Below are 72,089 nucleotides of genomic sequence, written 5' to 3' on the forward strand. Positions count from 1 at the left end.
TCCCTGGATCGTTCAGTTTGACCCTGCAAAAAACATTGTGCACAATTAAGAATTTCACACATTGCACTGCCTGTCATGTATGAGAGAGAGTCTTTTAATTGTGCACAGTGTTTTTGCAGGGTCAAACTGAACATTCCAGAGATGGAGGTGGGAGATGTGGAGGTTTGTAAAATCATGATTTGCAGGGACAGACTTAAAAGAAAACACACCTAGACTTAAGATTTATTCATTTATTTATTTATTTATTTATTTATTTACTTACTTACTTACTTACTTATTTATTTATTTATTTATTTACTTACTTACTTATTTATTTATTTATTTATTTATTTATTTATTTATTTAAATCCCATTTATATCCCGCCCTTCTCCGAAGACTCAGGGCGGCTTACAATTTAAGCACAAACCAATGTGCTTAGCAATAATAAGATGACTCAATTCTTAGATATTTTAAGTCTGGTTATATATATACTGTACGTCAGTCCAAGTAACCTCCAAAAGTAGAGTTTAAAACCATAAAATGTAAGTCTAAAAATGTTCCTAGCGGAGCTAGTTCCTTTAATTCCTACTCCATGGAAGGAGGTGGGTGGGAGGAGGAAGGAGGAAAAGGGAGAAAAGCTGGTCAAAGTCCTACAAGGGAGCAGAGTTGATCAAGCAACTATTTCCAGAAGCAGAAGGGAAAGTCCCAGGACGAGCAAGATGTCAGGGGGAAAAGAAGTTAAGCTCTCGTGGGAATTTAGCACAAGGAGAGAATGCCAAGACAATTAATCCGCTCCACATACATTCAACTATTTTGTTAGCAGAGTTTTAAAAAGATACAGTAATCCAAGAATAGAAATGGATGAAAGCTAGTGGAAGGAAAGGTTTTCTCAGATATATTATCTGCTCCTGGATAAGTTCTGCCTGTGTGCATTCAGAACAATGAGTTCTTCACCCTCTGATATGTCTTCTATTTTGAAGCCATGCAAGGTTGACTCAGCCTTCCATCCTTTCAAGGTCTGTAAAATGAGGACCCAGATTGTTGGGGGCAATATGCTGACTGTGTAAACCTCTTTGAGAGGGCTGTTAAAGCACTGTGACAGTATATAAGTGTTATTGCTAAGTGCTATTGCTATATACAACAAAAGTCAAGAACACGGTTTTTCAGGTAGATTGCTTGTTACAGACCATGGAATAGAGCTGGTGAATGATGCACATCAACAGATAGGAAGCTGGAAGCCTAGACATCACAGTTTATTGTAAGGCCACCAACATTCCACGCATTCTTAATTTCATCAGTAACCATCCATTGTCACACAAAAAGAGCTGCATCAGAACACTATATGACAGAGTGAGAACCCACTATAGTATCCAGCAAGCTAAACAAGAGAAAGTATCTATATTAACAATTCAAGCATAATGGGTACCCAGAAGCATTTATTACAAGATGCCTGTGCAAAAATCAAAGGAGAGAAAAGAAAAAAGGTAAAAGACCAACTATATGGCCTACCCTGCCATACATAAAAAAACAATTCGGAAGCAGTAGAAAGCAGCTTCCGAGATCTGTAAGTGGCCATTGCACACTGTCCAGAGGCTACCATACAAGGACAAATTATGCATTGTAAACATTGTTTGGAGGTGAGAGAAACTTCTAATGTAATCTACTGGATCCTCTGCATGGATTGTCCCTGGGACTATGTAGGACAAATAGGGATGAAGCTAACCCACCAAAGTGCAAGAACACAAGTGAGCAATTAGACAAGGAGACCCAAGCTCATTGGTAGCCTCACATTGCAATGAACAAGGATGCTCATTTAATTTTGCAGCTACTAAGATTGTTGGCCATGAAGATACAAAAACAGCCAGGGTAATGATTGAAGCCTGGGAAATGGGTCCCTTGTCAGTTAACAGGAGTGCTGATTTACCACCAGCTTATCAAATACTTAAGAGCCAAGGGCTTGGCAGCACAAGGAAATGACAGTCAATCGCCAGCCATCAACACACCAATCAGCCAATGAGAAGCATCACAGAACAACCCAAAGCACGTATTCCAGTAGAGAGAAGTTCTCTGAAGATGGGCTCCAGAATGAGTCTGAAAGCTTGGAAGAGAAAATTTCTGGTCCCGGTGACCGACCCAAATACAATCTTGCATCATTATCCTGGGACATGTGTATTTGCCTTCATTCATGATAGTTCATACAGTTCAACATGACAATTGAGCGATCTTGGTCCAGTCACTTTCTCTCAGCCCTAGGAAGGAGGCAATGGCATAGCATTATAGCATCCGGTCCATTATAGCATCCTGTCCATCATCTCTAAGCATCTTCCAGAAATTCTCAGTTACGCCAGTTTGTAGGAATGGATTCAGGAGCACTTCTATTTAAGATTTCTTTTTTCCTTTCTTTAAATAGGCAAGAATTCTGACTACCTTTCTGCTTTGTTGGGGAGCCAATCTGTTTGTGTGTGGGGGGATGTTCCTTTATTCTGCTGTTTTGGCCTTTCAGTCTTGGGCTAAACAATCAGGGCCATACAGTTAAAGCACTTACAGTGCAAATGGCTGAGCATTATTAGGCAATAGAGCACCAGAACAGCACAGCTCTTTAGGGACATCATAGCATAAAGACAAAGGATGAGACTGACTGAAGAAGGGAGGAACGGAGGGCCAAGGCAAAACACAGCTGTGAAAGAAACTGCCATTTGCAATATTTCCTTTTAGTCCAGGGAATTATACAGATTTTTCTTAATATAATAAAATAAGCAAATGTGTACTTGGGAGTGAGATATTTTGGAAAGGTTTAAGAGCCCAGATACAATTGCATTCAGTTGCAATGAACGGAACATTTTATCCTTGTCCTTAACCAAAAGATCATGGAAAATTGTAAACCTTTCCAAAAGAACTTCACTAGAACTGAAAGAGAAATATCTCCTGTATGATTATGAAATAACATCTGAATGCCATATGACAATTTAAATATGAAGATGAAAGATTAAAAGTTCTTCTCTCAACAAATACCTTTCTCTATGCTCACTCTGTTGAACTTCCTTTGTGCAAAGCTGGGAAAATTATAATAAGAGATTCTTCTTCTTCCAATTCGATTAACCGAAGAAATGAAGCCTCCTACAAATTTCTGTTTTTTTCATCATCAGTTTAAAGAACTTTACAGTGAATGACTGAGACTCATAAGCTACTGTATATGAAAAGAAGAACCTAGAATATCACAAATGCTCTCAAAATCTTCCAGAAAAGTTGGCTAGGTTAGCAGCAATCTTCCAGTCCTCCTCTACTACTTTTATAATTCCAGTCTTAAATAAACTGGCCCATTGAGAGAGAGAGATTCAAAGGATATTTTTTTTTAATTCTGAAATATTTTATTGGCCTTTAGTAACTCAGTTAGGGATGTATCTACAGATTTTCTATGAATTTCCTAATACAATATTCTAATCTCAGTTGCATTTAATCTGGTACTTATACCTGTAATAGTAATACTGTTTTTAATAATTTTTAAATCCTCCTTTGTTCCAAAAGAATGATCATTATAAAAAGAATGATTTTTTCTGCAGCTTTTGTGATTGTTCTTTAAAATATGAATTGATGGTTATAAAACGTTTTTTTAGAAGTCTCCAGATCAGAATCAAAAACTCCATTTCGAACATTTCAGCCACAACAAAAACATACAATTTTGGTTCCAAAAATATATTTAAGTAGGAATTAAATAAAAGGATACATTTTCAATGGATGCCAAGGAATGTCAATATGTTGATCAGTGTTTATCTCAGCTTAGCATCGTCTTGATAGAACAACTCAAAGAAGTAGTGCAAGATCGGAAAATGTGGACAGAGCTGGCCCATAGAATTGCCAAGAGTTGGACACATCTGAATAGATAACATCAACCTCATCACCATCACCACCAACCTCATCACCTTCATCATCATCCTCATCCTCATCAGAAGCTCAGTGCTTTCTAATAAGAAAAACATGTTTGCTTTATGCCAAATTATTTACAATAAAAATAAATTCATTGTTCTAACTGGAAAAAATGGATCTCAGTATAGTAAGCAGGGCTATTTTCCTCATAGAATGCTCAGAACGGCGTTCCGGCACCTTTTTTTTTGCAAAAAAAAAGAAAAGAAAAGCTCCCTCTGAAAGCCTGTTAGAGGGCTAGGCAATCTTGGCCCCTTTTTTATGACTTGTGTATTTCAACTCCCAGAAATCCTGAGCCAGCCATGCTGAGGGGAAAGGGAGAGGTTTCCAAGCTGAGCCATGCTGGCTCAGGAATTCTGGGAGTTGAAGTCCTTGAGTCATAAAAAAGCCTGCACTAGAAGAGGACATTAAAATTATTTACAGGGTTACTTCTTGAGGAACTAAACTTTTAGAATCTAAAACAGCTAATTCAAAAAAGCCAACAGGAAAGAACCTCACGTTTTTCATCTGCTTCTGTCTTTTGGAAGGTAAAATTAGATAACAAAATAATCTATTTCCTATGTTAACATCTCTGCAATGAAATCAATAAAGGTAACAGGAAAGAAATGAGAAACATTTTTCTCAATGTAATCTGTCTAATTTAGCTGATGCTAGAAAAAATAGTATCTTTTGTACATACTCTTGAAAACTATTTTGAATCTAACCATCTATTACAACTAAACCACTTTAAATTAAACAATTCTTAAGAATGAAATATTCTTAATTTGGACTTTACTTTTAGTGTTTGGACTGTTGTGTGTTTTGAAAAATAGTTTATTTAGAATCTAGTTATGTTGTACTTCAGTCTTTAAATAATTAACCTAGTATATACATAACAATATATGATGTTTTTCATGGTGAGCTTAACATCAATAACAACATTTATTAAAAAGGCTAAAATAATTTCTGGTGGTATTATCTGTACATTAAAATTTTGTTTAGCCACATTCTTTCACTTTTCACATTCTGGAAAAGCAGTGGTCATGTATCCTAGCAAAAGATGTTACATATGTGCATAAGCGTAGTCAGTAACATATGCCTTTTTAAAAATATCAAACATGCAAAGAAACAAAAATAAGTCCAAAATATCTGTATTACAACCAGAGATGCCAACTTTGCAACCAATATTTCTCATCCATAACTATGGCATCCTAAGGATACCTAAAAAGGTAAAGGTAAAGGTTTCCCTGCACATGTGTGCTACTCGTTTCCAACTCTAGGGGCTGGTGCTTATCTCCCTTTCAAAGCTGAAGAGCCAGCGCTTGTCCGAGGACGTCTCCGTGGTCATGTGGCCGGCATGACTAGATGCCAAAGGCGCACAGAACGCTGTTACCTTCCCACCGTAGTGGTCCCTATTTTTCTACTTGCATTTTTACGTGCTTTCAAACTGCTAGGTTGGCAAAAGCTGGGAAGAATAACAGGCGCTCACTCTGTTATGTGGCACTCGGGATTCGACCCGCCAAACTGCCGACCTTCTGAATGCTTCTCTGGGATCAGTAACGCAGCAGGGATTGCTTTTTCCTTCCAGTAACAGATTGCTGGGAAATACCAAACATGGCCTTAAGAATTCCAATGTTTGTTACAAATTTTTCTGGATGTGGTTGGAAAGAGGCCTAGAAATGCCAGCACAAATACATCACACTTGCTGAACGTGCACACGCAACTAATTACAATCTTCAATTATATGTGATATATCCAGGGCTTTTTTTCCCATAGAACGCTCAGAATGGCATTCCGGCACCTTTTTTTGCACACACACATACACACACACAAAAGCTGAAGGAAACTGTTACGGAGAGGCAAATTCTCCTCAGGCAGCCAGGTTTCAGAGCAGCAGAATTCATCGCAGCAACAGGCCTTCAGATGGCTCAAATCAAAGAAAATGCAATCCGTACAGGCTAATTTAAAAGTGGGAGGGTAAGAAGGGCTGAGTGTGAACAGGTTGCTTAGCTTAAACAGTCACTGTAACTTTCAGCTCCCGGTGCCTTGCCTTTTTTAAGCTGGGAAGTTGAAAAAAAGGCTAAAAAGAAGGTAATAGAGTGCTATCAAGGAAAATGTATAGATATAGCCAGCAGATGTTTAGGCAACCTTTATTTTTCATACACTATTCGAATTTTGTTTTAATGCCATGGTGATACACAATCAAATGTAGTCAGTCTTTTTTTTTTAAGCATCTGTTCGTTAAATACAGTATAACAAAGTTTTGGATGATGGAATTATTTTTTATCTAAGGATAACTAATGATAACAGCTCTTAAATCTGTTATTTTGTTTTATTTTTGCACAAAAAATTGTATAATTTGCATTTGCATTCATTTACAAATAGAATATGTTGTTAAAATGTATTGGTGTTGAAATAATTAGTGCACACATATACCTAAAACTAGTTTATTGCATTTGGCAATTGTACTAAAAAAAATCTCATTGTCAACCAATATAATTCATTTAATTTGAAATCAAGTGAAAAATTGATTTAAATTATTTTATTAAAACAAATTAATGGCAATTCTTTTATAAGAAGTTGCCTCAAACAAAATGAGTTTAACATGCCTGCTCTAGATAGTTGAATGCTCCAAAATAAATTCTAGACCAGGCCTGTACATGCAGCCTACCAAGCACCCTTGGACAGAGCACAGACTTTCAAAAAAATAATAATAAAATCACCACTGCCCTGAAAATAATGTTGACTAGTGCCTCCATGGCTTACCATGACCACGAACTCCAACACTGTAGATGCTCCTCTAGTCACCAAATCATTGATTAGCCCACTAGCATTCCTTTGCAGACCACAAAGATTTTTAATTTATCAGTGTGGGCCTTTCCCTTCTACAAGTTGCACAGATCTCTTCTAGATTTTCCTCTTGCCTTTCCGAGTTAAGTCCTTGGTCTGCCATTGAGCAAGAATTGACTTTGTAGGGAAGCATATTATCATTTGATGTATATTTAACATATGTTCTACCTTTATTTACCGATTATATAATATTTGTATGCAATCCACATGACGAGGTTTGGGGCAACTTACAATAGAAAAAATACATTTTTTAAAATCATAAGATTAAAACATAAAAGCAGGGCTTTTTTTCTCATAGAACGCTTAGAATGGCGTTCCGGCACCCTTTTTTGCACACACACACAAAAAGCTTTTACACAAGCTATGCTACTCCCTGTATTGGCTTTCAAAAACCTATTGGCTTTCGAAAGCCAATAGGAATTGCTGCTGAGTGTGCCAAAAGACCTGGCCGGCAAACATTGCACCAGCAAGTTGTCTGCAGCGAAGGCGAGTTGGCAGGAACTTTGCACCCCTCCCTGCTGCCCAACTACACCATCTCAACTAGGTAAGTAAGAGAGGACAAGGAGTGGGAAGTGGGTTCTGCAGAGTCCATGTGTACTCCTTTCTTGTGCTCACCCGTGTCAGCCAGGCTGGTGGCCTACCTGGTGCTGGACCTGTGCCATTGTCGCCTCGCCCCACATGCCTAAGTGGCCGCCCTGCATCGCCTGGCCCGCACCGCCTCCGCTGCCCGCCCTGCGCAGCCCCGCCATATAGAGCGGGCCCCGCTGCTCCCACAGCACCAGCCGCACCAGCTCCGGCCTCAGGGGGCAGCCCGCCACCAACACCCCTCGCAGCCATGACCGCAGCAGCACCGCCGCCCCTCCCGCCCCCTGCACCCGCCAAGATGACAGTTCCGGCACCTTTTTTTTTTTTTTAGAAAAAAAGCACTGATAGTAAGTGTAGTTCAGGCTAGATTGTTTTAAGTTTTAATGTCATGAGCATTCAGTATCTCTATAGATGCATTATTTCTATAAAATGAGGAATGTTTGCCTGAGCCTAAAACAGGGGGTGGGGAAGCAAAAATGCATATACCGAGTGGAGAATTTACTTGTGTATAATGGACCAACCAATTTTAAATGACTCTAGGTGAGCTCACAACTAAAGGTGGTGCAAAAGGTCCTAAAACTGGATAAAGAGAACCCAATTAAACGAACGAGTCACAAACATTATATTTGTTTCATTTATTCACCGAAGAAAATATTTCAAAGCTACTTGCTGGGCCTGTAAGATGTCATTCATTAATTGGAGTGATCTGAACTCTCTGTGCATTTAGTTTCTTATTCATCAAATATTTTCCCATATTTACTGTCAGTTGCATGAATACAGTCAAGGCAAGGATGGTATCTGCCTTGAGACCTGGAGGTTGCCAGTTGGTTGGGGGCAAATTAGTGCATATCCAAAAAGGAACCTAGGTATTTGCTTGGAGCTGCATGATGGGTAAAGGAGGAGAATCAGGTGGGATCTGGCTGCTAGGCAGCACAGCAGAAAACCTCAGTGTGGCCTGACTTAGGTATTAACTACTACAGGGGTCCTCAACCTTGGCAACTTTAAGACCTGTGGACTTCAACTGCCAGAATTCCTCAGTCAGCTTTGCTTTGCTGGCTGAGGAATTTGGGGAGTTGAAGTCCACAGGTCATAAAGTTGCCAAAGTTGGGGATCCCTGAACTAGTAGATAGCAATAATGGAATATGCTGCCATCTAGTGGTTATCTGCATTTTGCAGGCCTGGTGCTAATGTTACCTGCCAAAGCAAATCCGCCCTGCCAAAGAGTGCCTAGAGATTTGCCCAATCTGAGCACTAAAAACAGATCTTGGAAATAGTTACTAACTCTTTAGTTTAACAGCTCGTGTCCACTTTTGGCCAGAGCTCTACTTTTCTGTGACTTTATGCTCGGTATGTTGACCTTTCTCATCATGTAAACTTTAAAGAAAAAGAGTTATGAGATTCGTAAAATGTAATTTTTAAATCAAAGGCAACATGAGCAAGAAAAGAATGTTCTGTAAGAGTAGCTGCATGCATTAAATATTTGACGAGATCAGAGCTTGAGATATTGGTACAGGTGGCCTGTTCATAAAGGAGCACGAACCATGTCTATATGCCAGACATAAGAGCACTGTGGGATTGATAATCAGTCTTTTGACCACTCACAATCCACACCTATAATTCTGGCTTGAAAATTCAAAGTAGAATCCTAAAATGAAAAAACAAAAAAACAAAACCCAGATTACTGCAGGAATGCATATTTTCCAATTCCTGCTTACTAGCTTATGCCAATACAGAAATAGAGAGGATTTGCGGGAAAGAATTGGCAGCCTTAACCTATTCCTACTCTAAACAATTGGGTACTTCTCTAGATGTAGAGATAGGGCAGGCTAGCTGGCCATTTGGGAATCCGCAGGAATGAGAAAATGCTAGTGTGGCTATTTGAATGGCAAAGGTTAGCCAAAAGCCACAACCTTTCTTCTCCCATATCGAAAGGGTTAGGAAGCCTTTATGACTTCTCCCTGTAACTTTCACACATATGGGTTCAGGAACCGAGTTTTTTCATTTTTCTCTTTTTGGTTGAGAAATATTGCTCCAAACAATAATGTCCCGCTTTCTATCAATGCCAAGGAAGAAACTGCCTTGGTGGTTCAGAATAAAGCAGATTGATAGTAGGGTTTAGGAGAAAACTAGGATACAGGCATCAAAAGAGCAGCACGCCAACAATGGGAGAGGACTTGACGCTTGTGGATAGGCTTATAAAGATGGGATTGCATCAGAGCATGACTGATTCACACTGGTTATACATAATTATGCTGTCGGGCAGGATTTGGGAGAGGTCGGTTCCCATCCAGAAAGAAGCCTGTAAGTATTACAAATAAAACATAAATGTGCACAAATTAAGCCAGCAGCTCCAGATTATAAAATTTATAAAATTATAAAAATCTGTTACGAGTGCCGCGTAACAGAGTGAGCGCCTATTACTCATCCCAGCTTCTGCCAACCTAGCAGTTCGAAAGCACGTAAAAATGCAAGTAGAAAAATAGGGACCACTACAGTGGGAAGGTAACAGCGTTCCGTGCGCCTTTGGCGTCTAGTCATGCCGGCCACATGACCACGGAGACGTCCTCGGACAAGCGCTGGCTCTTCGGCTTTGAAACGGAGATGAGCACCGGCCCCTAGAGTCGGAAACGACTAGCACGCATGTGCGGGGGAACCTTTACCTTTACCTATGACTGATTCACACTGGTTATACATAATTATGCTGTCGGGCAGGATTTGGGAGAGGTCGGTTCCCATCCAGAAAGAAGCCTGTAAGTATTACAAATAAAACATAAATGTGCACAAATTAAGCCAGCAACTCCAGATTATAAAATTCCACTATTTGCTACTAGCTGAACCCTCCAGGCCCATTTAAAAGCTTGTTGCTTTACTTAAAATAGCTTAGTGCCTGTTGGTAACTGCAAACCCTTTATGGACTTTTTGCTGAAAGTGGGGGGGGGGGAACTGAACTTTTGATTTATGGGTTTGGTGATTAGAAAGGGTAGAATATAGGGGGGGGAGGAGCCATGATGACTATAAATACATTTACAACTGTGGTAAAGAAAATCGGAAGCCATTCTTTTTGTCTTTTTTTCTCCTCCCCTTTTCAATCAATTTTCTTTTATTTCTTTCTCATTTTCTTATCACTTTTATTTTTCTTTACTTTCTTAAAACTTTTGTATTGTTTTTATCATGTAAAAAACATCTTTAGTAAAAATTAATTATAAAGAAATAACCCCCCCCTTCCTCTCCCTGTATTATTACAAATGTTTCATTCTTGGACTCTCAGAATTTCCAGCATGGAGAGCCAGATGGATAGTAATGCCAGTTCCTGCAGCTGGGGAACATCTGGAAGGCAGCAGGTTGGGGCAGGCTGTGTAAAGTCATGGCAGCTGCACTTTTAAAGGTAAACAATATCATAACACAATTTGATTATTTTACCTTAGCATCCCAGATAAATCTTATTGGGGTTTATAATTATGGTCTATGCCTGAGGGTGTTGTGAGAAGCAAATGACTGTAACTTATTATAACAAACCATGGGGAAAACAGCCATGGCTGAACTAAAGGTGAGTTTAGCCCTCCCTCGTCCACTCCTTCCAAACAGACAGACATCCTGTATTATTAATATTTCAACCATAGAAACAAAAAGAAATTACAAGAACTAAGTAGAAGAAAATACCTACTAACATTGGATGCTCTCTTCATGGTGGTCTGGATCATTGGTCCATTTTGCCCAAACTTACTTTATTCTGATGGATGGCATCATGGCAAAAACCTCAGACAAGAAACTTCTGGATATGCCACCAGCAGTTAGTGAGCTGCAGCAAGAGTTGTGGCTTCTATGTTAGATATTTTATTTGCTTTGAAGGGACTCAAGCCTTTCTCAGACTAGGTGATATTGGTTGCCCATCAGCTCTTCACATTTCGAAGCCTGCTATTTCAACCCTAGCTCCATTCCTTATTACACAGGATCCTCTTTTCCTTGAAGACAGCCCACAGCACGCTATAGCTATTACATATGGCCTTCTAAGGAAAATAAGCTTTCTTTAAATAATATTCAAATATGTAGACGTGGTGGCTCAGTGGGTTAGGACGCTGAGCTTGTTGATCAGAAGGTCGGCAGTTTGGCGGGTCGAATCCCGAGTGCCGTGTAACAGAGTGAGCGCCTGTTACTCGTCCCAGCTTCTGCCAACCTAGCAGTTCGAAAGCACGTAAAAATGCAAGTAGAAAAATAGGGACCACTATGGTGGGAAGGTAACAGCGTTCCATGCGCCTTTGGCGTCTAGTCATGCCGGCCACATGACCACGGAGACGTCCTCGGACAAGCGCTGGCTCTTCAGCTTTGAAACAGAGATGAGCACCAGCCCCTAGAGTTGGAAACGACTAGCACGCATGTGCAGGGGAACCTTTACCTTTACCTATGTAGTGCTGCTGTTCTCTCTCGTTCTCTCTCTCGTTTTCTCTCATTTTCTCTCCCTCTCCTTCTCTCTCTCTCTCTCTCTCTCTCTCTCTCTCTCTCTCTCTCTCCCCTCTCTCTCTCCATACAAGTTCACACACACAAAGAATAACATACTCATAATGAAAAGAAAATATTCATCAGTATTTAAACAGTGAGTTGGTTATTTCATTTGTGAAAGATGGAGGAAGTTAAAGGTAGTTGCCACTTCTACATGTTTGGAAAGATTTCAGTGAAAATGTAAAAGAATGTTGTCAAAATTTTTCTATGATAGCTGGTGTTTTCCAGATGTTCTGGACTTATTGTAATCCTTACATGGAATGGGCCAAAGGCTAAGAGTTATGAGAGTTGAAGTTCAAAACGTGTGGGAAGTCTTGCTGGGGGAAGTCTGCAGTATTTGGAGATCAAGGTTTGATCCTGTAACCTCAGCTATTTGATCTATGCTTTCTTAAGCTAAGTAACAAAAGGAAAATGCTCCCAAATATCCAATTTACCAGAGTGCCAAAGGATGAAATCAGCTGTTTTATTTCCTCCCATAATTCCTTGAAAGCTCCCATAGCAATTAAACATTATCTTGGCAAGAGAAGTATATTTGAAATATAATCCCGTTGATACTTTTACAACAATACTAGTAGATGTTTATTTATTTACAGTATTTATTTGCCAGCTGATTCAGACACATCCCTATTCCCACTCTATATAATGTTGTATTGCTGTGTATTACTGCAACCCAAAAAGATTTAAAACATCTAGAAATCATTTATGTCTTGCTCCTTGCAGACATATTATTAGACTACTTTGTTGCTTCTTTTCTCCAATTGCCATCTGAATTCAGAGGCCAACAGAAATAATCAAACTTCAGTTTATTCAGTAATCATCTGATTCCCCACAACATTGTTACTGAATAAAATCTTGTCAGGGTTATCACATAAGGCTATTAAGTATGAGCTGCAAAAATCCACAACTAACTGAATGGTAGTAAAACAATATACAAAACTTTAACTTTTTGCTGCCATCTAATAATTATATGGATTTTTTTTATAGCTCAGATCTGGTAGCCCTTTATAGATCGAATACAGCAGGTGTACTTCTGGATGTTTTTTTTTGTTTGTATCCCAATCAGAATATTTGATATATTAGTGAGGAGCAAAAAAATTATTCAAGATTATTAAAGTTTCAGAGGCTTTTGCATCAATATCAGACAAATCCTGTACTTGCTGTTCAGATAAGTATTTTCAGCGTTTCAGTCTGCAAATCGTGTTCTCTTCCCCTATAAAGCAGCACAAATAATGGTTTAGTTCAAAATTATAAAGCAAGGATGAAAAGAAAATATATTGAAACTATTCTGCACCTGAGTGAAGTGGTATGCATGACTACAGGTGGTCCTTGATTTACAACAGTTCATTTACTGCCTGTTTGAAATTACAATGTCACTGAAAAAAATGACTTATGATCGTTTTTCACACTTATGACTGTTGCAGGATCCCCACGGTCACTTGATCAAAATTCGAAGGCTTTGCAACTGACTCATATTTATGATGCAGTGATCCCCTTTTGCGACCTTCTGACAAGCAAAGTCATTGGGGAAGCCAGATTCACTTAACAACCATGTTAGTAACTTAACATCTGTAGCGATTCACTTAACAACTGTTGCAAGAAAAGTTGTAAAATGTGACAAAACTCTCTTGCTTAACAACATAAATTTTGGGTTCAGCTGTGGTTGTAAGTCAAGACCTACCTCTACAGGATTACACTTGAAATATTACCATTGCTTTGTTGATTCAAGCTGGCTGCTCAACATACTATAATAATTATGTGCACATATCATTGCTGGTCCTCACCCTGGATAGTGAAAATGATACGTATTACATTTGGCTCATTAAATATCATAAAAATGTAATAAAAATATTAACATTCTGACTGACCTCTTGTCTGTTTCTTTTCTTTCTACAAGTGTGTTTTGAGATTGGAATCTGCTGAATTACTAAACTTGTAGTCATTAAAATGTGCAAGTGATTTGTGAAATGTTTATCTAATGTATCATAATCCCATGGTGTCAGATAAAATGTAGGCTATAAGATAAGAATTTAAACTCATCAGATTTCCACCCACACAATGTGAGGGTCCTTTGATATCTAAGATCATAAATTGAAGGGTTTTTTTTTTAAAAAAAAGAAACCTGAGCTTTGGTAGAAATTAAGGTGCAAATAATGTTTTCCTATGTTAGTGCTGAATGGGCAAACTAATGCTTGAAGAACTTTTGCTAGGAAAATAAGTAGGCTTCTCTCTTGGAAAGAAATCTGTGGTGTCCATCTATTACAGAGTAGCGCAGAAAACTGATACGGTATCACCCTATTCCTATTTACTCAGGAAAAAAAGAAGTGTTTTTGAACTTTGAATGTCCTCCCATGTAAATGTGCGTGGAGCCTCAGCCTAAAATGGGCTAAAATTAAAGGCAGGTAGTCCATTTCAGCCAGATATGAAAGGAGATCAAGATGAGAAACCCAAATGACTTTAGAAATGGGCAGAAGGCAATGGGAGAAATTCTAGGGAGAAATTCAGGGGCAGCAGACAATCTGGGCTTGTGTTTATTCTCCGGTCACCGTCCATGTGTGCTATAAGGAGTGCTAAAAAGAGAATGCATATAAAGTTCTTTGAACCATCAAAAATGTTCCTAAAAGCTACTTTTGGAGCCAGGCTCAATCAAATGCTGGCTATTTTGGCACAAACATTCAAGAACAAACGGCAGCTTCTCCCATCCCCTTTCCTTCCTGACAGGTTTTGATGGCTCTGCGCCATGACGACTCACTGGCACATTTTGTTGTTCTGAACGTCTTGCTGTACCAGGCACCAAAAGAGTAGCTCAGTAAGTAAAGCACACAGACATAAACAGAATAGATTCGCATCATAACCACAAGTATTTCTTTTTATTCCAACTTTTACAGAGGTCCGTGTTTGTCTAAAACCAGTCAACCACTCCTTACGTGTGTTGAAATCAAAATACCTGCATCTTAAATGATAACACAGGTTATACCGTCTCAGTTCTACCACTCCTTCAAACGAATGGATTTAAACCTCAAATGGCTTGTTACAAGGCAGAGGTATAGAATGTCACGTTGTATCTCCTGATTTATTTGTCGATTTACTTAGACTTGTGCTCCATTCTTTAATGTAACAATTTTCAAACTGACTAATAATCATACAAAAAAAAATGAAGACCAGAGCAATCATTAAGTTGTACAATCATATCAGAACTATAAAACCAAGGACATTCACAGAAAAATGTAAAAAAAAAGTCAAGATAGTAGCCAAATTGATTGATTGACCATGCAGTCAAAGCTCTAGTGGTCTGTAAAAAATGGGTTTGGGCTTCATTTGCACAGATGTTCAGCCATCTTGACTTTCTGTAACACACACCCACTTATAGAATAAGGCTAAAAATGCTCCATGGGGTGGGGAGTGTAATCTAAAATCTCCATGCAGGTCTTCATGAGGACTGACCAAAATGCTGCAAAATACAAGTTTTCATATTCTCTAGAACATAAGAGATGGGGAATGGGGAAAAGTTCAAAATTTAGAGCTGCAGCCTTCAGGGCTAATATGTGTGAAGCACTAATGCACCTAGGGACATATACGATGTACTCACTTTCATGATGATTACTAAACATACATATGTGCATGCGCATGAACATAATCTGAAGATGTTTTGAGTTTCTGCAGCTCACCTTTTGAAAAGTACAAATTTCCTAGCTGGAAGTAACTCCTTTTTTAGATATGGTTAATAGACAGGTAAACTTATCCTTTATTTCATTTCCCTAAAAATTAAAATGTTATCCTTGCAGAAAACGTCCTGTCTACAGTAATCTGAAAGTTGATCGGCTTGATTTCATATAAAGGGTTGATACTGTATACAAATTTCATCCAGTTTTAAAAATTGTGTCAGTTTTTTCCCTAGAAGATAAAGATTTCATTTTTTTAAAAAAAACAACAACACTTTGAGCTTATTTAATTAGAAAAGTATAATCGGTCATTCACAGATCAGATCCAGAGTATTTAGTTATTTTGAAGCTGTAGTTATGTCCAGTTGAGGGGCGATTCAGAAGGAGCGTATTTTAGGTTCAGAAGAAAAAGTGAGGCTCACTAGAATTAATCCGGTTTTCTAAATCATCACATCGGAATCCAAACCAAATGTTGTAGTTGTGCATGCCCACATATTTTATATTTGGTTTATACATGCATACAGTATTATGCTGGATGGTTGTTTTTACAGATAATGTTATTGCTTCCACACTCTACTATTATACAGGTTGTTTTATCATATTTTATGCTACAATGATCTGTTTTGACTTGATGATTTATTGTGTTTTATATAGTGAAAGCTGCCTTCTGAGATCTTCACTCATAAGAATAGTCGTAAATGTTACTGTTTTAGTTAACACTCTATTCAACCAACATAAAACTAATTTAAAATAAGAGCTCTTTTTTCAGGTAATGGAAAGGTCAATGTAACCCATTTTGAATTTCGTTTGGCAACAGAAAGCCAGGAATGTGGAAAAGCTTTGTCCTTCATTCTCACACAACAAAAGCATCTGAAACTAATCTCAGCATGTGGGCAGTTTCATATGGCAAAAAGAGACCTCCAAGAAAAATGGGCCCAAACTATTTTGGGGTTTACAGAACAATTCAAGAACAAGCCATCTTCAAAAAGGCTCCATATCGAGTTCACTTCACAATAGTTTAAGTCAGATGTGATTACTATATTGGAAATTGAGATAAGAGCCATTGTTTCCGAAGAGGATCACTTCTGACATACCAGTCAAAACTCATAGAAGACACTTACCCATCACGAGGTTTGATAGATGTGATTCGCAAGAAATATCTTTATCTTGAAAATGACTATGGCACAATCATAGAAATCTAATCAATGGCAGTAGGGCTTTGTTTAGCTGACTGAGGTTGTAATTTAACATGATTCTAATCAGCTACTAGGGGAATGAGGGAAGGAGAAACTTAGAAGCTAGAATTAACTGCATTGGTTACCGGTTGCCCTCCGGGTGAGATTTAAGGTGCTGGTACTTACCTTTAAAGCCCTACATGGCCTAGGCCCGGGTTATTTGCAAGACCGTCTGCTGCTGGGAATGACTCCCCATCGCCCAGTGCGCTCACACAGGGAGGGCCTCCTCAGGGTGCCATCAGCTAGACAATGTCGGCTGGCGACCCCCAGGGGGAGGGCCTTCTCTGTGGGAGCGCCAGCCCTGTGGAACCAACTTCCCCTTGAGCTCCGGATGGCCCCAGATCTCCAGTCCTTTCGCCGCAGCCTTAAAACATTCCTTTTCTATCAGGCTGACCTGGAATGACGACAGGGATTTTTAAAATGTTTTTAATTTTATTATTGGGGCTGCTAGTTTAATTCTTTTTTAACTTTTCTATTATTGTATTTTTTATTGTTGTTAGCCACCCTGAGGCCTTCGGGAGATAGGGCGGCATATAAGTCCCAAAAATAAATAAAATAAATAAACTTGGAAGAGAGATATTCTACTAGGGATAACACAGTGATAATCGGTATGTATATTTAGTTATTGAATTAAACTATGTATATTTTATTTAATTAAATGTCTCAGACTATTTAATAAAAAACAAACAAAGTTTTATATGGAGTGCCTAAGCAAACAAGGAACTGAGATCTAGCAATGAACTTCAAGTGATGAAATAGAAAGATGAACCTTTGTCTCAACCACCAGGACAGTCTAGCCATCTAATTCAAAAAAATGTAGCTGCTACGCTCTAGAGTAGCACTCTATATCTTTCAACCATCTTCTCCAGTTGAAAGGAGACATATAATATTGCTTTAATTTATTTCTTAGTTCCGATCAAAATCAGCTCCAAGAGGGAATATGACCGTGATGCATACAATACAGTAAAAATGGAATAAATCATCAAGCTACAAATATGAGATAAAGTAAAATCAATCTACATTTGTTTGAATGATCCCCTTTTTTTATTGTCTCTCCTGTTCTCTCTATTTTTCTTCATTTACTGTAAATCAGCCTGCTACCACAAGGTGATCTCTGAGGTATGAAAGTGTTATAGTTCTCCATAGGCTAGAAAGTTAGTGAAGTGGAATTTAATTCAGCAAGGGCTATCAGTGCAGCTCGCTACTGTATTTCTGAACAGTGGCCAGTCTTTCTACATTCTTTTGAAGTTCACCAGACATTTGGCTTACAACTCTCATTACCCAGCTGAAGATGCTCGTGTTGGCTGGGGAGTTGTTGGTGGACAAAGGTGCCAATTTGAATGTGTTTATTCATTTTTTTTTGTAATTACATTTATTAGACGTACAAAACTTGACCAATACAAGCTACAAGGCAGAGACATTTTTGCTTTTATAGGTTTCTGATGCCATGACAAATGTCACCATTTTCACTGCCTCTTGAGATCATCACTTTTGAGATTCACTCAAGAATTAACCAAATCTTCCATCAGGCAAATTCTCCTTCTAAAACATGTAAAGGGAAACGTTTCCTCCTTTCTATTCTTCACAGAATTCCACCCTTAAGTATTTCTGCAGGGTTGAGTGATCCCATCAGGAGAAACTTGCTCAGAAGAAAGGGCTTCCTCCAATTCTTTACTGAGTTCACCTCCTAAACATTTCTGCAGGACTGACTTACTATGGCAGGAAAAACACAATTAAAAAAGGAAAAAGAAAAAGAAAAATGAGATGGGGCGGGGAACGAGTCCTTTGGGCAAAGAGACCAGGAAAGTAGATAATTCCAAGAAGGACATGTCTGGAAATAGAAAAAGGCTGAAAAGACACCAATATGGAGCTGAAAATACCAGTGATGTCTCACCTTCTGCTAACTAAGATAAGATAGCATTCACGGGAATGCTTACTCATTGAAGATCAATGACATTAACAGGAAGCATGCAGAAGTAGGATGGATTATTTGCAGCTCCCCTTCTATTTTATTTGAGGGAAACATGTATTAATTGTCTCTTCCACTCTGCCACATTTATTGGTTACTCCCATGCTGGCTACAGTGCTGAGGTTATTCCATTACAAGGGCTAAACATAGTTCACAAGAACATAGTGATCTGTGACAATAAACCTCCCTTGCTTAAAAAGATTAACCTGATACAATAAGGATATTCTGTACATCAAAAGGTTCATATAAATAAGTTGGCAGATGAATCAGTCTAAAATTATGGCAGATATTATGATCCAGCTCTAGATTTCAACGTTAAGGAATTATGTGTAGTCTTTAGCTCTTGAACAGCATGTTCAAAAGGATAGGACAAGTCACATGTTTTGGTGCTTAACCATCTTGGGCAGTTTATTTTACACTGAAAATGTAGCTATTACAGATGCAGCCTAAAGAGGTTATCTCATACAATAAATAAATAATTAGTACATATGTGTTACATTTGTTACATATGTGGACATTTATATAAAAAAGCTAGTAGTACAAATAGGGATTGTACTACACAAAATATCACAAAAAAGATGTTGAGAGTTTGGAAAAAATTCAGAGAAGAGGAACTAAGATGATCAAAGGCCTGGAGACTAAAACATACAAAGAACAGCTGCAGGACTTGGGTCTGGCTAGTCTAAAGAAAAGAAGAAATAGGGGAGACATAGTAGCAATATTCCAGTATTTGAGGGGCTGCCACAAAGAGGGGGTCATTTTATTCACCAAAGCACCAGAGGGCAGGACAAGAAACAATGATTAGAAACTGATCAAAGAGAGGTAACCTGGAATTAAGGAGAAACTTCCTGACAGTGAGGACAATTAAGCAGTGGAATAGCTTGCCCCCAGAAATCGTGGGCGCTCCATCTCTGGAGATTTTTAAAATGATGCTAGACAGTCACTTGTCTGAGATGGTATAGGTTCTCCTGCTTGAGCAGGGGGCTGGACTAGAAGACCTCCATGGTCCTTTCCAGCTCTATTCTATTCTATTCTATTCTATTCTATTCTATTCTATTCTATTCTATTCTATTCTATTCTATTCTATTCTATTCTATTCTATTCTACCCTACTCTACTCTACTCTACTCTACTCTACTCTACTCTACTCTACTCTACTCTACTCTACTCTACTCTATTAATATGTTGAAGTTCAAGAGCGATCCAGACCCAGAACAGTAAGGGCCAATGAGAAACACTAAATCCACACATCCCATCAATGAACGAGCTTTTTCTCCAGCCTGAGATACCAGAGTGACTTGGATCTTGGATCCCATCCCCAACTATAGCTCCTAAAACTCACTCCAAGGGGGGGGGAGGGCAGAATTTTAAGGTACAATGAACCTGCACTCAGGTGAAAGCATGGGCAGTACCAATGCAAAATTCAGTTGTTGGAAAAGCTTCCTGTAACCATTAACTCCTACACACTCTTCAACTAAGCACATAATTTCTCTATTTAAAAAAGTCTGGTGTTCCAACTATTCTTGCAAATAGACATAAATGTAGAGAGCTGTAAATAGCCCAAAAGATTCATTATTGTTTATTTGGTGGGGTTGTGTATTCCAAAATTAACTTGCAAATATATACATACATTTTATGACCAGCAATGACTTTCATATCATGTTGGATAAGGATGGATGTAATGGATATTATTTGATATAATTATATAAAGGATGGCTATAATGGACATACTTACAAAAAAACTACAAGAGAATTGGAAAGATCTCATGATTGTATAGAGGGTGTGGTAGCCTAGCAATTAAGATGTTGAGCTTCTTGACTGAAAGGTTGGCAGTTCGAGACCCAAGTGCCTCATGACAGGGAGAGCTCCATTCTTGCTCCAGCTCCTGCCCACCCAGCAGTTCAAAAGCATGCAAATGTGAGTAGATAAATAGGTACCACTTTGGTGGGAAAGTAACAGTGTTCTGTGCACCTTTGGCATATAGTCATGCTGGCCACATGATCACGGAAGTGTCTTTGAACAATGCTGGCTTCCTCAGCTAAGAAAGGGAGATGAGCACTGCCCCCCACAGTCGGACAAACAGGGCAAGAGAAACCTTTACCTTTACAGTTATCAAGACTGAATATAGTATAGTGATCAGAAAGATACAAATGTACTTTTCTGCTTTTTTCAGTCACTTTATCTAAATATTACTTTCTACTTTAGCACTGGTCTGCTTGCTAGTGTGATGGTATTTGATTTTTATCAAATAAAATTTGCATATATCATTAAGATGGGTAATTATTTATTTGACTTATAAGATGCTCCCATCACAAAGCACTGTGACTGGCATATATCGCTTCCTCTGTAAGCTGGATTTAAAACAGTACAAAACAGGGAAAACAATAAATAATATTACATGAGCTTTACCTAGCAATAGCAACATTTATCAATATAACCAGAAATGAAGAAGTCTTCAACTCCCAAAGAGAATAAGATGATCGCTTTCCAGACCCTCAGATCTAATAAAACTTCATTATTCCAATTAACTTTCTAAAGATGAAGGGAGAATGGGCTATCCGACAGAATGCTATTCTACAAAAAGGGATCATGATTGAAAAAACTCAGCTTGTAGTCCCTGGATATGATATCCACTTAATGAAGGAACGTGGAGGGAGCCTACACTACTACCGTAGTTCCTGTTGAAAGGGTAAATGTGGCCTGCAGATATCCAGGTCCTGAGCCAGATAAACTACCCTTTAATGTGATCAATGAGCATCTTGAATTGCACCCAGCTGGTAATGCAGCTCTTGAAGCATTAGGATTCTGTGAGTGAATTGAGGAGCCCCCATGATTACTAAAGTTGCTGCATTCTAGACCAGTTGTAACTTCCAAGTGATCTTCAGGATATCTCCTTTTAGACCACACTGGAGTAGTCAGATCAAGAGGTGACTTAGGTTTGAGTGACTGTGACCTCCCATTTCAGAATGGGTCATACTCAAAGTATCTGATAGAACTATTAATCCAGAATGATTCCAAGTTGAATCACAGGAAACACAACTCTATCTAGAACCAAAAATGAAATTTCTCTGGAATCAGAGGTTTCCAACTTAAAGCCATTCCGTCTCACTGGGATAAAACCAAATTTTGTTCCTCACCACCCAAAACCTACTAGCCTCCAGACACCTGGAGAGCATCTCAGTGGTATCACCTGGGAATGATTAATTGGGAGAGCATCAAGCTTTGTGCCATTTCACAACTGAGGAACCTGGGACTGATCTCTCCTTTCATCATTACTCAGCAGAGTTGTCCTTCAAGGAGAAGAATCTCTGCAGAACAGTGCCCCCCTTTGCCCAATCAGTGGAGTTGGTTCAGAAGGGCGCCATATTCAGTTGAAGGCAAGTGAGATATCAGTCAACTCCAGGAGTGTCACATTCCCTGTCTCAGTCTTGCCATAGGATGTCCATAAGTGAAATACTATTATCTCCATATCATGCACAGCCATGAAATGAATATGGGTCCAGATCAACTGTTTCCTCTCTACAGCTGGTGCCCCACTACTTTCTCAACAAGTTTTCCAAGAAAGTGAGCTATTAATCAACAATTATTCAGAATATCTGAGCTGAGCAGTGGCCAGTTGACAAAAGAGCGCACAATTTGTTCTTTCAGGATGGGTGGCAACCTCTGTTCTCTCTAGGATGTATTTACCACCAACTTGACCCAAACCTTGATTTCCTCATTGGAGGTTTTTCTCATTTTTTTTAACCATTCACCTTCTCTGGCCTCCCTAAATTGCTCTTAATCACTCCATGGTTTCCTTTTTACAGCCAAAAATTGCTAGAGTTGCAAAGAAAAACAATTCTTTTAACAATGGCTGCCAAAAAGAAAAAGGTACATAGATTGAATAGCTAAACATAGGAATGACTAAACAGGAAACTGCATTTGAAAAAAGTTAGAGCTTGCATAAACATTATGAATTTTCATTTTGTAAGCAACATAACTCTTTCAGGTCATTGTCATGGCTACATAAGTTGAAGATATTGGTTTGGGACTTACTGTTCGTTTATGTTCCGTAAAATGCTTTTTCTCATTCTTAGTGATTTTATTTTTATTTTGCTGCTTTTTCATTCTCAATATTATTCAAGGGTTCTAATTACTAATTACTAAATATTAAGTGGAGAAAATACTGCAAACCTAACAAACAAAATGCAGATTGCACCCTTCCCTCCCACCACCTTCATTTTTTGGATATGACCAAAGTCAAACCCAGTTCAACACTCTGCCTAATCCCATCAGATGCTCAGAGGTTGAACTATATTAAGGATCCCTCCCTAAAGATAAAAATCTGAGAACAGTGGAAGGAAAAAACACATACAGAGAGACTGTTTAATTTGAAAAAAACATAACTGACTTTTATTAAAGTGAAAAATTTAGCAGAAGTGGAAACAGTGGCTAATAAGATTTAATGACTTCTCCAAGTTGGCAAAGATCATGAAACCATAAGAACTTTTCATATAAAGTTGCTTACTACATACAATGTGTGTGTTCTTCAAACCAATAATTTCGGGCCTTTTTCTAATTGGCATGAAATTGGATAGAGAACTGTCTAACCTCAGACAGCAGTACCGTAATTTAAATGCGCCTTCTATAACTTTGAGCTCACATACCGTATTAGAGTCACTGTTAAAGTCCTTTTCCATGTAAGATTTTTTAATGGAATTTTTTTCTTTGTGTGAAAAAAGTGAGTACTAAACTTGATATAGGATATCTTTGATTGGACCATTAAACCATTGCATGTCATTAATTTTACAACTGACTTATATATTACTGAATTGGATTTTTTTTATCTTTATTGATACACCTTCCATACACATGGTCATGCCCACACACTTACATGCATGGTCATGTTCAAAAGGCACATCCAGGAAGGATTTGAAGGAGAAAGTGCATAAAAGGAAATTATCCTTAATACATTTTCCTGTTGTGGATTCAGATAAATTAAGAACCACTATAACTATTACAGTTGGTTAATCGGATAAATTTGCTCTAGAAAAAGCACAAACATAAAACACAACCCTATTATAAAAATAGGTAGAATATATGAGAATAAGTCCAAATATTTTCATTATGTCAAAGGAAATACTTTTGATAGTATCTGATTTAGGATAAATAATATGGCGATAAAATAGAAGGATAATCAAATATGAAACAGCATTTTGTAATAATAAAAATGTGGCAATCTTTCTGCATGGAAATACAGAAGCTTTTACTACTAATGTCAAATAAATATCGATATGACCTTCTACTGTGCTTAAGGTATAGTCTGTCCCCCCCCCAAAAAAAGTTCTTTAATGTAAGCAGTGGTGGTTCTTGTCGTCATATAGACTTCTTTTGCTAAGAACCATGTTGGGTTTCTTAGTTAACAACTAATAAGCTTCAGTATTTTTGAAATTTCCAAAGTATTCTATTTGCTGTGCAGTGAATTCAAATATTTAAAATTCTGTAAGTTTCTTCACTGTTATTATTTTTCAAACCCGTACCTGTTAACCTGCATTATAATGATGATCGTTTTCAGAGTCCTCAACTTATGATCAATTGCTTAGCTACAATTAAAAGTTACAAAAGATTTCCTTGGGATCACTTATGATCTGGTTCTGAAGTTCCAATGGCCAGGTCTCCCCCCCCCCAACACACACACACGTGGTCACATGATCACATTTTAGGCTCTCAGCAACCTGCCTGCATTCAGGGCTGCATGCATATAACTGCATTTTATGATGTTTTTATCAAAAGCCAGCATTTACTTCCAGTTTTTTGGCAAAATGGCTCACAGTGAACAAGTGGTTCACTTAATGACCATGGTGTTCGCTTGAATGCCGGTGGTCGTTGCTTTCCAACCACAGCATTTGCTTAATGACCACCCCAAAAAAATCGTAACATAGGTCAGTTTTACGACAATCATGTCTTATGACCAAAATGGGCAGGCTCCGTTACAGTTGTAAGTCGAGCATTATTTGTACATAACTTATAGTCCTTCACCATATCTGCATTTTATTAGGTGAAGCAAGCCTAATGCTGCAGTGTTGGCTTATTTATTTAAGAGTAAGACTTACTGAATTTGGTATAATGGATTCAGAGTATTTAAATGTGCCATTAGCATGATTTTTGCTTTTTAAAAAAATAGATTCTGTATGCTTATTTTCTACATATTCTTCACCCTTACTATACGTTATGATTTTCTGGGTTGTCCTCATTTTTGTTCCAATTTGTTCCAGATTTGTGTTCATTTCAGAACCATCCAGAAGCAGGTCCCTCCTACCCAGCATGTTCTGAAATCAGCACCAGATTTATTTGCAGGCCTTAATATGAGTCGTGTACAGCCTGCTTCTCTGCCCTGGCAGATTCTCCCCTTTAGAAGGGGAAAGGAGCAAGAAATGAATGTAATTATTTTATCTCTGGCCCATCTCACTCATAATTATTGGAACACAGAAAGCTTACGTTATGGTAAATTCAAATGATTTGAGAATAATTTTGTACATAATGAAAGATAGGTTCATGCCCAGGGGTTAATGTTTGTAATTCATTAATGGGTGGCCTCTATTAACAGATATTTAATATTTAATTCAATATTTATTACTATCAACTTCTAAGGGATGTGCCTTTTTGGTTACATAAGATTTACAGTTTAAGAAAGGAAGGTTCACATATCCACTTAGTAAAGTTTGGAAAAACAAAAGTAAATTAAATATAATTCCATAAGCACACATAATACTGTAATACACCCTCATAATTATATTAACCTTTTGGGATCATCAGCTATAATGTAAACTATAGCTGTTGAAGGTGGCATTTAAGCCAAGGAGCATGCAAAGGCTTCGGATGTTAGTGTTATGAAGCTTTAGTTAAACTACTGGCTAATCAAATTTCTGTTATAAAATAACAATCACCATTTTAGGTTTACCAATCTATTACTAATTCTGTAATTATCTTCTCCATTCTTAAATTATTTTGGAATACTGTACCTAAGTTCTAAATTATATTTCTTTATAGCTATGACTTTGCTATGTAATAGCTATAGTCATTTAAACGCTAATGTCCATAGTTTCTTCATTGTTTAAATTTTTTAAAATCCATACCTGTTATACATCAGCCGGCCATATCAGCTGTTACAAATGTTATGCATTATTTATAAAACATATTTCACAATTTATGATCAGAATGTCACTGTAATAATTTCCTGATAATATACTTAATATACTTGCATTTCTTGAAACAACAAAAAACTTAATATGATCTCACTTCATAAGGCTCTAGCCAAAAATGATACTGAACCGATTAAAACTAATCCACTATTTAGTTTTCTACGTTATCTTTCTTGATAATTCTGTCCTCTTGTGCAACCTTGTAAATGTTTAATTTTAACAGAAACAGTTTCATAGTACACGTGTAAATTGGGTTTTTTCAAATAAGTTTAATATTACTTGAATGAAGGACAGGCATGATGCTAATATAGCTTTATTTAATACTTGCAAATTTATCCTTGAGGTTCAAGAAATCTACCATAAAATCTGGAAATCCAGACAAAATAAGGAGATGCTTGAAACACAACATGTATTTAGTATGTGAAAGAGATCGTGCTGCAAATTTTATAGTTTTTATGTACATAAGATGGAAAAATAACTTTATAGCATATTTTCTATAAATACGTACATACATAAACATTCACTTACAAAGTATCTCATTCGCTCCCATTTATTAAAACAGCCACATTTTAAAGTGTCAAAAATACCACATTGGAACTGTATTAACCAATTAACAGCAACACTGATAATTTCCTCACTAGCCCCTTATATTTTCATCCAGTTGTTTCTCTGCTGGTGACACAGTAATAAGTTTTATATTGCTTCAATAATTAATGGTTGAGTGACACTGGAAGTTATAAAGATCCTTTCAGAAGACATGACTATAGTATTCAACAAATGCCTGTAATATTTTTTGCAAACTCCCAATAAGATATTGCAGTGATGAAATCACCACTCTGAAAGAATCCAGTTATGATAAAACTCACCAGGTATTACATTTGGTTACGCTTTGCACTTGAAATCAGTGCAAAGGACTCACATTTAGCTGGATTTTGTTTTACAGCTGATTAAATACAATTCGCCTTACAATGTTTAAAGTCCTTTTTATCATGTTTATTGTCTTAAATAAAAATAAAAAAGAATCTCAGATGAAGGCATTAAAATGTTATTCTCCAACTCTTTTTCCAATACAGTACTGAAGATCTGAAAGGCATGATAGAGCTTCCACTAAAACTGGTAGACATTTTGTATTAGAAACAAAGCAAAACATGAAAGAAAGGAATTTAATCCAGTTAAACAAAAGTGTCCAAAGTGCAAACCGTGTTTTTCAATTAAAGAAATCCACTGTCAGATAAATAGAACAATCTGAAAACGAGATGAAGACAAAGGAAATTTCACAGGGACACACGAAGAAAAAAGTAACAATATTGCAATAAAGTAGTTGTGCTTTTAACAGTAAGTACTGCATACTACTTTGACAACACACAAAGTTTGTATTACAAACAGAAGGTTTAATATAAAGGTAAATTCTCCCAATCTGTAACAAAAAAGGGGAGAGGAGAATGGGGCTGCATAGCAGTGTGGTGCAAATTAAATGGATAATTTGTCAAGAGCTAATAGCTAACTCCCAACATATACAGAGGGTATGTCAAGAGTGATACACAGAATTGTTGTCCAGTAATGTTAACAAGGTGAAAGCTGTGAATAAGAAATACATATTTTAACAGTACAAGTTTCCAGACAAAATACTTGTAGTTGAGGAGTTTAATATCCTTCCCATTTCATTTGATCTTGATCTTCAACACAGGCAGCATGGTGTCTGGTACAACAAATAGTAGACTAATCATGTTGCATTTGAAGAAAAGCAGTGGCAGAACTGAAATCCTACATAAATGCAGCCCAAACTCCATTTCTCCGCGCACACGAGGGAATTCACATTATAAGTCAGTGTCAAATACTAACATTGCTCTCACCGCATGACAATTAACTCTCAGGAAATGAAAGGAAAATATTATTACAGAGTTCATGCAGGCAGTTATGAATTAAACAGCATCTGCACAGGACTCCCAACCCCCCCCAAAAAAATCTTAAAACACTTCCTTGAAGTTTTTAAAATTAATCTTTTCTTCTTGCAAAATGAATGTTTCCTACATTTTCTGTCTGGAGGAGGCACACGTTGGGCTAACGTGCTGCAATGCCACACCACTTTCAGACTGCTGAGATTTGTAGTCAGATATGCTTTGTGCAGCATAGCGTTTCTTCACCAGGTAGCAGATAATCACAACCAACATCGCAACAGTAAAGGTGACACTAACAATGATTGCAACCAATGTCCCTCGGCTGCTGCCATCCTCTGGTGGGGCAAAAGAGGGAGGTACAGATGTTGTGGGGTAAGTTTCAGTTTCTCCTGAAAACTCCTCCGGTTCTTCTGATGGCTGCTCACAGAAGCTGCCGGCTTCTTCAATAAGTCCATTGGGACAGATGCAGTAGTAACTGCCAGGAACATTTATGCACTTCAGGGAATCACAGAGTCCAGAGTCACACTCGTTGATGTCTGTGCATACTTTCGTACCATCCATGTTCACTTCCAAGACAAAGCGTTCTGGGCAATAGCATTCATCTACATTGTGTGGGTCACACTGTGCAACGCATTCAGTTTGGTTACAGAATCGGAGACACTTATGAGGATTTTTGGAGTCAGGGATATATCCCTCAAAACATGTGCATTTGTACTCTCTGCCAACAAGGTTGCAGTCGTGTTCACACGTTAAATCAAAGCACGGCCATTTTTCGGGGAGGCATTTGCCCTTCACCAGATCGTAGCCTTGCCAGCAGCGGCACTCAAATGAGCCCTGGGTGTTGATGCACTCCTGTTCACAAGGCCCTGGGGTGGCCTGGCAGTCATCAATGTCCAAGCAGCTCTTGCCGTCGGAACCCAGCTCATACCCCTCAAAGCAGACGCAGACTCCCGAGTCACCCTGAGGCTCACAATACTGCTGGCATCCTAAACCGGCACACGGGGACCAGCAGCTCCGCTGGTCCTCCAGCAACGTCTTGCCTTCCAGGCAGGCGCAGTGGGGTCTCCCTCGCTCGTCCAAATTGCAAAGACCGTCGCAGCCCCCATTTTGCAACCGGCAATCCCAGGCGCCGGGCGCGGCTGAGCCCCAGTCGAAAGACCCGTTGCTGCCTTGCGCGCGGCACTCCAGAACGGCCCCCAAACTCGGCACCTCCGCCGTAGTGCCCGGCGGCGAGGCCACCAGATCGCTCTCTCGGGCGCCGAAGGGCGTGAGGTAAGTGACCGCGAAGGCGGCTGGCAGGGGCCCGCAGGTCCCGTTCGGGTAGCCGTACTCGCAGAGGACGGCTTCGGCGGTGGCGTCGCAGGCGCGCTCCCGCCAGCCCTGTTCGCGGGTCACCACCACGCACGCGGGGCCGCAGGTGGGGGCTTTGGCGCCGGAGCCGTCGCTCTGCCAAGCCTCGAAGTCCGTATGCTCGTCGCCGGTCACCCACTGAAATCCCCGCAGGCGTTTCGCCGGCTCGACGCAGCGGCCGCCGGGTAGGCGCAAGCCTAGCCACGCGCTGGCGGGCCGGTGGCGGGGCGGCGGCGGCAGCAGCAGCGCTATGGCCTCCGCCGCCACCGTGGACCGGACCGTCATGAGGTGCCCGCCGCCCGCCTCGCAGACGTCGCCCGCCTCGGCGAAACTCCTGGAAACGCCGAAGAGGGCGAAGCAGGCGGAGCCCAGGCACTGCGCGCTTGAGGGGGTCGGCGCTGGAGACGGCGAGGGCGACGCCAGCAGCCCGGCTCTCAGGCTGCCCACGGCCACTAGGAGAAACCACATGTTAGCGGGCGACCGCGGCGAAACCTCTGTTCGAGGGGAAACTCGGCTGCCCCCGTCGTGGCTTCCCGTTCAGGCGGCCGCGGCATTTATAGCGCCTTTCCAGGCGAGGGGAAGCGAGGGGAGGAGGAGGGGGAGAAAACCGGGAGAAATAAGGGAAGCACCGCCCGCCCAGCAGGACATCTCCCGCTGGCGCGGAGTCAAGAGTTTCGCGCACTCACACGCAGCTGGATGCGAGAGCCGAGAAAGGGAAGCCAGCCAGCCGGCCCCGCCCTCGTTTCCTCGACTATTGGCGCAGGAAATTGAGGCTTCCACCCGAGCCTTCTCGGTCCTGAGAAGTGGCTGCTGTGAGCAGCCGAATTCTAGATAGCGTCCGCAAAGTTAGCTAGTTTTCTTTTTGCCTCTTTAGTCGGCTCTCCGTTTCTAAACTAGCATCTGCCGCCCCTCCCCCCCTCGTAATTGCCAGTAACTGCGTGGTGGACTTCGTCTTCAACAAACCTGGCACCCATTTTGCAACCTCTGTCCTTTAAATGTCCTGGTGGCGTGGAGATACTTCCCTGGTTGAGGCGTTTGCTCAGTTCTGGGCAGGTTGTCTGTGGTGGTTGTTGTTGCTGCTGCTTCCAAAAGAAAGGAAAGTTTTCTGAGGGTTTTTAGATGTGGAGAGTGGAAGATGTCCAATAAATAGATGTCCATATCTATTTAAGCAATCCGGTCTGGTCTGAGGGGTTTAATTTTAATTGTGGTTTTAATTTATCTTCTACATTTGGGCAGTAGGGCTTAATTTATTTTCAATTTTCTGTATTTGTGCATTTTGACATTTATGTCACTGTTCACTGCCCTGAGTCCTTAGGGAGAAGGGCGGTATACAAATCAAATCAAATCAATCAATCAATAAATAAACTAACTAACTAACTAACTAACTAACTAACTAACTAACTAACTTTGGTGTTCAAAATGGAAAAGGCAGTAGCTGAAAGATACACACCCCTAAAGCATTGTAGGTGCCTTGGTCTTAACAGTGCTATAAATCCTGGAAAATCTTGCAGCGGCAACGAAGGAACTGGCAAAGAACTCTGTTTATTCTGCATTCAAATTTATTCTACTGGGGGGCTGGACTGGAAGACCTCCAAGGTCCCTTCCAGCTCTATTCTGATCATTCTTATTAAACTGTTGCTTGAACACACCAGTTCTCTCACACACTTCCCAAAATGTTGTGGCTGAAATTAAGTAGATTTTGCTTATGTATTCGATGCTCCCGTGTTTATTGAGGGATCATCTCAACTGTAGAGGGTGAAGAGGTTGATTTTGGTAGAGCAAGGGAAGATCTGTTCCCAAGGCAGCAAATAGATAACGTTGCTTAAGCCCAAATAATAAGGAAATAAGCATTCAGGCTAACACTTAAATATAAAAGAGAGAGGAGGGAAAGCACACTCAGACTTGCAAGACTGTTGTTAACCCTAGGAGGCAGACCTGACCAAGAAGACTTCACATGGGCCTAAAGCTATTTTTACAAAGATTGATCATAGTAACAGAAACTTGCAAGTCTAAATGTGCTTCCCTTCTTTCCTCTTGCATGAATTGGCAATTACATTGTGGACAATTTATCAAATTTTTTTGGAGTCCTCTGGATTAGCTCTCTGGCGTTAGCAGTGTTGTCTTTTGTCTTCTGAAAGAGAGAATTAACGGGAGAGAATGTGCTTTCACGAGCTAACGAGCATGTCAATAAATGGGACGATCCTATGCAAAAAAAACCCCTCTTTCATCCATCCCCAGCCCTTCCTGGTTAATAAAAAAAAATAGCTTTGACTTTTTTCCTAGATTGTACTAGTAGTTCACATATAATTGAGATGGAACTGGGAATGAGTGCTGTATGTTTCAGAGAAATCTTTTATCCAAAATTATTACTATTGATGAAGGAGAGTCCGTTTGATATATGACCAGGCTAGAAACTGGGAGATCCTGAGTTGTAATTCTGCCTGAGGCACCAAAATCCATCTGGGTGAACTTGGACCTGTTGCTATCACTCTGCCTTAGGAAAAAGTTAGGGGAAGCTACCAGCTACTCCTCTAGTTACAACCACCAAAATTTCATTTGCTAAGCAAGGTGGTTGATAAGTGAGTCGTGACCAATTTTATGACCTTTTTTGCCATGTTGTTAAGCAAATCACTGCAGTTGTTATGTGAATCACATGGTTATTAAGTGAATCCAGCCCCCTCCCCCAAATTGGCTGGGAAGAATGCAGATGACGATCCCTTGATCCCAGAACTCGGCAACTGTTATAAATACATGCTGATTCCAAGCACTGTAATTTTGATCGCATGACTGCAAGGATGCCACAACAGTCATAACTGTGAGGCTCAATCATAAGTCACTTTTTTCAATGCCATTTTAAGTTTGGTCTTAAATAAACGGTTGCAAGTTCAGGAATCTTGCAACCCTCCCCACCCACCACTGAAGGAGCAATGTCTGCCTATTCTCTGTCTACAGGTAGCCTCGACTTACGATCATTCATTTGATCGTTGTTTGAAATTATGACAGCATTGGAAAAAGTCACTGGTCCTTGCACTATGAGTGTCACAGCATCCCCACAAGTCACATGATCAAAGTTTGGGTGCTTAGCAACTGGTACATATTTATTACTGAATTTTCTTAACAACTGTGTGATTTACTTAACAACTGTGGTGATTTAATGACTATAGCCAAAAAGGTCATTGAAGTCCACGGTCATAAAAGGGCCATAGTTCCCCCACTCCCGTCATACAGTGACCTTTCGCAGCTACAACAGTGATGAAATGCAAGTTTGTGACTAATGCCCACATTTAGGACCTTCATACGTCTGCAAAGCAAAGGAAAGCTGAAGTAAGATCATACGCACACAGCTTCACGTAGCAACCACTTCACTTAGTGACTGAATTTCCAGTCCCGATTGTAGTCACTAAATGAAAACTGTAATAGAAATTCCTCTATTAATACATCTCCCACCCTTCTCGGTAGAAAAGAACATGATTTCAAGGAATACAGTTAGCATTGCCTGTAATAAGATTCTTAGAAGCAAGTCACATTTTTTAGCTGAATGCTATGTGTTTGCTGTGATTATACTGGTACAATACTTGTGTTTGGTATAAGTACATAAAAAGGTAGTAAAATAAATTTCGTTTTTGAACATAGAGTGGATACGTGTTAGGAGACAGTCTGAATGGTGAAAGTGCATTTAGGGTAGGGGTAGGCAACCTTGGCTCTTTTATGGCTCGTGGACTTCAACTCCCAGAATTCCTGCGCCAGCCACGCTGAGGGAAAAGGGAGAGAGGTTTCCAAGCTGAGCCATGCTGGCTTAGGAATTCTGGGAGTTGAAGTCCATGAGTCATAAAAGAGCTGAGGTTGCCTACCCCTGATTTAGGGGAATCCAGTTGAAGTCATGGATGGCTTTGGCGGACATGAACTGCTGACTGTAGAATTAGGCCGCATGCATTTGCAAGCCCTTCTGAAGTAAAAACATGCTTTTGATTGTCAGGCCTTTTGCAGCCTCAGCAGAGAAAGAATTGAAACTCTATTCCATTTGCCCTCTGTCCCCTTTTATGCAATAGCAAGGGGGGGCGTGCTCTTATTTTTCAAAACATGATATATCCAGTATAGTGCTTTCCCCATGACTGAAGTGTTAGCTACTGATGAAGACTTCCTGTGTCACTTTAAATATATTTGGCAAGAAAAAGGGATGATGTGGCCGATGAATTTCAAAGATTGGGAAACCCCCCTCCTCCTCTAAGGTGATAGTTGGAGTGATAGAACAGCTGCAAACATTGCAAGAAGTGAAAAGTTTCAAGGCTTCTGCTAAACTAGATAATTAGCAGCCAACAACGAACTTAAGGAACTGCCATCTGATCAGAACAAGAGCTTTCTGTTTTGAGACATTGCTCTAAAACAGGTTTTATGACTTGTGGACTTCAACTCCAGGCACACTGACTGAGGAATTCTGGGAGTTAAAGTCCACAAGTCATAAAAGGGCCAAATTTGAAGACCCTCTGGTCTAAAATGAAATGGATGACCATGCCTCACCTGGGGTCTTTTTAAAACAGCATTTCCAGTTCAGGCTGGTAAGGGAGCTACTTCCAGAAGAAAAAGATACGCTCCAAGAGATAATGCCTGATAAGATATTTTGTTGGGCTTCTAGTGGAAAGATTCCAATTTGATAATATAAACTACTGAATATCCTTTTGCAACTCACTTTTGCTAAGTATCATGATTTATCTGGCTTTAGCCTTACAGTGTTGCATGAAAGCCAGCATCTTTGTTTCAAGCACATAAGAAATGTCTAGTTTAGCTAGGCTTGTCGGTTTTGTTTGGAATTATGTTTGGGTATGATTGTTGCCTACCTGTTTCCCCCCCCCCCCCAATTTCCTTTTTTTTGGTTGCAGTGAATGTTTTGTAGCAAGGGATTTGGTTTCTTTCACTAGGAATTTCTCCATTAAAACCACTTGCACTACTACACAACTACCCCTTTTGTTTCAGTAATGTTTTGATAAGTTTTGTATTTTTAAGCTCTTTGTTTTCCCTAGATTGAGTAGAAGTACTTCTTTGGAGAAGTACTAAACAACCCTTGGGAAGTCTCTCAGAGAGAATTGATTGCTCCTGGTTACTAACCATAACCCTAATCCCACCATTGCCTTCTGAAATGAGACAGAGGGGACCTTCCAGAAGAAGGTTGGGTGGAGTTAAAGGGCTGAAAACTAAACTCCGCCAGATACGTGTCTTCATGTGCTCATTGGCATAGCAGAAGATATATACTGTGAGGGTATAAGATGTAGATGAAGTAATGGAACTTTGGAGGATAGAAATTGGTGGTAGAGCTTTACACTCCTTTAAAGTCTTATTTTATTAAGTATGTAACCTTATTGTTTTCACTCAGGACATGATGAAACTATCAGTGACAATGAGGAGCAATTCCTGTCATGATAGGTTAATAACGTTTGCACCAAGAGAAGGGGGTTACGATGGCCCTTCCCAAGTCTGATGAAATCAACTGTTGGAGGCTACGCGTGGAAAGATTAACTTCCTTATCTTCCCTTTAAAAAAACTCAGGTTTTAAGTTAATCAACTGGCTATAATATCTTGCAAAACAGTTTAATTCAACTGTTAAGAATGAGACACTGAGAGATGATGCGGAAGACCAAATGGTAAGAGCAAGTATTTTTCTCCCCAAATTTCCACATCTTTCCAAAATGTTAGGAAAGAAGTGCAAGGATCACTTTGATTTTCTTACTGTTTTTTCACTTTAAAAATACTTTTTTGGTATAAAGGAAGAAAGAGGTGGGGGATATAAAATAGAAAAATATACAGTAAAAAGCAATCCAGTTTTTAAATAGAGCATTAAATCTAGAATAAGTGGAATAATATTGATCAGTCTTTTAATTATATTGATAGAGAGAGTATGTTTATGAGGTGGGAACCAATGATGTCAGTCCTGGGTTGTAAGCCTAGATTGGCCATATGCTAGATATATTATTCTTCATACTGATAAATTCCAAAATTTTGGTACATAATTTATATGATATATTATTATAATTTATTTATAATGTATTAACAAGCTTACCATTATTTTATCAAAATAAAATAAAATAAAATTTACAAAAGTTGTAAATAACAATATTCGTCTTAGTAATTTTCTTTAATTGTTTATAAAAATATTTGGAATCACCCAAACAATTTTAGTGCTGATTGTAATTCAGAAGTTTTAGATGCCACTAATGCATGTGACGGGTGGGGGGGCATGATGGTCGAGCAGTTAAGATGCTGAGCTTGTCAACCAGAAAGTCGGGAGTTCAAGACCAATTGCCGCATGATACAGTGAGCTTCCATTATTTGCCCCAACTACTAGTTTGAAAACATGTAAATGCAAGTAGATAAATAGGTACCATTTCGATGAGAAGATAATAGTGTTCTGTGCGCCTTAGTGTATACTCATGCTGGCCATATGACCATGAAAGCATGTTTGGACAACTCTTCGGCTGTGAGAATTGGACATAACTGGCAGGGGAAACCTTTACTTTTTTAACGCATGTGGATTTTGTCATTGAAAATGTTTTTAATTGTCTGCAGTTTTCAACAACTTGTTAAAAGTTTGATTGAGAGTGCAGTCTAAAATATTAATAACACTATTATTAACCCATGAATTCCTTCCAAAAAGCTTCACCTGAAATTTTCAAACTGTCCCTAGTATGATATTGCTGACAATATCAAATCAAATCAAATCTTTATGAATTTATTACAGTCACAGACCAATATATGCTGACAGTATGCATCCCAAAGGTGCTTCTTCAAAAGGCAACTTGAGTTTGTTTTTCCCTTGAAGATGTTTTGCTTCTTTTCCCAGAAGCTTCTTCAGTTCTGATTGAATGGTGAAGCACGGAAGGGTTCTTCTCTGTCCAAATCTGAAGAGGGCAAAGTCCACATTATGGACAGAGAGGACTGCTGGGTTGAAAGAGGGTTCAAAGGGGCCATTGTATTAAGATTGAACAGCCCTCTCTCAATAGAGGGGGAGGGATCTGACACCACCTATCTCCTGTTTACAACACGGTCCTTTCAGCAATTCCCCAGAAGGTTCCACATCCATTTGCACTATTCAGGTAACGCAGAGGGCACAGATAAACCTCCAAGCGGTCTCAATGACTCTAACAACCAGGCAACTGCAAGTAATATAAATCCTTCCATTCTCCACCAACCAGTCTGTACAGAAGAAACTTCTTGGAAGAGACACGAAACATCTTCAAGGAAAAACAAAGAAAGTTCAGTTGCCTTTTTGAAAAAAGCACCTTTGGGACAATCGTGGCCTGGCTGACTGAGAATCTCCATAAACAGTATGAATATTCTGAGGATAAGTCTGTCAAACTTTGAATTCAACACTCCCTCTTCTGTCCTCCCTGCTGAAGCATTTTAGGTAAACAAGGTTCAAAAGTTCTTATTTAAACAGGCAAAGTACTACAACACTGTTTAAATACAGAAACTAGGGTAAGAGCAGGCGGTTTGGAGCCATCCATCCTGTCTCAGATAAGTAAACATCTGCTCCCATTCCCCTGAGCTCAGACATCACCCTATACAACTATAGCTTTTAGTATGAGGATAGCAGAGGCAAGTACCTTTTTAGCGCGTACATAATGGTGTCTTGATGAATAAAATGTCAAATACGAAATTGCAATTTCATTTTTTAATATATGTTTTGTTCTTGGTCTAGAAATCTATCTGGACTCCTGTATAACGTGTAAAACACTGGGGACAACATCTGGTTATTGTCTTTCTATATTCTCATTTCTATATCTTTTCGTAGAGGAACTTCGGAAGAAACGGTTGAACGTGCCGCAATTTCCTTTTTTGCTATAATATGTATTGTATTAAGCTACATGTATTATATCTGGCTACCTAGATTCATCTGAAGGGGCAACAGGCATGATTTAAATGCATTAAATTTTGAAGGATGAGACTAAAAAAAATATATTTAACTCAACTCCCAGAGCTAACCAAATAATTTCCTTGATCAAAATATAAAAGTGATTTTCCTTTTCCTTCTCCTCTTCCAACTTCCCAGTCTACACTCCAGTGTGTCGTGGGGAGATCTCCGAATACAAAAGCCAAGAGGGCTTAGCTTTTGGGGGAGCAACTGAGGTGGGTGATGTACTCAAACCCGACTGGGAAGAGATTAGAATAGGACGGTGAGTAGTCCTTGACTTATGACCACAACTGAGCTCAACGTTTCTGTTGCTAAGTGAGACAGTTGTTGAATGAGTTTTTCCCCATTTTACGATCTTTCTTGCCACAGCTGTTGAATCAGTGCAGTTATTAAGTTGATAACACGGTTGTTAAGTGAATCTGGCTTCCCTGTTGAGTTTGCTTGTCAAAAAGTCACAAAATGTGATCACGTGGGCCCCCAGGACACTGCAACCGTTACAACTACAAACCAGTTGCCAAGCGTTTGAATTTTTATCATATGACTACGGGGATTCTGCAGTGGTCGTAAGCAGGGAAAAACGGTCATAAAGTCTCTTTTCAGTGCCCTCGTAACTTCAAATGATCACTAAACGAACGGCTGAAATTCGAGGATTACTTGTATAGCATTTGGCTCATTATAATAAAGAATGGACGTTCTTGAACTTGCAAATTGTTTATATGGAACTCACCAGAATTTTGTCTAGAAATACTTAGCGCATTGGCATCCAAAGACTCAGCGAGAAGTATCATAAATCTGATGATTGCAAAATACAGTATAGCGTTCCTCTATGTCTGTACACGTTATCTCCCAGAAACCTTTTCATTAGTGTTATTCCAGGGAAAAATGCCTTTAAATTTGTTATCATTTCATAGTGGCATTATATGGAAATTAAGTGTGTGTCTAAATTCGTGTTCTGACATTGTGTAAAACAGACATTAGTAGTGAGCAGCAGATTGCCAGATGTTGAGTACCTTATTTCCGTTATAACCTTCTGTAAGACATAACACATAATTAATTCATGAGAAGGATATGTAATAAATTGCCAGAACAATAATTCAATACATAGCTTGGTGTGTTACACTTTAATACCTGATACTTGAGCAGAAACAAACTGTAAACCAGAAAACAGGATTTACTGGGATATATTAGACATTTCTTAAGGAATTTTTTTCCCCGTACAATTCTAGGTTACTAATCATATGGATGACATTGCTGGCCCATGCCATCTCAGGGACTGTAATTTTATGAGACAAATCCAAATTTCTGATTCCCGGATGGGAAGCGATTAATATTTTTTTCACAATGTGCAATTGATGCATAGTTGAAGGAAATTGTAAATCATATGAGATTGAATTATGTTGAATCAACTTCAATATTCCAGGTCAGATCTTTCAGCCCATTCGCTCCAGATGTAATGGCTTAAAACCCATTATTGTCAGCTGCTAGCATATTGGCTGGCTCAGTCTGATGAGACTGTAATTAAACACATCTGGTGGACATCATATAGGTGTGGTTACACTTGCCTAAAGCTGTCTGCTACTACACTACCACTCATCAAGATTGCCTAACAATGTCTGCAGCTATACTACCACTCATCAGGATTTTCAGCAGGAATGTTTTTATAAAACCTAGTACTTGGAAAACCTATCTGAAAACCCTAGGCATTGAACAAGGCATGAACTATTTAGTAATGGGTTGTTTATAATGTTATCTGTTCCATTGGTTTGAGGAAGTATATCTGTATTGCTGAAGCTTCAAGGCGGCTAACAGCTGCAAATACAACAAAAGAACAACAAATAAACTCAACAAACGAAAATGTAGAGCGCAAGGTACACACAGCTGAAGGTGAGTTAAAATTCAGAATAAGAAGGATTTCACCTGTGTTAAAGACATTTTATTGAATGTTGTATGGGTGACTTACCAATCTAATAGTAAAATACATATATCATAGTAACTAATATGAAACAATTGAGAATGTGATATTTTAAACTGAATCACTGAAGTTAGTTAAAAGTGTTAAAAGGCTAAAAGCTAAGAAAACTGCAAACAAAGGAGCTATGTCACTTCATTTGGCAGGGAAATTTGGAACAATTAGTCAAAAAGGGATTGCAGACATATATGGGAAGAGATAACATACAGGAAGGTTCAATGCTGTCGAACGCTTTAAGTAATGTATGTGCAGGACAAAATTTCATACTCTGAACAGAAGCTCCTTCTTTGCAAATGGGAATGTTGCCTAGAGATGTTGATAATCTGATGTTGCTGTGCTGTATTTCTAACGTCCCTCAGAATTCATGTGTAATGTAACTTTACTCACTTTTATAGGTCTGCTCCAATGCTTCTACAATATAGTAAGTGTAATCTCTCACCACTAAAGAGGTGCTCACCTTGACTTGGCCAATGAACAGCCTAAAGAAGATGGGGGGGGGGGGAAAGGGAGCAACACAAGTTTAAAGAAACAATCTTAGGAAAAACAGAGACAGAACAGTTTTCTATGTAAAGAAGCTGTATGTCTGTGAAGAACTTCATGTCCCTGAATGTTGAAATACTGTTGAAAACATCTGGATAAGATTAACAGGAGTGAGGAAAGAAATTTGGTAGCATTGTGGGAGTTTACTGTAGGTTACCTAGGAAGGAAAAGCTTCAGGAAGGCTTTTTCTAGGCTTAGGCAAGCATAGAAAGCCATACCTAGATTGGGAGGTCTTGCAGAAAATCTCTTGGGCCCTTGGGGCAGAGATAGCATAGTAAGAAATCCAGTTATGCTGACAGAGAGCCAATAACGCTGGCTGACTGAATCCTCAGATCTCTGAATTAAATGAATATTTAAAAAAAATAATTTCTGGCAATGATATTATTCAGGCCCTTACTAGAAAAGAATTCCATTCCCTCTTCTGTTTAGTAAACCAATTTCCATTTTTCTATTTGCTGACTGTTGCTATTCTGTGGCTCTACGTTACCTGCATTTCATTATGAATCCAAAATGCTGGAAATCAACCACATAAAAACCAAGGTGACACATTAACCACCCCCACATTTGGAAAACTGACAATCTTTTCCCGGAAACTATTCTTCAAGCCTCACCCTACATGCCCAAGTAGCTTGGAATGCAATAATTAGACACATAGCCTATGGGGGCAACAACTATCTTCCTGCAGCAGTTAAACTTTTAAAACCTCAAGCGCTAAGTATGGTGCACAGTGTTGGGCTTATAAGGACACATATGCATTAGAAGCAGTGCAATTTACATTGATGAGATCTCAAGTCCCTGCTCTGTTGCCAAGGGATGTCTCCCTCTAGAGTCTGGTGCATTTCCATCAAGAGCCCAGCTTAGCATGCTGCAGGTTGAAGTATTAGCTTAAGTAAATTGTTGAGGGTGGCTCTTTAAACCAATTAGTATTGACAGATAGACATCAGTCTCATTGGAAGAAAGAAATGCTGTGGGCTCAACCATCATTTTACTTGTGTTTGTATTTAATTTAATTTAATTTTATTAGATTTATATACCGCCCTTTCCCGAAGGACTCAGGGCGGTTTACAGGGCATTTTAAAATCACACCAATACAAAATACAAAAGTTAAAAAACAAAAAGATTAAATTATCCCTGAAAATAAAAACCCCAGTTAAAAATTCTCAGCCTGGGCCAGAGAGCTCAAAGAGCCAAGTCTTCAGGTCTCGGCGGAATGAACACAGGTCAGGGGCAGTCCTGAGCTCCACGGGCAGCTGGTTCCAGAGGGCAGGCGCACCCACAGAGAAGGCCCTCCCCCTGGGTGTTATCTGCCGGCAATCTTTTACCGGCGGCACCCTGAGAAGACCCTCCCTGTGTGAGCGCACTGGATGAAGGGAACTTGATGCTGGCAGCAGGTGTTCCCTCAAATATCCCGGACCCAAGCCATTCAGGGCTTTATAGGTCATCACCAGCACCTTGAATCTCACCCGGAGGGCAACCGGAAGCCAATGCAGCTCACGGAGTAGAGGTGTTACATGGGAGTATCGGGAAACCCCCATCACAACTCGCGCGGCCGCATTCTGCACCAGTTGAAGCCTCCGAGTGGTCCTCAAGGGCAGCCCCATGTAGAGAGCGTTGCAGTAGTCTAAACGGGAGGTCATGAGCGCATGAGTGACTGTGCGTAGGGCATCTCGGTCCAGGTAGGGTCGCAACTGGTGCACCAGGCGAACCTGGGCAAAAGCCCCCCTGGTCACGGCTCCTATATGATCTTCAAAATTGAGCCGTGAGTCCAGGAGGATGCCCAAGTTGCAAGCCCTATCAATGGGGGGTAACACCTCACCCCCCATCGTTAAAGGTAGAATAGTTTGGTTAGCCCGAGATGTATCCATTTGTTCTGGGGGAAATAGGAGGAGAAAAGAGTGTTATATGTTTGTCACCTTGAGTTACAAGTAGCCCTCGACTTACGACCGCAATTGAGCTTAACATTTCTGTTGAGACTGAGACAAGTCTTTAAGTTAGTTTTGCTCCATTTTATGACCTTTCTTGCCACAGCTCTTAAGTGAATCACTGCAGTTGTTAAGTTGGTAACACTGTTGTTAAGTGAATCTGGCTTCCCCATTGACTCTGCTTGCGAGAAGATCGCCAAAGGGGATCACGTGACACCCCCCGCCCCGGGACACTGCAACTCTCATAAAAATGAGTCAGTTGCCAAGCATCCAAATTTGGATCAAGTAACCGTGGGGAATGCTGCAACGGTCGTAAGTGTGAAAAATGGTCATAAGTCATTTTTTTTCAGTGCCGTTGTGACTTCAAAAGGTCACTAAGCAAGTGGTTGTAAGTCGAGGACTACCTCTGCTTCTGAAGGTAATAAAGCCGAGATTTTTTTAAAAAAAGCAAACAAGCAGAGAATCAATGAGGTTCAGGTACCTGAACATATCCCTTTACTAAAAAGAAGGGTGCGGACCTTTCTGAATTTAGCCCAGGAATCTTTGGCTGTAGCTCAAAGCTGGGTGGGTAAGAAAAATAAGCATGAGAGTTACAGACACCGTAGTCTTCAAAGCAGGGGAATTTTTATTGTTTTTATTCTGAAACCACGTTGTAGTAGCCACAAGTAAAAAGGCGAAGAACAGAAAGAAAAGCATTTAAATCACAATATTTTCAGGTTTCATTTTCGATGGAATTTCCCCACACCAGATGAAACTAAGCAGGCAGGTAGGCAGACAAATTGATAAGACGTGAGCAATATACAAGGCAAGATAGGGATGGCATATGTAGCACTCATTTTCGTGTCAGCGTTCATGCCCTAAGTGAGTTGCCGTTGCCTTCTGCTGGGTATGTGGCTGTTTTAATTTCTTCAGCATTCGTTTTACCATTGGAATTAGGAGTCCCTTCACACCCACACACCCCATTCATCAAAGAAGTTTATCAGGGCTGACTCCGCTTAGGTTATGAGACCAGCATAGGTTGGCTAATTGCTGCTATCGGCTGAGGCTTTTCCTGATATTCTCCTGTTTCATATAGGTCTATAGCAGGGTGAACAGCTTGCGGTGTTCCACATTATCTTGGCCTCGAAATCATGCCATCTCTGAACATTGATCATGATAGCTAGGGGCTTATGAGAGTTGAAGTCCAGCAATATCTAAATAGGTGCAGCTTACCAGCCTTTAGCCTACATTTATTTCATGGAAATTAATCTGGAGAGACATCTATGTTACATGTTTTATAATAGAACACTGACTCCACTACTACAGTTCATATGCTTTCCAAGACTGCCTACATACAATCCCTCCTTTTAAAAGGAAAAGACTACATGACTCAGATCTCAGTGTCTCCAAATTTCTGCATAGGATATTAATATTTTACTACACCTCGTACAATCTAGAAGAGACCTATATACCCAGTTTTTCCCAATGGAAAAAGAATATTTCACCATTCAGTGAATGGTGGGTTTCATTCTTTTGTTATAAAAATATCATTATAAATCAGTATGGGCCCACAAATCTAGGTTGTCTATCCTGCTTCCCAACTGAGCATAGATAGGTGTCCTTTATTTGTATCATAATTGCATATATCAGGGCATCTGAATTTAAGTTTTTACTAGTAGTATCATGCTCTTCAAATATTACTTTTCGTCTTCCTCTCTTTCCAGCAACTGTACAAAAATAAGATAAGGAAATTCATTTAAAATATCCAGGCAGTCAGACTTCTGAATTTTTCTATGGCTTTCTTGATTCAACAAAAGATTCAACAGAGAAGATAACTTCAGGAAGAAAGTTTTCCTCTGCATGCTTAGAACAGGATGTGTCTGGTGGGCTACGGCAAACTCATTATGTTAAGCTAGTTTGTGGTAATGTGGGACTCAATATCTTATATGCGTGGTTTAGTCCAGACTAAGCCATTTTATTTAGTCTTAATGGAATTAACAGAAACCAGTGGGATTTCTAATAGGAAGAGTTATTTTTGTTTTAATCCCATTCTTGAATAATGTTATCAGAGTGGAGAGTGATGTAGATTTAATAGCAAAAACTACAGAATATCTGCTTAAATTAATGTATATCTACTTAGACATTCAATTAGAATGTCTAAGAAGGAATGGAGGATATTTTTAGAGGGAAATCTTGGCCAGCAGCTGCAAATCAGGTATTAAAATAGCCACTCCTAAAAAATGTTATAATATCAAACACTTCTGTAAATACTTTTTGCAGAGGGAAGGAATTATGGAGATGTTCACAATTTATTTACCTCATCTCACCAGATGTTTGTGAATATATGTTCTAAGGCTGATTTGTGGAATTCAAGATTCCAATCACCCTAAATACAGCCTTTAAAATCCTGCAGAAAAGGTGATTTGAATAAACTACTAACCCACCCTTCTCTATGCACCCTGCACTTGTGGGAAAATGCCAAGAAGAATATATATTTCACATTTCTAGCTGTCACCTAAGCCTGATGTTGTGAGCTAGGAGAGATCGACTGGCCTCAAATCATCCAGCCAGCTTTTATTACTTTAGACATCATAAGTCCTAAGAAATGAGGAACATAAGCTGAAAATGGAGCTTCTTTAAATGGAGGGAACAAACCTTTCTCCCTACCACAACCCTGCATTTTCAGTCTATATACTCTGCACACTGAAATCCAATCGAATATAAAAAAAAAATGAAATCCTCTTACATTTTTGACTTTCTCCCCATGGGTGATCACACAGACTGACCAAGCTATTTTTAAAGAAATAGCCTTGAAAAAGAGAAATTTCAAAACTAGATGTACAAGATGGAGACAGTCTGTAACGTTTGCTATTACCACCTTTATAAAATGTTGCCAGAATGAGGCATAAAGCACATCTTATTGAACAACCTTCAGCTTTAATACAGTTAAATTTGAAAGGGTTTCAAATTTCTGCTGTTCTCCAGAACTGTTTTCCTCAAGCACCCAGTCATGAAATACGTTTGGATCATAAATGGCCTCTATATTTTTGTCCTCCTCCTCATGAACTGATACGGAAAGCATAGAGGACGCTCGGACGCAGCTGTTTCTGCTTCAGTAAGACTGAGTCATTCCCAAACAATGTGATAACATTTAGCAAAGCTTTGGGTGAGCAGCAAAACGGCAGAATCTGGAGTCTAAGCGGGCACGCAGTACCTTTTTACTGAACCAAGTACAGCCAATTCAAGACAAGTTAAATTTCAGTTCTGTGAATTCAATTCCTCTGATTGCATTCAAACTGATTTCCATGGACCACAATTAGTTTAAACCCAAGGGTGAAAATGGACATGACTTCACAATTAACAAAAGTAATTTGAAAGACAATTTGACTGTGCTGTTATCACAGTGGTTCTATTGGAATTAGTTTAAGGAATAGGCTTTCTTCTGTTCATAACATTTTTTTTAAAAAGGGTTTGATATAAAGTTGGCATTGGAGTAGTAAGGTAAAAAATGGGTGGATGTAAATGCAGATGTGCTGCTTAGAAAAAATTACCACTTGCTCCCTAGGCAAGAGAGGAAGGCTGATCTAACAACTGACCATCCAGCATGTACGTAAAGTGGATTGCAAAGTCAAATCTGTCATTGTTGTCAGAGATACAAATCTTGATAGAGTTACTCTTAAAAGATTGTGTTTCTAGTTTCACCCTTGTGGTTTTGATGGTGCAATCGTAGCAGTCCTCTTGCAAAATGTTACATGAAAAATTATCAGTGTACAGCTTTTAATAATTTCAGTTTCAACGTATATCTTCCCTTTCCTTCCTTCTCACACCAAAATCACATCTCTGACTACAAGCCCTCCTTGCTTCCTGTTGCCCTGGTCTCTCCCTGACCTGGTACCCAAGAGTAATTATCTGTGACATTCTTAGAATTTTTCTTGACTTCCTTGGCTTTTATTCTCCTGTAGATGACCCAACCTAGGGCAAAAGACACCAGGAATAAAATGCCCACACCACCCAAGATATGATATAAAAAATGCTTAGAGTCATGACTCTTCTTATCTATCCTCTGATCTCTGATCCGGGGTTTGTTCTCCAGTCCAGTGCTGACCACAGCTGGTTGAAGGGTGGAATCCTGGGATGCAAAGACACTTTCTAGCTTGGCTTGAAGTGAAGGCTCAGTCAGCAGGGCTGGTAACTCTGAAGCAGGATGAATGTCTGTTGGGATCCATTCTCCTCCCTGAGTGGGTGGTGAAGAGGTGCTGCTTGTCGGATCCAAGAGACAAGAGATCCCATTGGGTGCCAAAACCCAGCCAGCCATACAAGAGCACCGGTAGCTGCCAACTTGATTGATGCACGTATGTTCACAAGGTTCTTCCTGACACTCATCAGTATCAAGACAAGAAGAACTATTAATACCTTCCAACTGGTATCCTAAGTGGCAAGAGCAGTGGAAGGAGCCATGAGTATTTACACAAATCTGGTCACATGGTGAGTTCCTCACACACTCATCAATGTCTTGGCATGCCTGGTGGTCCAACTCAGCAGGCATATAGCCTGGGTTGCAACGACATATGAAGGACCCTTTGGTATTCACACATATTTGTTCACAAGGACTTTGAGGCGCACCACACTCATTCACATCAATGCAGCTTCGCTCATCAGCAGCCAAAATATAACCAGAAGCACAGAGGCATTGGAAACCACCAGGGTATGGTTTACACTGTCCTTGACATGGATTGGAGCTGCAGTAGTCCACGGGGACACAGGAAAGGTGATCCCCTCTAAGTTGGTATCCTGAGTGGCAGGCACATTGAAACAAACCCTTGCCCTGATCCAGGCACTCATGTTCGCAACCCCCATTGTTGTAGCTGCAGCCATAAGTGGGTGAAGCACAAAATGGGCCTGGGCTGCTCCATTCAGAGATACTGCTGTTTGGCTGTGGCTTGCACACAAGGAAGGTGTTAGGTATCTCCTCTCCTTGGGGTTCACATGTTACTTCAGCTGCAGAGCCAAAGGGTACAGTGACAAGGAAATCAGTGGCTACACCAAAGGGGGTGCTGTAACTGACCACGCCTGGCCCTGCCAGTATAAGTGGACGGCACATCCCCTGGAAACTGAACTTGCACAAGAAGCCTGACAACCCGGCAGTTGCATTACCACAGTGGCTGTCTACCCAGGACAGTTCCCGAGATGAGAGGGGAGTCCCCTGAAGGGTCACACACATATTTGACACGCATGTTTCCCGGGGTTCCTGTCCCCATTTAGAGTACTGGGTGTCCTCACCGCCGGTCACCCAGCGGAAGCCCTTCAATGGCCGATGTTTCTCATAGCATTTGCCTTTCTTTCGGTGAAGCCCAATCCACAATCTTACCTCCATAACTGTGCCAGCTTCCCCTTTGGGCATCTTGGTGAGCAGCTGTGGGACAAGCAAAGCCTCCTCTTGGCTTTTCAGAGTCATCAGGTTACCCCCATTGTCTTTGCACTTTTGCTGAGCTTCGATCCAACTAAACCGTCCTAAATTCAGTGTGTAGCAAGTAGTCCCAGAACACAAAGCCTCTACCTCTTCACTGGGCTGAACTGTCAGTCCCAAAAGCAGCAGTTGCCAAAATACCTGCTGAAGAATCCCCATCTTTGCTTCACGAAGGAACAACGAACGGAGTGATTTCGCTGTGAGCTCAAATTCTATAAATGTCTGAAGAGCATATGCTAAGACAATAGAGTACAGCTTGTTTGCCTCCCATATCCCTTTGGCTGTGTGTCTGCATCCTGTCTTGGTTGAGAGTCTTTATTTGTTATCGGAGACTTAAGTTTCCTGAGAGAGTTTCATTGTCAGCTGCAGCCCTAGTTGTTCAGTTTGTTTTAACCTATGGGTATAGAAAATATCCCTTTTATACCCTCTCTGTTTTCTTATTTTTAACCTAGTTCTTTTCCTTCATGTGAGAATCTTGGTGGAATGTACACTGCCTCCCCGTTCTCCCCCCCCCCTTATAAAACATCACTGAACTTTTAAAGAAACCAAATAGGGCCTTTCAGTTTTGGAGTGGTATTTTTTAAAAAAAATTGTGATTTGGACGTAAGATGCCACATCTAGCTAGAAAAACATTGTACAGCCCTTCGTGATATTAACCTCTCATATTTATGATCTTTAAATAGAAATAAAACCCTTAAATAGAAATTGGGTCATGGGAATGTCTTCATTTTAAAGGCAGCCATGCTTTTTAAGGGTTCAGAACTGATTCCTATACAGAATGTGAAATCCTCATTCAGCCAAAACTGACAGGCCAGTTTTGTTTCCATTGAATTTTTAGCAAGTTTGCAATGTAAATGCTCCCAAAGAATTTTCTAAATTCAGAGTCCTTAACATAACATTTGAGGTAATGCAATTACAAAAAGCAAGCACTAGTTCACTTTTGAGATGTGTGAAATTACATCCAGGGTCCAAACTAGATTCCTAAGTACCGCAAAACTGACACTATGAATACCAGCACAATACCGCCTTAAAGTGACATAGATTTTTAGGAAGTTGCCTTAGTATTGAATTAGGCTGTGGATAAATAATTGTTATCGACTACAGTCTTCTGAATGTGGGTCTACTGCAGCTGTGTTAGATTACAACTCCCACCATCTCTAGGTGTGTACAGAATGGGAATTGTAGTTCAACACATGACGTGGGAACAGGGTTTGCAATGGCTGCTCTACCTTAATTGGCAGAGTTTTCCAGAGACTTAGACAGCAGTCTTTCTCAGCTCTGATCCATTCCGCATGTGAAGAATGACAATTTCAGAGATACAACAAAAGATTATTCTCATGATAAAAGATGCTTCCTGGAAGAAAATAAATTTCCCATGTGAAATGGGTCAGGCCATGCAGTTGGATGGCAGTATCAGGAAGTATAAGAAAAGTGCCAAAGGAAATCTGGTCAAAAACTAAAAGTGCATGAGAATTGTCATCCTTTGGAGCCATTATAGAGAATCAGATACATATCACACATCTGGTAGTTGGGGAAGAAAACAAGTTATGGTTTTCTCCTTTGTGTCCGCAGAAATTTATCAAATGGAGTTTTTCAGAGCTATTGGTTACACATGTCTTTAATGATCCCAATAGATATTCTGCTAATATTATGAATAGTTTGCATAATTCTTCATGGATTAAAAACCATGTGAAATCAACAAAGGCCTGATGTCCTCCTCCCTTGTTTTGAGTTTTCTATTTGAGTGAGAAGGTATCTTGATTTTGTAGATCAGAGGTCTAAGGATTTTACCCTGCCGGTGATTTCTGTGATTACTGTATACTCCTTTTGTCAGGAAGAATTTTCTGAATTCTTAAAAAAAGTCAGTGGTGCCTAAAAAGCCATATTTGAATCTGAAATAATATAATAAATATGGGCCCAAATCCAACATTCCACATTTAGCATTTGATGATACTACAGTCCCAGAGGCCCTGATCCTTAGATCCAAATTTGGTATGGAAGTGACCACAGTGATCTTGATGGATGATCTGTAAGGAACGTTGATCCTACTGATACATGAAGAATTCTGTATGTTTAATACTACTGACCATAGTGTTCTATTGGAATATGTGAAGATGCTGCTGGTTACTTAGCATTTGATTTTCCTGGACTTTAATTGTTTCTACCCATAACCTCAATTGACAGGTTTAGAAGACACAGAGAATGGCCTTAAAGGACAGGAGAAAGAGGAAGAGAATACGGACAAATAAAAGAGTTTTGAGCCCAGGCCAAGCAAATAATCTGAAACAAATATCAAATAAATCCCTTCTGAATTCATAGACATATAAAGTGAGGGGCCCAAGGGACACATCCAGACTTGCAAGATTCTGTTACTGTAGCTGTTACAATATGGCATTGGTTTCTGAGTCTGGTCTACCTTATTGGGCTGATATCAGCTCGTTTTCCTTAGCACTTTCAGCGTCCCAATCTATTGGAATAGGATGTTTCAACATTCTCTTTGCCAGATCTTTTTAGTTAGAATTAGTTATAACCTTGCTAACTGTTCATATCAGATATTGTTTATGTTTCCATTTTTTTCTTGTTAGCTATCTTGAGTGCCTTCTAGCAGAAAGGTGAGGTGCAAATTGAAAGAAGAAATAGGATCAGTAAGGGCTAAAGTAAATGTTACTTTTATTGTCCAATTGGCTCTCATCGGTGCCAAAAAGTACACCTTTTTCTTTGTAAGCGGAAGTGGTTTTTTTTCTTAATAAAAGGATTACAGCCAGGGAGAAGAAAGTTTAAAATAGTAACTCAAATCAGTATCAAGCTAAAGTTGCTTGCTAACTTGCTTCAGATAGCACAGTAAGTGAGGATGTCAGTAAGTGAGCTTACACAACCTTTTTTTAGGCTGTTATTTTTCAAAGGGAATTTTGAGTCACTGTTAAGATTCTAACTCCAAATGACGAATGAGGCTGGGATAAGACAAGGGGCAGATCAAAACCAAATGACCTTTAGAAGCTATTAAATTTCATTCTGGCTTATGTAATTACTCCCCACATATTTCATTATTTACTCCTTTAGGGTTAAGGTTCAGGGCAAGGTAAGAGTAAGGGTACCATATGTTTTGCAGCTACCATACTTGGACTGTAAAAATACAAATGACCCTCAGATGGCATAAGAGATACAGAAAATTGACTGTAGCAACATGGTACCCAGCACCCCTGGACAAAGTGCCAGTCTAGGAGGATGTCCTGGAGAGGCCCTGGGAAGCATATCTTGTGTTTCTACATCAATAGGAGGAGCTGGATCTGAATAATGAACCAACACCGTTCGAAGAGTAAGTTGTACTGTGCTGATCATCATCTCATCCACCAGAATTTGTCAAGTTCTTCCAAATCAATTTGCCAGTTCTAAGGGACAGCTAGGCAGATAAGGGCAGATAATGAATCTTCAAAACTAGCAAACCCAACAAAACCAGCATCATGATTTCAAATGTGATGCTTCTTTAAGATTACATGCTTCTTGCAACACAAGTGTGTGTAAATGAAAACTATGCTATACATGTGATTCCATTAATTCCATTAATATGTTTAGCCCATTCACCATCCCAGAGGGTCAGTAGAGAACTGCAGAGAAGCATAGTAATTGTTGCAACAAGACCAAAGATGCATGTCTGGGTGTATCTCTGGGTTAATACATGAGTGGTCAGTGTGCAAAATCTAGAAATGTTGCACCATAAAATACATGATTCATTTGTAGATAAAAGTTCTATTAATAACATGATATATTAAATCCTGATGAGTCAGAATATAATTTCAGGACAGACACTACAATCAACATTTCTTCCCTAACTCTCTCACTGAGGGATTTGTTTCTCTTTGGCATTAACCTGAAATGTCACTGCTTTCTACATCATGGAAATATTTGAAAAGAATCAAGCATATCTGGGGCTGATATTTCTGTCTCCCGGCTTAGCATATTTTTACTCATATTCATACGCTTGTTGGTGTTCTTGAATTAGTACAACTCTTGGGACAGTTATTTCCTGAATGATCTCATATATGGATGCACGAAGAGGTTTTGTAGAATGACAATGATGACATCTCTGCTGGCAACTTACTTGAGTTTTTTCTGAAACCTGAACAATGTACCGAGGCTGTTATGGTATGATCCTAATGTCTCTTCAGTTACTTATTTCTTAATTCTGACTTGACATGAGAAAGATAGCAATCGTTAATGTTTTTGTGTGTTGCATATATGTGATTGTTGTCATTCCACTAACACAGGGGTAGGCAACCTTGGTTCTTTTATGACTCGGGGACTTCAACTGGTGGGAGTTGAAGTCCACAAGTCATAAAAGAGCCAAGGTTGCCTACCCCTGCACTAACAAATATGAAAGGGGATGAAGGAGAAATCTTCCTTTCTCATGCCCAACTCAGTAACATTTCTCTGCCGCCGTACTGAAATCTGGAGAAAATTCCTTTACCCGTACACTGTACTCTTCCCTGGTCTTTCTCTTTTGTAAAAGATGTAAAAGCAAAGAAAATGTTCCAGGGTAACCTTAAGCTCTCTAATTTACGGTAAGTGCCTATAGACAGTATTTGCGCTTACCTTGGGAAAATTAACATTTTTTTTCTATTGGTGAATTAAATCTAGCTCTAAATTAAAATAAATGTAAGGTTTACCCCAGACAAAGACTAATCTAGCTGATATAAGATTCTTCCTTCACAATCCTGCCTTGTTTCAGCGGAATTTGCAACAGGGAACTTCCTGGATTATGCCCCTTTGCTTTATCTTGGGGAGACAGCAAATTCTCTGTAATCCAAATATATTCGGTATAGTATTGTATTCTATACTTTAACATCCTGCTGGGATATCCTGTAGCAATGGTTTGTTTTGACTTAAATGCTTATCTACAGGATCATATACAATCTCCTCAGTCACAGGAAAGGCTCAGAATGTACATTATTTATAAGGAGAATAGAGTTGTAGAGACAGTTATGAATGTAGGGGTGGGGTGCGGGTGAGACTGTAAGTTATGATACATTATAAACTAACCTATATATTAGTTTCTTACGTCTCAGATTAAGCTAGGGATAAGTTGGGCTTCAGGATCATCATTAGACAAGGTGATTCTGTCAGGGCACCAAGGATAATCTGATAAACAGGTGAGCTGGTGGGACAGCATCCCCCATGTAAGCAGGTGAGTTACAGGAGGCACCAGGCAAACCACATTTTGCATTGCAAGAAAAGCTCTGTTGCTTAAAGACCACCTGGGCAAGAGAGAAAGCTGTAGGAGGAAATGAGATAGCATTCCTTTCACTAGTTTCCAAAACAGTGTGTCTGTGGCCTGGAGCACAAAAGTGGAGAAAAAGAGAGAGATGGATTTATCCTGTCTCTTATTCATTTCTGCATGTGAGCTTTTGGCTGGCTGCTCCATGTAAACAGAGTGAGGCTAGTGATTCCATCTGTGCTCAGCTATACAGATGGAATAAATTTGCAATTTGCAATTATTTTCATTTCTTGAAGGCTGAGGCCATCCACTTACGCACAATTAGATTAAAACTCCAACGCTTTGCACAACGTACGATCAAAATTGACCTCAACGTTTCTGTTGCTAAGCAACACAGTTGTTAAGTGAGTTTTGCCACAGTTGTTAGCAAATCACTGAAGTTAAATTAGTAACACAGTTGTAAAATGAATCTGGCTTCCCCATTGACTTTGCTTGTCAGAAGGTCTGAAGAGGGGAGACACACACCCCGGGGACACGGCAACAGTCATAAATGCATAAATCCAGTTGCCAAGTGTCCAAATTTTGATCATGTGACCACAAGGATGCTGCAATGGTCGTAAGTGTGAAAAAGGTCGTTAGTCACATTTTTTCCAGTACTGTTGTAACTTCAGATGGTCACTAAACAAATAGCTGTAAGTCGAAGAATTGCAAGCAGCCCCTCATGGGAATCCAGACATTCTCGCTGCATGCACAAGCGATGTGGAACCCTCCTTTCATGCATGGTTTATCTTTTTACAAAAATCTTTCTGAAGCTATATAGAAAAGTTTCCATTTCATCAAGGCAACTTTCCACAGGGATGACAAGAGTCTCTGAATCAAACTTGACATTCCACAAAGTTCTTTTTTTTTCTTTCCTTTTTTCTTGCTTGCTTGCCTTATAATTCTTATAGTATTTGTAATGAAGTGCAAATTATTGGACTTCTAAGAATGTTGTCAGTTTCCTACCCATAGATGGATTTGGTACTTATTCTTTTTCAGTTATAATAAACAGACAAAAAAATTAACATAATGGAACTTTAAAACCTGTCTCTAAAAGAAAGTCATACTTACTATGCATGTCAAAAACAGTCCTTAAGATGGAACACTTGGATACACATTTTCATGCAATATTCCAAGAAACAAGAGCTGATTAATTTCATCTTGATATGGCAACCAAGATACATCAAAAATTGTTCTGTCTCTCATTTGCATACGATTTGTCCCTACAAATTTGCAGAGGATTTTTTGTATGAATGATCACAACGAAAAAACATGAGAATTGGGCTGAAATGTACTCCAGCTGGATCTCAATTGCAGTGGTATACAGCTTCACAGCTACATACAGTGCTACTACTGTGTAATTTTTATTTGTGATTTAAAGCCCTCTTCCTCTAAGTCAACTTAAGGTAAAGGTAAAGGTTCCCCCGCACATGCGTGCTAGTCGTTTCCGACTCTAGGGGCCGGTGCTCATCTCCGTTTCATAGCCGAAGAGCCAGCGTTTGTCCGAGGACGTCTCCGTGGTCATGTGGCCGGCATGACTAGACGCCAAAGGCGCACGGAACGCTGTTACCTTCCCACCGTAGTGGTCCCTATTTTTCTACTTGCATTTTTACGTGCTTTCGAACTGCTAGGTGGGCAGAAGCTGGGACGAGTAACAGGCGCTCACTCTGTTATGCGGCACTCGGGATTCGACCCGCCAAACTGCCGACCTTCTGATCGACAAGCTCAGCGTCCTAACCCACTGAGCCACCGCATCCCTTCAAGTCAACTTAGCCCTTGCCTTATCAAACCATTCTCATACATCCCTAGTTATTGTCCCAAAGGTGCTTTTTCAAAAGAGAACTGGACTTTGTTTTTCCTTGGAAGATGTTTCGCTTGTCATCCAAGGAAAAACAATGTCCAGTTGCCTTTAGAAAAAACACTTTTGAGACCACTGTGACCTGGGTCACTTAAAATCTCCATAGACATTCGTTTTTATTAGCCCCACAATATGACTATTTGTCAATAGGACTACTTCACTATTAGCAGGGCTTTTTTTCTCATAGAACGCTCAGAATGGAGTTCCAGCACCTTTTTTGGATGGAACCTTGTAGGGTAGGCAAGGGTATGACATGTGTGAGTTCCGGCACCTTTTTCTTTTACAAAAAAAGCACTATTAGTAATATTTTTTTAAAAAAATTACAAAACATTTTTTTAACTTACAGTAATAAAAATAGAACGCTATCAGCGCACAACTAAAGCAGAGTTTGTATCTTCTGACCTAGTAATAAGCATATTTATCTCCAATCTACCTTGTTCTGTTGTAAGAAAATGATTGCATATTTCAGAAGTAAAACACTGTAGTGCAATGAGCATTTAGAATAGTGTTACCGCAAAAAGCCGGATGCCCCCTAGTTGCAGCAAAATCAGGCAGCCAGAGAGACAGAAAAAATATATATATTAAGATGGCCGTTCCACTCCTTTTCATGTGTTGTTGGCAGGGTTTTAATGACATATTTGTGGATGGCATCTTGACGTTTTGTCCTGTTCCAGTGACTCCCCCGCAAATGCCCCCCTACCCCGGACAAAGTGCTAAGAGCTTTCTGTATCATTCCGATTCCATTGAAAGTAGTGATGGAATGTGGATTTATGCATCCTGAATCTTTTAGCACTAATTTATGTTTCAAATTGCATTTGCCCCAGCATTTTATAAGTCAGGGGTTGTTGGGGTTTTTTTGGTCATTTCTTGCCACTTTCTTGATTATCAACCAGAACAGATATTATATGCTCTGCACTTTGGCCCCTGGGCCAGCTTTAGATACCACACACTCTTCACGCAATCATTTGTAATATATACCTCAAAAACAGCTATAGACAGAAAAAAATATTAAAAATAGGAACTGCTTCAAGGACAAACATGTGGAAAGGGAACAGAAAGAATAACAAATTCCATTCTGAACTGAAGAAGCCTATAGTAGACTCAGAAAAGAAAAACAAACGGCTGTGCGTCACCTCAAAGATTATCCAATTTGTTCACTTTTTAAAATGGACTTTTTAAAACAGACTTCTTTATCAGAGGCACCCAATGCCTTCCAGGGAAGTGAGCCATGATCCACAAAAGCTTATTCAATGACAAATCAATTAGGCCTTGACCATTCCCTCCCTAATGATTTGAAGGGTCTTTCCCACTTGTGAGTTTAAGTGTTCTCCACCCAGCCTTGAGGGATCAGACATTTGTTGTCGTCAGACAATTCCTATCCTATCTTACCTCAACCATCTCTGGTTCCAGTCATCACCACTGAGTTAACTTCTCTCCAAAGTAATGGGTGACAAAGACTTTATACTCTTCAAGGGGTCTCCTTGGACAGGGCCAGCATAAGAGAGAAGTGCTACTTTAATGTCAGTATAATTGGAAATGACTTAAGACTGTCTCACTCATGGACTGGGAAGAAAATGAAGGCAATTCCATGGAAACATGACAGAAACTGATGTTGCCAAGGCATACAGTATTTCTGCCCTGGATAGGTGTAAGTGGTGAAATGCCAACGTATGTGTAAGCATCTTCCATCTATTACTGTGCTGCTGTTAGAGTATTCAGGAAGTGATATATGGCTCATTCTTCTCTCATTCTTCTACAACTCGCAGTCAACACTGCTGTCTTATAACATTTAACCTTCTCTGTGGTTATCTCCAGGGAAGAGATCCAGATAAATAGGGTGGAGTGAGCTGAGCTAAACAGTGGGAAGCCACTCAAGTTTGAAGAACAATCTGAAACTGTACATAGGAATAATAGATGTGGAAAATCAATGCCAAATATGACTGCTGTTCATGGTTAAGTTGGGAGTGGCTGCATTTGAAATCAAATCTTCTGAAGAATTGAATAATTTAAAAATGCAGCATTTTTTTCATATTTGGTGGGCTGGAAAGTCCAGAATTCCCAGCTAACATGCTGGGCCTTGTAGTGCCATAACATCTTTGGCTTCACTTTGGAAAGATTTACTGCTTCTCAGTAATTTGCTGTAGCAATTAAGTCTGATCAGCTGCAGCAAAGGCCACATCTGCACATGCCCTTATCTGGGCCTCAATATCAATACTTTTCCCCAAGTGAAGGAAAACAACGAGTGGATTTGCAGGCTTTGTATTCTTTTTCCTCAAGTATCACTTGCTGGTAGAAGAACAATAACTAACTACTCTTTCTTTTGAGATATGGTAGGGTTTGACAGGCATGTGTTTGGAATGATCTTCAAAGCTGCTTGATCCACCAGTCAGGCAATTTCTGGATGTAAGTCTAGCATTCCAGCATAGTACAGGTAGTCCTCGAGTTACGAGTGTAATGGAACCAGCCCATTTCACTCGTAACTCGAAAACTCATAGAGTGAATCTCGTAACTCGAACGAGATTATTTCCTTGCTTGTTAAAATGCACGGGGCTGGTTGAGCAAACATGAGGTATCTCAGGATGGGGAAGGCCATGGAGGGCCTAGTGATGGAACAGGCTCCCAAGGCCTCCCCAACCCACTAAAATACCGCATACTTCCCCCCTCCCTTCCTGCCACGCCGCACTCACCTTCAAAAGATCCATCTCTTCTCTGCCACGGTTCCTGCTGCCACCCGGATCTGAGCTTGGGGAACGCTTCCATTCCCCCTCCTCGCAGCCCAATCCGGGCTCCGGAAGCCTTCTCCAGGCCGCTGTCACCCAGATCTAAGGCCGGGGGATGCTTCCACACCCACCACGGCCCAATCCAGTCTCTGGAGGCTTTTTCCAGGCCGCTGCTGCCCGGATTTGAGGCCAGGGAATGCTTCCATGCACCACCACCACCACATCCCAATCCGGGTTCTGGAAGCCTCTTCCTGGCCATTGCTGCCCAGATTTGAGGCTGGGGAACGCTTCTGCAGCCCCCCTGCAGCCCAATCAGGCCTGGAAAATGCCTCTGGAGCCCAGGTTGGGCCATGGGGGTGGCACAGAAGCATTCCCCGGCCTTAAATCCAGGTGGCAGCAGCCTGGAAAACACCTCCAGAGCCCGAATCAGGCCGTAGGGGTGGGTGCGGAAGTGTTCCTCAGACTTAGATCCGGGTGGCAACGGCCTGGAAAAGGCCTCCGGAGCCTGGATTGGGCCATTAGGGGGGAGGGGGTAGGAAGCATTCCCCGGCCTCAGATCCAGGCTGCAATGGCCTGGAAAAGGCCTCCGGTGCCCTTATCCAGCCTCTGGAGGCATTTGGAAGCATCCCCCAGCTTTGGTTTCTTTCTCTGTTGCAGAGAACAGAGGCCTAAAGTACCATGAGATCACACAAGATCAATAGCATGAAATCCCACCCCAGTGATCTTGCGTGATCTTGCATTACTTTAGGCCTCCATTCTCTGCAAATGCACTGAAGGCCTGGAGCAGCCAAGAAAGCGAAGGATCTCAATCTTCCCAGGGTGAATATTGAAGACCTGGTGCTTAGGGACACGGGGCAGGAAGGAATGACCAGGGTGAATGTTGCAGAGCCCCTGCAGTCACTCATAAGGGCAAATGACTGCCGTGGTGCTGCAATATTCATGATTTCGGGCCTTGCTTGTAAGCACTAGGGGGCGCTCATCACGTAACTTTGAACGAGTGTTAAGTGAACGCTCGTAACTCGGGGATTACCTGTACTATATCTACTGTTAAATGTAGGTTTAGTGCTCTACTGTAAAGTGCTAAATCCATGCCTCCAAATGGCTGAAATAGTCACAGGTATAGAGCAGAGGAATAGGGTAAAGGAAAAAGGAACGATTGGTGGTAATGAAGCGCCATCTTTAACTAATATTGTAAGAGTGTGGTAATGCTAGTGGTGAGTCTAATTCTGTCCTTGTGTCAAGCAATGCTGGAAGTAGCCCAGATAGTTATGAAGCCAGAATGGAGCAGGCAAAATGGCACTGTCCCGCCCCACCAAAGTAATAGAAACAATAAAATGTACAACTACATACAAGCAGTGGACAACCTGACATGCAACCAAGGGAAACAGGACTAACATCACACATCTAGCAGAATCTTTCTCTTTCTTTCTTTCTTTCTTTCTTTCTTTCTTTCTTTCTTTCTTTCTTTCTTTCTTTCTTTCTTCCTTCCTTCCTTCCTTCCTTCCTTCCTTCCTTTCTTTCCTTATAAAGTAATAAAGGAGGGATAAAAATCTAATAAATACTTTTGTGCAGTTCACAACTAGTCTTAATCTAATTTTCAAACAGGGGTCTGGAAATCTTTAAAAAGAGTGCTAAACGTGTTTATAAGAAGGCCACTTAAGACCTAATAAACACCTTGGAATGTGCTAGACGGGTACTATCAAGGCAAACCCCTGAATGGAAGGCACATATGCATTCTCTCTCCAGCTGAAGCCAAATGAACATCAAGTGATAGAAGGGAGGGATACACCTTCAACAGTCCAATAGGAGCTGAGCAGATCCTATAAATGTGACCATACAGTAGCAGCAACCACAGCATCAATGAAATGCACTAGATCAGGGGTCTTCAAACCTGGCCCTTTTATGATTTGTGGAATTCCTGAGCCAGCCAGCATGGCCGGCTCAGGAATTCTGGGAGTTGAAGTCCATAAGTCATAAAAGGGCCTAGTTTGAAGACCCCTGCACTAGATGCAGCTGATGGCCCACATTTCATTGGGGGGTGGGGAATGGGAAAATCACTTCAAACCTGGACTAACTCAGAATGACTTCTTCAGCTGAGGGCTGGGGATGAACAAAGACAGTTTCACAAGGAAATGGCATTTTAAAAAAGCTGCTAGATCATGCTTGTGCCACAGTTTGGGCACATGAAGATGACCTCTCAGTAGTCAAGAAAAACTCTAAGCCTAAACTGAAGTTTCGCCATCCTACAGCTTTTCAGCAGATTTTCTTCTGAGGATAAACCATTTGAAAACGAAGCCGGCTTAACAGATCCTTTGCCAGAGTTCAGCCTTTTCCTCTACTTTGGTCACAGGGATGGCCAGGTATTCTGTCTCGATTGCCGTTGATGTGCCCTGATTGATGAACTCCCACTTCCTGTCACTTGGGCTAGAATGGGAAACTTGTCAGAACCCTTGTCAATTTCCTCAGTGGAAAGCAAAAGCACCATCCTGATACTGAACCTGTAAAAACAAAAATTACATAATAAAAAAAATATCTGAATTTTCATGACAGGCAGCCCAACCTGAAATGCCCTCAGGGACAGTGTATGGGGATCAGAAGTGGGGGCATGCTTGCCAGAATACATCCTGACCCATCAGAGCGAGGGCCGTTGTGTAAAGAGGATGAAATGCAGTGGGCAGACCAGAGTGCCAGGCTTGTACCAGTAGAAAGGGGAAAAAAACACGCTCTGGTATGATAGAATCTCCCGTTGGGGCAAAGCAGGAAGGGTGGACTTTCCTCTTAAAAAAAATTAACAGGGATGGAGAAGATCTTTATATGGTGCTGTTATAAAGTAAGAAAAATGTAATTGCAGATTGTGCTTACAAGGATCTTAAAGATCATAAAATTAAATGATATTGCTGGCAGTCTTAACACACATCCAGGACTGCTTTCCAATCTTTTTAATTTTTTTTTACATATGAATGCAATAGATTAAAATACCCATCTTGGTAGATTAAAATATCCCACTCTAAATCTACTAACAAAGTAGTAAGAAACATAATTTGGATTCCAGCTACTCTACAGTATTTAGTATTTTAGCCAAATGGAAACTAGACAAGAGTTTTAAAGGGGGAAGGGAGGACCAATCTAACATGAGGCAATAGTGCAGCGGCTCCCAACTTTTTCTATACTCCGTACCCCTAGAACGCTTCCGATATATTCTCACACCCCTTACAAAAGTTTGAAATAACAGCAACGATTTATGCATATACACTATAATTTTGAAAACCCAAGTTTTCGCACCCCCTGGAATATCGTCTCACACCCCAGGTTGGGAACCCCTGCTATAGTGGCTGATGAAGAAGCAGTTGTCTTATTAGGATTCATTTCTTTGAATATGTCCCTTGTCTAGCAACCTTCTAAGTTAGATACAATTTTACACAAATATGTTTTGAAGTTCTAATAAGAATTCTGCTAGAATACTACCCGCTCTGCTGTATAGTTTTCTTCCTTCCCAAAATGATGAGAGTGGCAACTGTTTATGGACCTAAAAAAATTAAATAGCCCTGCTGGGGGCCATCACAAGATCCTTGGGCACTGTAGCCATCTGAGCTGAATGCTTGGCTCTTAACAGGAGGAGTTTAACATAGTTCACTATCCTAGCAGGCTAACTTGTTGACATTCTGGATATCTCTGTTGGGTTGGTAGTAAGCCAACTGGTCTTGTTTTCCATTTGCTTTAAGGCCACATTCAAGATTTGCTACAAAATGTATCAATAGTCTCAAGAAAATCATCAACACTGCAATAAACATAGCATTAATTCTTTTTAACAACTCTTTGAGTTCAAAATGCTATATTGAACTTTCCATAGTCACTCAAGATCCAAAGTCTTGGAGAACTGAGAGTGTTAAGACCAGTGCCACGACAAAATATTTAAGGACAGATGTGGGTAGGGAATCCTATGATGCCTCCCCGCCATAGAATTGAATTGTTGTTGAGGTACGGTAGAATAGTAGACTTAAATCCCAGATTTGTCTGCTTGCTGTTATGAGTACAGAGAGTTGATGCAAATTAAACTGTTTTGTAACTGAAACTGCAGTTCCAAACTCCAAAGTATTATCTATGTGGAATTTGTCAGCTGGAAATATTGCTAGTATTAGAACAGCTTGTCACAAAGCAATTCAAACTGCTGTTTTTCATCAGTTTTCAATATCCCCATAACCTGGGTCTAAGAAACCAAGGATCCCTTAGTCTCTCTCATATAAACTAGGCAGAAAAGCAATATCACTTTTTTGAGATGCTTCCTGACAAGTTAGAGGGAGATTAGATAGGGGTTTTTTTGTGTGTGAATGGCAACCTAGGTAGTTTATCTGCCCTTCAAGCTGAGGTTTGGCATTGACTAAAAATGTATCATCAATGCCTTTGATGAAAATGTCAGTTGAGAGCTTGGATAAAAATTAAATGATAAATAATTAGGATGGAATAATAATTGCTATAAAAGCACCTGTTCTTGCATTGGTTAGCATTTAAATCAAACAGGCCACTAACAAAGGTCTTTACCTTCACTTAATCCATGAGGTAGGCTACCTGCATTCTGGGGCTTCTAACTATATGTGGATTTGGCAGGTAGAAAAACAGGTAAATGTATGCACACATAGCAGCAAAAACAAAGGACAGCCTATTCCATCACTAACTGCAAAGTTTGCTGTTTAAATGAAATCCTACGTCATAAAAAGAAAGCAAAAAACCCCCAAAGAACATTGAAATTTCCACCATCACTTTGTTTTTTACATGTTTTTCTGCCATGAAAGCTCATAAGAGAGTAATTAAATAATGCTGAAATAAGCAATATAAATAAACCAGATGTACAGCACATACATATTAAAAACACATGATGTTAATACTATTAAAAGCTTCAGTGTGATATATAGACATATAGACATATGCCATTAGTTTGGTTTTGGGAAGACTTCACAACCTAGTAGTGCTCACTTTTAAGTAACAGTTACATTGCATGCATGTTTACTTAGAGCAGGGGTGTCAAACTCGATTTCATTGAGGGCCACATCAGCATCGTGGTTGCCCTCAGAGCAACCACAAGACTTTTGGAAGTGATTTGTTCTTGCTTTCTTCCTAAGGCTGAGAGAAAGTGACTGGCCTAAAGTAACCAAGCTGGCTTTGTGCCCAAAGCAGACTAGAATTCCATTTCCCTGTTTTTAACCTGATACCTGTTAGTACATAGAAAACATGTCTCTTGTATATTAAACAAAACCCATTATCTATCTATCTATCTATCTATCTGTCTGTCTGTCTGCCTGTCTATCTGTCTATCTGTCTGTCTCATATTTAGAAAAATTCTTTTCTTTAGAAAAAAAAAGAAATTAAGCACATAATCTTTTATCTTCAGTTTAATTTTAAAACATCATCCTCTAAATGAGACCTCTGCTGGTAAAACATTTATTTAATGTAGAAAGAAAGAAAAATTATTCAGAACACTTAACAGTTGATAAGAAATTGATAGCTTTCTGTTTTGCAGAATTCATTTTTTGCAAATTTAAAGGCAGGTAATATCCAATTCCATTTTCCTTTTGTTAGCTTTCATTACATTAGCATACAGTTTGAAAGAGCCCAAGCAATTACAAAAAACATTTTGTGTCCCAGAACTAAATATGTTCAAAAGGAAGCCACTGGAGCACATGACCACATCATACAAAGCAACATTTTCAGCACCAGTCTCAAACAATTACCGTAGTTTCCGGCGTATAAGACGACTTTTTAACCCATGAAAATCTTCTCAAAAGTCAGGGGTCGTTTTAGGGACAGTGCTGGCTGGAAAACCTGGAGCGGATCTTCCATTTAGTCTGCGCAGGGAAAGTGGGACCAATTGGAGTAGAAGCTGCAGTCTGTGATATTTTACAGGCTGGGGTCTGGGCTTCTTTCCTTCTAAAGTGGGGAATGCAAGAGCAACTTGAAAAGCAGGTGGGGAATGCGTAGCCAGAGCAGCAGCTTAGCTCTAAGGACACATTTGACTCAGGAACTGGGCGGGCTGGCTGGAAAACCTGGAGTGGATCTCCCATTTGGTCTTTTTTTAAAATCCCATTTATATCCCACCCTTCTCCGAAGACTCAGGGCGGCTTACAATTTAAAGCACAAATCAGTGTGCTTAGCAATAGCCTTCATTCTATGTATATGCCTGCTTATTAGAGCTTTCACCACCCCCCCCCCCAAGCAGCATTATTACAAAGTCAGCTTATTGCTCCCAACAATCTGAGTCCTCATTTTACCTATCTCGGAAGGATGGAAGGCTGACTCAACCTTGAGCCTGGTGGGATGAGAACCTGCACTAATTGCAGGCAGCTGGTGTTACTTAAGGCTCTGTGCAGGGAAAGCTTTAGAGTGAATTAGGAAAATAGGAAACGGTTGCTGGAATTGGGTATGTGTAGTTTAACGAAGAGAAGGGTGAGGGGTGACATGATAGCCGTGATCCAATATCTCAGGGGCTGCCACAAAGAAGAGGGAGCCAAGCTATTCTCCAAAGCATCTGAAAGCAGGACAAGAAGCAATGGATGGAAACTAGTCAAGGAGAGAAGCAACCTAGAACTAAGGAGAAACTTCCTGACAGTTAGAACAATTAACCAGTGGAACAACCTGCCTCCAGAAGTGGTGAATGCTCCAACACTGGAAGTTTTTAAGAAGAGACTGGACAGCCATTTGTCTGAAATGGTATAGGGTTTCCTGCCTTAGCAGGGGGTTGGACTAGATGACCTCCAAGGTCCCTTCCAACTTATTATTATTATTATTATTATTATTATTATTATTATTATTATTATTATTATTACGTTTAATCCACTTGCACTGTTTTATGTTTACATGTTTGATGACAAACAGCCTTATGTTTATAAGTGACAGTTTTCCTACTAAGTACCTGCATGTCATAAGCATTTGAATTAAAATTACCATATTAAAATCAAATCTGATGTTTTTTAATTTTTATTTGGTGTGCGTTGGAAGAGGGGTAGTCTTATACACGAGTATAGCCCAAACCCTATAATTTAACAGGAAATGTAGGGGGTCGTCTTATACGCCCAGTCGTCTTATACGCCGGAAAATACGGTAGCTGAATCTACCAAAGTTTGCAACCCAAGAAGCTCCGTTCTGCACAAATACCTTCCATGGCTTAAATATTTTATGAGACAATGAGAAAGATGTTTTGAGCTTCTTCCGTAGTAAATTTAACTATCTTTACATTTAACTATCTTTAGGTGGCAGAATGAATCTCAGCAAAAAAGAATAAAGTTATGGTGAAAATCCAATGCTGATGCAGCCCCCAATGAAATTGAGTTTGACACCCCTGAACTAAGCCATTAAGTGTAACCCCTGTGATACTATAACAAACTTGAAATTCCTGGCCTGATAATGCCTATTCATGGTGAAAAATAGAAAAGATAAAAATAGAACATAGAATTTTATTTCATAAAATATTTCCCATGCACCAAAGAAGATTAGGCCTGAAGGGTAGAAGACTCCAATTTGGGGACAGAACTGCATCAAACTAAGGCGAAGATCCAAACATTTCCTTGTGGTCCTAGTTGAATCCAGACTGAGTTGATGTAGTAAATACAGGGCTTTTTTTGTCATAGAACGTACAGAACGGAGTTCCGGCACCTTTTTTGGATGGAACCTTGTAGGGTAAGCAAGGCGGGTTGTATGACATGTGTGAGTTCCGGCACCTTTTTCTTTTACAAAAAAAGCACTGAGTAAATATGAGGATGATCTCTGCTGCCTCTAGAAAGCAGCCATTTAGATGACATGATTAAGACAGTATGCGGTTATGAGATCGTTTTCCCATTTTCATATGGGGTGTTATGAATTTGGGATTTTAAGCTAACCTTTTTTCTTTAGTTCCCCCTCCTTTTTCAGTTTTTGCTATCCATTTACTCTGAGCAAGAGACTAATTGTTTGACTGCTCAACAAAAATGAGGGCCAGCAATAGTTTTGGCTCACTGAAAAAGTGGGAGTTTCACCATGGATGACAATTTCCTGCTCTCAGTTGAACTGGATCACTTACGCTGTTTTCTGCATCATGAAATTCAGACAAGTATAGTGATCCAAGGGATTATGAAATTCTGGACTCTGAGACCTACTTATTTTCTACCAAGTAATGAGACAATGGTTGATGCAGAAAGCAGCAAGGAATGTTGGTATTAATGTGGAACTGCATGGCTTCCCTTAGTCGATTCTTATTTGGAAATTCTCCTTTAGTTGGATTGTCACTTGACTAAGGGATTATTGCAAAACCAAATGAATCAAGCTGCTACTTTCAGCATATACTGTACTTGACAACATTGTTTACCCTAACATAGTATTTTTCAAACTTACTAACTTTTAAGATGTGTGGACTTCAACTTGCAGAATGGAAGTTCATCAGCTCCCATGACTGGCTAGGGACTTCTGGAAGCTGAAGTCCACACATCTTAAAGTTGCCAAGTTTGAGAAATGCTGCCCTAACATACAGTATGAATTGTTCAAAGTTTCCTCCTTCCTTTGAAGCAGCTGCATTTGGGGATTTCTCTAGAGATCTAATTAGCCAGGTGAGACTTTTGAACAATACACTGCAACATTGCCTAGTCCCAGAGCCCGGAAACCCTGTGGCTGACCCGTTTCCATAAACACAAAGGAGTGATATATTTTTATTCTGAGTCTTACATTTTGGTCAGGGTTTACAAAACAACAACAACAACAACCCAGTAGGAAGATAGTTCTCTTAAAGAAGGGCCTGGTACATTTACACTTAGAGCTTGGTCAGAGCACTTATATGACAAACCATAGACCACAAGCCTATCCTCATGCTTCCTAACCATAGCATGACTATATCATGGTAAACATTTTTATATGATATGGAGTCATGACATTGCCTTTAATTTTATCCTTAGTTCACATCAGAGGGAGTTTGAAGTCATTTTTAGCTGTACTAGTTAGAGTGTTTTTCTTTTTCTCCTAATGCAAATTATATCAGTGGACACATTCTAGAACAGTTCATCCGTCAGGATTGAGGAATTCTCCAGCTCTTGTTGGCCCAATTGTGGTCATGTTGCCTTTCCTTTGGTCTCTAAGCCCTGCTGTCCATGGGTGTTTTGGCTTGGGCTGTGTTCTGTACCAGCCTACTACTGGCCCTGCAGAAAAGGCAGGGACAACCCCTTTACAAAAAGGCAAGAGGCTGGAACTAAGCCTGCCAAATTTATTGACACAAAACAGAGCAAACAGAGCAAAACAAAAACACGAACCATGAAACAGGAGCTATTCAAACGGTTGCCTTCAGCAAACCAGCCCTCCCACACATTCCCCTTTTAAACAGTTGCCTTCCTCTGTTTACTCCTGATTGACTGCCTCCTGCGTTGGGCGTCCTTGAACAGGGCCAGCTGTGGGTCATCTTCATCCACGCTGTCAGGCTCACACAGCTGGGTCTGCGTCATAACCAGATGGGAGGGGCCTGGCTGAGGGCTCTGCGAAGCCTCAGGGCTGTTCTCTGCAGGCTCTCCAACACCCCCCTCCTCCTCCTCTGAATCGTCCGACCCAACTGCCGAACCCACAGGCTGACCCTGAATCACAACAGGCTGCAGGAGGGATGAGATGCCACTTTCCACCTACGTAATGACAGATTGGTGCTTATTGGGTCTTGCATGGGTTCTTTCCATACTTGGATTTAGTGCTCATTTCCAAATGCACTGGATCTGTTTGTTATACATAGATCTAGCACCATTTTACAAAAAGACTAGAGCAGTGTTTAAAAAACAGTCCTGTCTCTCCCTTTGCCAACTCCACATTGCTGCTTCTATCCCCATTAGATGTTTTCTTCTGCTTCTGCTAAAAATGTGCTTCAGATAATAGTGCTTTTGATGCCTCTATTTCTTGGAGATGGGGTGAGAGGCTATTTTGCTTTTCCTTGTGCCATTTTCCCTATTCCTTGAGCCACTTCCAAGTACTACCAGCCTCACCACCCCAACACTAGTCAACAAGAGAATTCACTTATTATCATCCACTTCCACCCACTTCACTCCATATCTTTTCTTCAGGCCTGTTACCACAACTGACAAGTTGTGAAGAAGGGGGTGAGCACAAGGAAGTCCCTTCAGTGTCCTGTTATTCAGAAGCCAGGCAATTTCTGGACAGAGATTTAGTGCTCTTTTAGAGAATCATCAGACCAGTGTTCAGAAGCAGCCTGATTGACAGATCACAGTTGCCTTGACAGGTGGTTAAGCCTGCCTTTCTCAGCACCTGCCTCTGCTTGTCTAATCCTGCCCAATTCAACATTAAGGAAAAGGATTGGTGGTTGTTTTCCCACCAACAGAAGAGGCTCAGTGGAAGCAGAAACAAAGTCAAAAGAATCTACTAACTGCTTTCTGTAACTTGTTACTACTGACACTGTATAGACAGCATCATCTTGTGACTGAGATAGAATAGAGCTAATACATCAAGACAGTGAATTTTATGCTGGCACATTTTTCTATTGGCTCAAGTCTGGTGGGTTGCACTTGAATAGGGTGGACTAGCTCGGCCCCATAGCTGCAGTCTCTCCCCATGGATACAGTTTTTGGATATCACTGAATGCAATGGGACTACTTTCTAAGCAAACAAGCATAGCAAGACGCTTCACAAGAGTAACATTGTGGGTATAAATGCACATCCAATTCTACTAACCAAAAAGATCAACAGTTTTACAACAGATGAGCAAAATCTTCTTTTGATTGTAATGTTAAATGTGACTAGGGAAGTCCATCTGCTCAGTTGCATGCTTGTATCAGCTATGACTGCATTGCCCAGTCATTTCAGAGAAAGGGAGGCAGCAGCAAAATGTTCTTCTCTCAGAGAGGCCCATCCCAAATAGTGAGGTCTATATGAGATGCTTGCTCCTGGGGAGGAAAGCCATGGCAAATCTAGACAGCACACTAAAAAGCAGAGACATCACCCTGTCAACAAAAGTGTGTATAATCAAGGCTATGGTCTTCCCAGTTGCAATGTATGGCAGTGAAAGTTGGACCATAAGAAAGGCTGAGCACCAAAGAATTGAGGCCTTTGAACTGTGTTGCTGGAGAAGACTCCTGCAAGTCCCTTGGACTGCAAGGCGATAAAATCAGTCAGTCCTAGAGGAGATCAACCCTGACTGCTCTTTAGAAGGTCAGATCCTGAAGTTGAAACTCAAATACTTTGGCCACCTAATGAGAAGGAAGGACTCACTAGAGAAGAGCCTAATGCTGGGAAAGATTGAGGGCAATAGAAGAAGGGGACGACAGAGAATGAGGTGGCTGGATGGAGTCACTGAAGCAGTAGGCATGAGCCTAAATGGACTCCAGAAGATGGTAGAGGACAGGAAGGCCTGGAGGAATGTTGTCCGTGGGGTCGCGATGGGTCGGTCACGACTTCGCAGCTAACAACAAATATGAGGCCCAAAGGATCTTTTCTTAGGTAGTGTTTTTTCTTTGAGGCTGGTGAAGTGAAGAACACCTCAATTTGAACATGTCTCGGCTTTGGATACTATAGCCAGTCATCATAACCAAATGAGTGAAAATTTCCAGCAATGTATTACATAATTAGACATTATGAAACCCTTATTTCATTGGAGAGTAGCTTTCTTGCTGTTGAAAATAATTACCTCCTTTTATGTTCATAGTCCTCATGCAAGTTTTTTGCAACAGGTTTCTTGCGGTGATGGTAGCTGAGAATTATTATAACCAGTGGTAGACTTAGGTAATTTTAAAATACAAGTTTAATTGACTTACAAAGGGATCGCCTTTAAACAACAATGTATATAAAGTAGCTCTGTAGCATTCAGAATGCCCTCTTGCTCACTTTGCAAGTGAAGCTAATATGTCTGCCTAAAATCTTGCCTTTGAGTGCTCTACTGGCCACCCCATTGCTAGAATCGGTATTATTTAATTTAAATATGTTCAAATTAGGCGCCATCCAACTCTGAACCATTTCTAGACAGTGTACAACAAAACCAAACAGAATTTTTTTAAAAAAACAGAATACAGTAATTATAAATGGAATGAGAATGAAGTAAAAAAACAAGAACCAAAGGCAAATCTAGCTAAACCCACCCATGCCCTCAAGCAATATATCAGGGGTCCCAATCACCCTCCCTCAAAGGCTGGGAGAACAATCAGGTCTTCAAGGCTTTCCAGAGTGCAATCCAGGTGGGCACCACATGCATATCAGAGAGAATCTTATCCCAGTGGGCAGGAACCATAATTGAAGGGACATTTCCTGAACCCCAATAGATGACCTTTTTTTTGACTCAGAGCACACCAACTCTATTGGACCAAATTGACCAAAGTGATATCACAGGAGGTAGGGGCTCCCTCAAATAACCAGGCCCTATGCTATATCGGGCTTTTACAGAGCATAAGCAACATCTTCAATTGCACCTGGAAACATACTGGTAACCAGTGCGGCTCCAGAAGCTTCCTGCACTGCTGCTCTCTGGACCAGTTGAAAGTTTTGAGTGATCTTCAAAAGTAGCCTGATATAAACTGCATTGCAATAAACAAACCATGAGATGAGCAAGACACGAGTGACATGTCTGCAGGACTTCCCAGTCAAGAAAAAGCATACCTGGTGCAGCAGATGAACTATGCAAAGGCCTTCCTGGTGACAGCTGCCACCTGTTCATTGGGCAGGAGCTATGAATCCAGGAATACCTAAGATTTCACATACACACACACACACACACACACACACACACACACACACCCAAACAGAACTAGGACTCTTTTATAATTATTTTTTGCCATTTCTTGATTTTTGGGCCTTCCATAAATTCTGTTACAAAATGTTACATTTTTATTATTATTATTATTGGAATATATTGTGGGGCCATATCTGCACTGCACCCTAGAGCATGCTGCCTTGTTTCTAATTCAGTTTAAGAAAACCTGATCTGGACTGAGATGTTCTGCAACAGTTTACAAGGTATTCATCCAAACTGTAGGCTACCATGTCCTCCAGTTCTCTTACACCTGTGCTTGTCCCCCCACATTTCTGTTCCTGAAAAGCAATGGCTAATAACTTTTTTCCCTGTGGGCAGATCTTCCTGATCATGCATACTGTGGTGAGTATATGTGTGTTTGTGTGCATATATATGCAAAAACACAGTAAAAATCTTTTCTTGCCAACTCTTCTAGGACTCTTTAAGAATAGTTCTGCAATAATTCAGTGGTTGTAACAATAGTCTAACTACAAAGTATTGCTGGTTTGAAACCTAGCAGATTTTCTTTTAAATTATTATTTTTTCCTTCTCTGGGTTACTTACTTTTTCCTGGTTTTATTTTTTAAATAAATCCATTTCATTTCATTTCATTTTATTAATTTTTTTTATTGAAAAGTTTTAACATACAATTTTTTCTTTAAAAATCCCCCCTCCCCCTCCCTTCTCCCTCCCCCCTACCTCTCCCCCCTCCCCCCCTCCCCCCCGACTTCCCAGAGCTAAATACAAGGTATATATAAAAAAAACAATCATAAACAACCATATACTAACAACCATAAACTCTAAAATCCATCACTCTCTAGCTTATATAGGATAAAACAAACCTTAGTAATATTAAATATATATAGAAAAACCAAAATAGAAAAAGAAAAAAAGAAAGAAGACTTATTCAAATGCTACATGAAATTTCTTAACCCTATACTTGTTCTGGATAAACTCAATCCATTTTCTCCATTCCATAATATAGCGTTCTGGCGAGTGATCTTTCAAATAGGCCGAAATCTTCGCCATCTCAGCCAGGTTGGAAACCTTTAAAGTCCACTCTTCTATGGTCGGCAGTTCCTCTTTCTTCCAGTACTGACCTATCAAAAGTCTTGCTGCCGTAATTAAATTCAACATCAACTTAGTGTCCACAACTGTAGCATCTGTAATTATTCCCAACAAAAAAAGTTGCGGACAAAACTTTATCCTCTGTTTAAAAATCTTCTGCATGTTCCACCAGACTTTTATCCAAAAGGCTTTAACCTTTTTACAAGTCCACCATATGTGAAAATATGTTGCGTCTTCATCACCGCACCTCCAACATTTAGGCTGATAATTCGGATACATACTTGCAAGCTTTTTAGGATCTAAATGCCATCTATAAAACATTTTGTAAAAATTCTCTCTCAGATTTTGAGCTTGTGTAAATTTTACATTCCTCACCCAAATCTTTTCCCACGTGTCCATTGTAATAACTTCCTGGATGTTTTGGGCCCATTTTATCATACAATCCTTAACAAGTTCTGTTTCTGAATCAATCTCTATCAACGCAAGATATATCCGTTTAATATGTGCTGGTCCCTGATTTCTGATTTGCTTTATCAAATTTTCATCAGTCATTGTAAAACCATTTTTCTGGTCTTCTTTCCATCTGGCCCGTAACTGAGTATATTGAAACCAATTTTGAACAACCTTCTCTTCTCGCAAGAGGCTATATGATTTCAAACACCAAACATTTCTTTCCAAGCTTAGGATCTCCTTGTACGTAGTCACATCATGTTTGAATCCAGCATGTATATTTTCTATTGCGTGTTTTGGAATTGCCCACAGTGGTATCTTACAATCTAGCTTATGTCTATACTTCTTCCAAACTCTCAACAATGCCTGTCTTAAAATATGCACTCTAAACACGTTGTCTACCTTCTTATCATACAACAAATATGCATGCCAGCCAAACAACAAATCGTGGCCCTCAAGATTTAATAATCTCTCTTGTGTCAAATTAATCCAATCACTTATTCCTACTAATGCAGCAGCTTCATAATATTGTTTAAGATTAGGCATTTTAAGACCACCTCTCTCACGAGTATCCTGCATGATCTTAAGTTTAACTCGTGGCCTTTTCCCTGCCCAAACAAATTTATTGATACCTCGCTGCCATTCCTTCAAATTAGAATCTTTCTTAAGAATCGGTATCATTTGAAATAAAAATAAAAATTTAGGCAGGACTTGACGCAAGGGAGGTTATTAAATCTTGAGGGCCACGATTTGTTGTTTGGCTGGCATGCATATTTGTTGTATGATAAGAAGGTAGACAACGTGTTTAGGGTGCATATTTTAAGACAGGCATTGCTGAGAGTTTGGAAGAAGTATAGACATAAGTTAAGTTGCAAGATACCATTGTGGGCAATTCCAAAACACGCAATAGAAAATATACATGCTGGCTTCAAACATGATCTGACTACGTACAAGGAGATTCTCAGTTTGGAAAGAAACGTTTGGTGTTTGAAATCATATAGCCTCTTGCGAGAAGAGAAGGTTGTTCAAAATTGGTTTCAATATACTCAGTTACGGGCCAGGTGGAAAGAAGACCAGAAAAATGGATTTACAATGACTGATGAAAATTTGATAAAGCAAATTAGGAATCAGGGA

General features: G+C 40.0%; 2 protein-coding genes across 2 annotated transcripts; both read right to left on the minus strand.

Annotated features, from left to right (window-relative positions):
• Window positions 1-27,119: 27,119 nt before the first annotated feature.
• On the minus strand, window positions 27,120-29,601 carry THBD (thrombomodulin). The gene has a single exon (XM_083360387.1). The coding sequence runs from the start codon at window positions 29,570-29,572 to the stop codon at window positions 27,884-27,886; it is 1,689 nt and encodes a 562-aa protein (XP_083216513.1). The 5' UTR covers window positions 29,573-29,601; the 3' UTR covers window positions 27,120-27,883.
• A 12,460-nt stretch (window positions 29,602-42,061) lies between these two features.
• Window positions 42,062-59,336, minus strand: CD93 (CD93 molecule; the record flags this gene model as incomplete). Its single annotated transcript, XM_083360295.1, has 3 exons — window positions 42,062-47,180; window positions 56,681-57,218; window positions 59,274-59,336. 3 exons carry the CDS (start codon window positions 59,334-59,336, stop codon window positions 45,262-45,264), a joined length of 2,520 nt encoding a protein of 839 aa, XP_083216421.1. The 3' UTR covers window positions 42,062-45,261.
• Window positions 59,337-72,089: the final 12,753 nt, after the last annotated feature.

This window comes from Vipera ursinii (genome assembly GCF_947247035.1).
Source record: "Vipera ursinii genome assembly, chromosome: 3".
NCBI lineage: Eukaryota > Metazoa > Chordata > Lepidosauria > Squamata > Viperidae > Vipera > Vipera ursinii.

Excerpts from the sequence above, each read along its gene's own strand:
- THBD (XM_083360387.1), bottom strand. The coding sequence starts at position 29,572 with ATGTGGTTTCTCCTAGTGGCCGTGGGCAGCCTGAGAGCCGGGCTGCTG.